General features: G+C 44.8%; 3 protein-coding genes across 3 annotated transcripts; 1 reads left to right on the top strand and 2 right to left on the bottom strand.

Annotated features, from left to right (window-relative positions):
- Nucleotides 1-3,651: 3,651 nt before the first annotated feature.
- On the bottom strand, nucleotides 3,652-12,173 carry LOC121836582. Its single transcript, XM_042291516.1, has 3 exons — nucleotides 10,957-12,173; nucleotides 4,709-5,199; nucleotides 3,652-3,686 (listed from the first exon to the last, which is right to left on the bottom strand). The coding sequence occupies exons 1-3, from the start codon at nucleotides 12,171-12,173 to the stop codon at nucleotides 3,652-3,654; spliced, it is 1,743 nt and encodes a 580-aa protein (XP_042147450.1).
- An 8,034-nt stretch (nucleotides 12,174-20,207) lies between these two features.
- LOC115321909 (zinc finger protein 2 homolog) lies at nucleotides 20,208-34,736 on the bottom strand. Its single transcript, XM_029982197.3, has 3 exons — nucleotides 34,518-34,736; nucleotides 34,344-34,457; nucleotides 20,208-25,772 (listed from the first exon to the last, which is right to left on the bottom strand). Exons 1-3 carry the CDS (start codon nucleotides 34,717-34,719, stop codon nucleotides 24,304-24,306), a joined length of 1,785 nt encoding a protein of 594 aa, XP_029838057.2. The 5' UTR covers nucleotides 34,720-34,736; the 3' UTR covers nucleotides 20,208-24,303.
- A 118-nt stretch (nucleotides 34,737-34,854) lies between these two features.
- Nucleotides 34,855-49,549, top strand: LOC120847875. Its single transcript, XM_040219792.2, has 3 exons — nucleotides 34,855-35,198; nucleotides 43,246-43,410; nucleotides 49,244-49,549. The coding sequence occupies exons 1-3, from the start codon at nucleotides 34,956-34,958 to the stop codon at nucleotides 49,496-49,498; spliced, it is 663 nt and encodes a 220-aa protein (XP_040075726.1). The 5' UTR covers nucleotides 34,855-34,955; the 3' UTR covers nucleotides 49,499-49,549.
- The last annotated feature ends 11,399 nt before the right edge of the window (nucleotides 49,550-60,948 follow it).

Here is a 60,948-nt window from a genome sequence, read left to right as displayed (position 1 = left end):
TTAAAGAGCCTGATGACGCATCAGAGGATGAGGGGAGAACTGATTCTCAAGTGATGAACACTCGGTTGAAAATTGAAAAAATAAAGCTCGAACAAATACGGGCACAAATTGAGCTCCAAAAATTGCAGAAGGAAAATGGTGGTGGTGCAGATGGGGGGCTGGGATTACAACCAGAATCTGGGGTAGCCCACTATGCTGCACTCTTGACTAATGTGCTCAGCCGGATGTCCGGGGACAAAACCTTGGTGCCTGGCTGGTTTGAGGCGGTAGAAGTCATATTTCGATCCTTTCAGGTCCCTGACGAAATAAAAACTGTTCTGATAATGCCGTATATAGCTGACAGGGTCAGGTCAGCGATCATGTGCAGTGGCATGAAGGAACTGCCATCTTACGCTCAGCTAAAAGAACGAATTTTACGTGAGCTAAGATTATCTCCAAACGAATACAAACGACTATTCACAACGGCAGGCAAATTGCGGGAAGAGTCCTGGAGCCAGTTCGCCGGCCGACTTAATAGCTACTTCAGTTATTATGTGAACAGTAGAAAAGTGGATACTTACGATGACCTGTTGCAACTAGTTGTCGCGGATAGGTTGAAGGAGTCCCTCCCTAATGAAATAAAAGCATATGTTGCCTTGAACGAAACGGGGGAGTGGCTGCGTCCCGAGGCGATAGCTAAGCTCGCTGAATGCCATCAGGAGAGTAATGCACAGAGGGTCCCAAAACCCTATCACAAGACAGACACTACTGGTGACTCTAGTCAGAGCGAGTCTATGACGCCTCCGAAAGAGAGAGGTCATACTGAGTATGTCGGCGACACTCGACGCTGTTTCGCTTGTGGGAAACAGGGTCATCTGGCAAGAAATTGCCCTGAGACCAATCCTAAGCTAACGGCACGAGTAAAAAGACCTTTAGACTGCGAACACGCCGAGCAGTCAATCGAGGTACATGATGAACTAGTATCACTGACTGAACAACACGAAGTGCTTGACGAAGAACGATTTGTGCAACTCCGCTCAGGAGACAAGCGCTTGAATGCTAGGGTCGATTCGGGGGCAGACATTACAGTGGTTCGAAGGTCGATGGCCACCATTTTGGACGAGAATCAAAAAGGGAAGGTTCGGTTGAAGGGCGCTTTCGGCCACGAGGTGGAGGCCGATCTCATGTATGTCCCGTTTCGACTTGGTAGCAGGGCGTTTGATACTGGAGTGGATACTTTACTGCTCTGTGCTGTAACCGAGCAGCTTGCCGGAGAAGTTGACGCGCTACTCACACCTGAGGATTTAGTAGCTTTAAGAGAAGTAGAACAGAAAGTGCCCTTAGTAGATCAGGTGGATCTTCCCTGTGACGCTGCAGTATTGAAGGAAGGGCTGGTGATAGAGGCATGCGTGGCGAGCACCCAGTCGGAGGGTGAAAACGGGATTGTAGAGTCTGTGGACGAGCGAAGTGACGTAAACGAAATAGAATCTGAAGGTTGCCTTCAGTTTCGAACAGAGCAAAAGAACGACGAGTCGCTGAAGCCCTTGTGGCTACAGGCAAAAAAAGGGACTCATGGAATGCAAGTGGTTGATGGAATGCTGTTCCATAAAGAAAAAATAAATGGCAGAATTGTCAAGCAGCTAGTTTTACCGGAAAGCAGGCGGAAGACAGTGTTAGAAGTAGCCCACGACAAACCAGTTGGCGGGCATTTCGCTGGAAAGAAAACGCAACAGCGAATTAAGAATTCATTTTACTGGCCGAACATGCAGGAGCAGATTAGTAAATACTGCAAAGATTGCCATTACTGCCAGTTGAACGCGAGACCTAGAACCAGAGACCGTGTGCCTATTACCCCGCTAGTAAGACCAGATGTTCCATTCCAGACAGTTGTAATGGATTGTATTGGACCGTTAGACCCGGCGTCGTCGAGGAGCACAAATATGCCTTGTGTCTGGTTGATGTGTGCACGAGATGGCCAGAAGTGGTTTGTATCAGATCGCTAACGGCGAAGGCAGTGTGTGACGCGCTGGTTGAAATATTCGCGCGAATGGGAGTGCCAGAAACAGTCTCGTCCGATCAGGGCACAAACTTCACGGCCGAGCTCACACAGGAGTTGCTGCATAGGTTGGGGTCGTCACCCAGGTTCTCTACACCAGAACACCCAGAGAGCAATGGGCTAGTTGAGCGATGGAATGGTACGCTGAAGCGGATGTTGAGGCAAGTGATAGCGGAACATGGGCGGGGCTGGGATCGCCTAGTTCCTTGTCTACTTTGGGCCTACCGCGAAGTCCCGAATGAAACTACAGGGATGTCGCCATTTGAACTCATGTATGGACGTGCGCCGAATGGTCCACTGTCCATCCTAAAAAAATCGTGGACTGGTGATTGGACACCCCCGTCCACGCTCGTTGAGTCGGCGGACAAATATCTGGTTAGATTAAGAAAACAAATGGCCGACATGACGCGAGTAGTAAAGGAACAGGCAGAGCACAAACAGAGGTCGTACGCCACGCGTTACAATCTCCGTGCGAAAGAGAAGGCCTTTTGTAGGGGCGATCTAGTGCTACTAAGGGACACGAGTGGTAAAAAGATGAACTTTCCTTGGTTGGGACCAGCGAAAATACTAGAGGTTAGGAGAAAGAACAGCTACGTAGTTGAGATGCCTGACGGTGGCCGTAAGTGGATCCACGCCAACAAACTTAGGCCATATGTGGCACGCGTTGACGCTGTTGGTGTTATCTTTGATGATCCGGACTTCGGTTCGGTGGAGGAACTCCCCACAGACGGGAGGGGAGCAGGTGAACCTGAATCACAGAAAACCGCGGAGGAAAAAGAGATGTACAGCATGGTACAGCAGTTCGTACATGTCTTTTCTAAGCGCCCAGGAAAGTGTGCAAAAGGACTGCACAAGATAAGACTTGTTGAAGGCTCGCAACAAAAGAAGAGATATGCTTATAGGGTGCCGATAAAACTGAGAGCTGAGGTTGAAAGGCAGATAGAACAGCTTCTAGAATGGGGTATGATCTATCCAGTTGAATCAGAGTTTGCTCATCCGGTAGTGTGTGTAGCGAAGAAGGATGGGAGTGTGAGATTGTGCATCGATTATAGGCAATTAAACGCGATCACTGAAGTCGATGCCTTTCCAATGAATAATGCTACCGAAATGATCTGGATGGTCGCGAAGGCGTCGTACATAACAGTACTAGACCTAACCCGTGGGTATTGGCAAATACCAGTCGAAGAACGGTCTCAGAAGTTTACGGCATTCGTAACCAATCGTGGGCAATACGCATGGAAAGTTATGCCCTATGGGTTGAAAAATTCAGCGGCAACTTTTCAGCGCGTGATGAATGAAGTGTTGCGACCCCACAGAGAATATGCAGGCGCATATATCGATGACATTGCAATATATTCTTCTAAGTGGGAAGACCACCTTTTGCATGTAAAAAGCGTTCTCGAAACCTTAAGTCGCGTGGGGCTTACGGTGAAGCTGTCCAAATGTAGGTTTGCCCAGGGAATGGTCATGTACCTCGGCCACCAGATTGGCTGTGGGAGGCATGCTCCTGATCCCGTTCGTATCAAGGCGATTCAGATCATGGAGAGGCCAAAGACTAAGAAAGAACTGAAGAGCTTTTTAGGGCTAATGAACTACTATAGAGACTACATTGCGAACTATGCTGAAGTGGTGTTGCCGTTGACCGCGCGAACTGGAGACAGGACTCCGAACGTGTTACCGTGGGGTGACGAGGAGGAACAAGCGTTTCAAAAGGCAGTGTCTGCTGATGGAAGTCCCAGTCATGAAAGCGCCAGATGCCAGCCAGCCTTTTGTTCTGTCCACCGACGCATCGGATAGAGCTATTGGGGCATGTCTTGCCCAAAGGGCAGGTGATGGGAAAGAGTACCCGGTGGCGTTTCTCAGTAAAAAAACTAACTGATCCCCAAACCCGGTGGGCTGTAATCGAACGCGAAGCTTACGCGATTGTGTGGGCCTTGGGTCAGTTGGAAACGTGGCTATTTGGGGCGGAGGTCGAAATTCACACCGACCATAACCCTTTGCAGTATTTGGCGTCAGCAGCACCAAATAGTGCGAGGATGACTCGTTGGGTGCTAGCGTTGCAAAAATTTAACCTGAATGTCCGGTACGTAAAAGGCACGAGAAATGTCGCTGCTGATGCGTTGTCAAGGCTGTAGCCGGGTGGAGTTTTGTTTGTGGTTAAGGTACTTTAGATGTTCTCAAGAAGTTTGTCAGTCTTTCTAGTGATCATTCACGCCGAATGGATGGGAATGTGCGCGCAGTTCGTTTTCTTTTGTTCTAAATGTTACGATTGTAAAGGAATACACAAATTGTAATTTTTTCTTTTCCAATAAAAAAATTACAATTTGTGTATTCCTTTACAATCGTAACATTTAGAACAAAAGAAAACGAACTGCGCGCACATTCCCATCCATTCGGCGTGAATGATCACTAGAAAGACTGACAAACTTCTTGAGAACATCTAAAGTACCTTAACCACAAACAAAACTCCACCCGGCTACAGCCTTGACAACGCATCAGCAGGGACATTTCTCGTCCCTTTTACGTACTGGACATTCAGGTTAAATTTTTGCAACGCTAGCACCCAACGAGTCAGCCTCGCACTATTTGGTGCTGCTGACGCCAAATACTGCAAAGGGTTATGGTCGGTGCGAATTTCGACCTCCGCCCCAAATAGCCACGTTTCCAACTGACCCAAGGCCCACACAATCGCGTAAGCTTCGCGTTCGATTACAGCCCACCGGGTTTGGGGATCAGTTAGTTTTTTACTGAGAAACGCCACCGGGTACTCTTTCCCATCACCTGCCCTTTGGGCAAGACATGCCCCTATAGCTCTATCCGATGCGTCGGTAGACAGAACAAAAGGCTGGCTGGCATCTGGCGCTCTCATGACTGGGACTTCCATCAGGAGACACTTTGCCTTTTGAAACGCTTGTTCCTCCTCGTCACCCCACGGTAACACGTTCGGTGTCCTGTCTCCAGTTCGAGCGGTCAACGGCAACACCACTTCAGCATAGTTCGCAATGTAGTCTCTATAGTAGTTCATTAGCCCTAAAAAGCTCTTCAGTTCTTTCTTCGTCTTTGGCCTCTCCATGATCTGAATCGCCTTGATACGAACGGGGTCAGGAGCATGCCTCCCAGAGCCGATCTGGTGGCCGAGGTACATCACCATTCCCTGGGCAAACCTGCATTTGGACAGCTTCACCGTAAGCCCCACGCGACTTAAGGTTTCGAGAACGCCTTTTACATGCAAAAGGTGGTCTTCCCACTTAGAAGAATATATTGCAATGTCATCGATATATGCGCCTGCATATTCTCTGTGTGGTCGCAACACTTCATTCATCACACGCTGAAAAGTTGCCGCTGAATTTTTCAACCCATAGGGCATAACTTTCCATGCGTACTGCCCACGATTGGTTACGAACGCTGTGAACTTCTGAGACCGTTCTTCGACTGGTATTTGCCAATACCCACGGGTTAGGTCCAGTACTGTTATGTACGACGCCTTCGCGACCATCCAGATCATTTCGGTAGCATTATTCATTGGAAAGGCATCGACTTCAGTGATCGCGTTTAATTGCCTATAATCGATGCACAATCTCACACTCCCATCCTTCTTCGCTACACACACTACCGGATGAGCAAACTCTGATTCAACTGGATAGATCATACCCCATTCTAGAAGCTGTTCTATCTGCCTTTCAACCTCAGCTCTCAGTTTTATCGGCACCCTATAAGCATATCTCTTCTTTTGTTGCGAGCCTTCAACAAGTCTTATCTTGTGCAGTCCTTTTGCACACTTTCCTGGGCGCTTAGAAAAGACATGTACGAACTGCTGTACCATGCTGTACATCTCTTTTTCCTCCGCGGTTTTCTGTGATTCAGGTTCACCTGCTCCCCTCCCGTCTGTGGGGAGTTCCTCCACCGAACCGAAGTCCGGATCATCAAAGATAACACCAACAGCGTCAACGCGTGCCACATATGGCCTAAGTTTGTTGGCGTGGATCCACTTACGGCCACCGTCAGGCATCTCAACTACGTAGCTGTTCTTTCTCCTAACCTCTAGTATTTTCGCTGGTCCCAACCAAGGAAAGTTCATCTTTTTACCACTCGTGTCCCTTAGTAGCACTAGATCGCCCCTACAAAAGGCCTTCTCTTTCGCACGGAGATTGTAACGCGTGGCGTACGACCTCTGTTTGTGCTCTGCCTGTTCCTTTACTACTCGCGTCATGTCGGCCATTTGTTTTCTTAATCTAACCAGATATTTGTCCGCCGACTCAACGAGCGTGGACGGGGGCGTCCAATCACCAGTCCACGATTTTTTTAGGATGGACAGTGGACCATTCGGCGCACGTCCATACATGAGTTCAAATGGCGACATCCCCGTAGTTTCATTCGGGACTTCGCGGTAGGCCCAAAGTAGACAAGGAACTAGGCGATCCCAGCCCCGCCCATGTTCCGCTATCACTAGAATCGATTCGCCCAACCAGGGGGCGCTTCGAAATTGCGACGGTAGCGCCACCGCAGTACAACACATGGTCGTGTCGCGCCGGTCGTGCTTGTAGCGTTGCTTTGGCGTCGCAGGTATTTCGAGCGTACGGTGAAGATTTCGAGAAGGATAGAAAACGTGCGAGAAATATTTCTCATGGTGAGTCAAGAAACGATAGAAAAGCTTCAATAACACGCATCTTCCACCGAGAAAGCGGTTGATTTCCCCGCCAACGAGTCGGGTCCGCATCGCAAGTACGGCCGTGCCGGCCGTGCGGCGTCTACGAGATAACTTTACAGGTGAGCGGCACTTGTTTAAATTTTGCGCTGTAATAACATTGTGCCTTAAAGATTACTGATCACAATGAACCACTGTTCTCGTGAGTCCTGTTAGACGACGTCGGGATACTATTTTTCGGTCGCTGAACCACCGGCAGACTACGTTCTCGCACTAGAGGCTACGAGTGGGATAGCTTTTCGGGCTCGCCCACGTCGAAGAAATATTAACGTGTCGGGGATCGTGCGGGCATAGGGTGATAATTCCGGGAAGAGATAAGTCCCCCGCGTACAGTTGAGACTGCAGGTCCTCGCTGGGCTGGAGTCGCGGACCGGTGCGAGCATTGTGCCGACGCTCGTAATTTTATTAGTATTGTTGAACACGCGTCCTCATCAGCCTGCCTCAGCAGTAGGGAACTAAAACGCCAGGGCACGACCTGAACAAAGGCCTCGTAGATTTATTACCAGGTTTTCTCGTCCCACTTCACTGAGGCAGTAGGTTGCAGTTACTGGGGACCTGCTCCTGCTGATTAATGATACTTTTTCTGCGAGTTTGAACAATAATGTGCCGCGAGATTCTGTTAGAAAGGGGGGCAAAACAGTTGAAAACGAAAAGAGGCTAGCCTAGACTAAATCTCCAGCATAAATGTCTGCTATGCATATGACTGCACATAATTTTAGACGAATTTTCATGACAATGTTCAGTTGGATGGATTTATAAAAAAAACTTAATTTCTCTTTCAGGTTCAAGTTGTCCAGTCCACATGCAAGAGTTTCAAATATTGGGTGGGGGTTTGATTCATACTTTACTGTGTGGGACATTTTAGGAGGAAAATGTTGTGTAGCAAAGAAAACACCAGTGACACATAATAGGTTGTCATTAGTAGAACAATTTTTATTTTCTGGAAAAATAATCCATGCCTGTCAGTGTTTCATTGCTGCTTCACTGAATAAAGTTTCTTTTGTGGCATGTTGGCATGTTTTCAAGCGTTTCCAGGAATGTACCGTATTTTCCGGGCTATGCTTTTAAAAATGAAAATTTTAGGCTGTGCGGACTATGCGGGATTTTTGTTTTTCAATATCGTTGATTATGACGAGACGGATTTTGTGAATGAAAGGGTATGTTAATGATAATTTATGTAAAATACCAGCTTCTTTTTGCGTTAAGAAAGCAGACATTTCTCAAGGTGTGCTGTCTATGAGAGGATATTCGTGACAACTAAGCACCAGGTGCAGACGATGCACTGTATGCGTACAATGTAAGCAAAATCTATTTTTTACCCCAAATTTGCCCCTGTGGACTATAGTCTGGAAAATATGGTACAGCAGCATAATGCATCACTTTCAGAAATGTTTTGTTGACAGTGAAAACGATTTTTATTGAGTTTTGTCACAACCACGAGTAGGTAAACACACAACCTTGTGACAATATAAAAATTCTTCTCGTGCTCTCAACACGGTGACATTGGCGCAGACTCGAAGTATGGCTGGCAGGACACTTGCAGATGATGTACACATCTCGAGAAGCAAGGACTGTCCAAGAAATTGTAGGGCCGAGAACCCCGACTATTTCAGAGATCTTGCACGGCAGATCAGCTGTTCAAGATATTCCAGATCTCACGAAAGATGTCTCCCAGTTCGTGAGAAAGCAGTAGTCACCTAAGCTTATCCATCTTTAGCCAAGCTATATTGAATCTTGGGGTACAGACTAAACCAAAACGTGCAACTCGAAGACGAAAGAGACTACAGAAGTTGCCAATGAACGAACAATACTTTTAACTGGCTAAGAACCGGGCACACATAGAGATTGCAACATAGATGAGGAAAGGTCACCTGCATCTTCGAGCGAGGGAGTGAAAATTAATTTAAATTAACTAAGAATCTTTCACGAGCAATTACAGGGTTGGTAGGTTTCCTGCAATTAGTCTTTATTAAACACCTCAGCTGGCATCTCGTCTAGTGACTTGTTGCAGGATGAGCCTCATCGTTGTCCTTGCAGGTGTTCACGAAGTGCACGCTGCAGATCCTCGCTGACGTTGGCGGAATCAAAACTGAACCGCCCCCACTGAAAAATAAGTCAATAATATAAGATCTCTGGTGTGATCAGCAGAAAATCGACACAAAATAATAAAAACTGTTATTGTAAATTATTATGATTACGATTATGTAAACATAATCAGGCTTTCTTTTTATTTTAAAAAGGAAAGGGGGGGGGGGGGGGCTGGCTGGTTGAGGCTGTTTGGAAGTGCATTCCTTGTGTGTGTTGTTTGGGAGGGGGGGGGGGAATGCATGTGTATATTATAGCGTCGTACATGATGGCCATAAACAGCTAAAAAAAACGGGAACAGCGATTAAGAAACACACGGCAGAAGAAAGCTGCAATCGCAACCCCCAAAAGCCCCTCCCCTAGCTAGAAGTGTTCTGACAAAGTCAGAACGGCAGGCAGGGCGTCTCTTGTGAACGGCCGATCTCCAGCACGTCTTCGTTGCCCTTCGTTGCGATGTGGCTGCACGTGAACGCGCGACGGTCGCGAGATAGAAACCCTGTCGACGGTTCGAAGCTAGTGCTGGAGGAACTGAAGCTTCTCCCTGCCGTTCTCACCCTGCCAGTGATTGTAGTTGAAATATTCGTGCCAAAGGGATCCAACATCGCGACCGAAGCCCCGTCAAACACCTCGAGGGAAGCGACAGACGCGCACAAAAATCAGATATTCCGTCACGCAGGCACTGCCAACTGACTTTCCCGCGTTCGGTAGTGATTCTGCTTCTATTCTGACACCAATTCTATTTAGTTTTTCCCGCGTATTTAGCAAAACTGATCTTCCAACGAACGAGAAACTTACTTTTGTCGGAGCACCGACGTGGTCCAGGCTTGGCGCCGTTCGAGTCTCGCACGGCTTTTCAGGGAAGCGGTAGAATTTTAAGGATCGACTACAACAACATCGGAGATGGTTGCTGCGATCAACGACGAAATATTCGTGCTAGCCGGGCTTTTATATCGTCTCTATCGCAATGAATGTTATATCCGACCGCCTACGACGGAGAAGCGAGGCGAAAAACAACGAGCCACTCGGACTCGGGCGTCCCGCCAGGGGCTGGAATGGCGCTGTAGTCGGCGGCGAAACTTGAGCGCTTCGGTCCTCTTGCCTCAACATCCGCTTCAGCGTACCATTCCTTCGCTCAACTAGCCCATTGCTCTCTGGGTGTTCTGGTGTAGAGAACCTGGGTGACGACCCCAACCTATGCAGCAACTCCTGTGTGAGCTCGGCCGTGAAGTTTGTGCCCTGATCGGACGAGACTGTTTCTGGCACTCCCATTCGCGCGAATATTTCAACCAGCGCGTCACACACTGCCTTCGCCGTTAGCGATCTGATACAAACCACTTCTGGCCATCTCGTGCACACATCAACCAGACACAAGGCATATTTGTGCCCCCTCGACGACGCCGGGTCTAACGGTCCAATACAATCCATTACAACTGTCTGGAATGGAACATCTGGTCTTACTAGCGGGGTAATAGGCACACGGTCTCTGGTTCTAGGTCTCGCGTTCAACTGGCAGTAATGGCAATCTTTGCAGTATTTACTAATCTGCTCCTGCATGTTCGGCCAGTAAAATGAATTCTTAATTCGCTGTTGCGTTTTCTTTCCAGCGAAATGCCCGCCAACTGGTTTGTCGTGGGCTACTTCTAACACTGTCTTCCGCCTGCTTTCCGGTAAAACTAGCTGTTTGACAATTCTGCCATTTATTTTTTCTTTATGGAACAGCATTCCATCAACCACTTGCATTCCATGAGTCCCTTTTTTTGCCTGTAGCCACAAGGGCTTCAGCGACTCGTCGTTCTTTTGCTCTGTTCGAAACTGAAGGCAACCTTCAGATTCTATTTCGTTTACGTCACTTCGCTCGTCCACAGACTCTACAATCCCGTTTTCACCCTCCGACTGGGTGCTCGCCACGCATGCCTCTATCACCAGCCCTTCCTTCAATACTGCAGCGTCACAGGGAAGATCCACCTGATCTACTAAGGGCACTTTCTGTTCTACTTCTCTTAAAGCTACTAAATCCTCAGGTGTGAGTAGCGCGTCAACTTCTCCGGCAAGCTGCTCGGTTACAGCACAGAGCAGTAAAGTATCCACTCCAGTATCAAACGCCCTGCTACCAAGTCGAAACGGGACATACATGAGATCGGCCTCCACCTCGTGGCCGAAAGCGCCCTTCAACCGAACCTTCCCTTTTTGATTCTCGTCCAAAATGGTGGCCATCGACCTTCGAACCACTGTAATGTCTGCCCCCGAATCGACCCTAGCATTCAAGCGCTTGTCTCCTGAGCGGAGTTGCACAAATCGTTCTTCGTCAAGCACTTCGTGTTGTTCAGTCAGTGATACTAGTTCATCATGTACCTCGATTGATTGCTCGGCGTGTTCGCAGTCTAAAGGTCTTTTTACTCGTGCCGTTAGCTTAGGATTGGTCTCAGGGCAATTTCTTGCCAGATGACCCTGTTTCCCACAAGCGAAACAGCGTCGAGTGTCGCCGACATACTCAGTATGACCTCTCTCTTTCGGAGGCGTCATAGACTCGCTCTGACTAGAGTCACCAGTAGTGTCTGTCTTGTGATAGGGTTTTGGGACCCTCTGTGCATTACTCTCCTGATGGCATTCAGCGAGCTTAGCTATCGCCTCAGGACGCAGCCACTCCCCCGTTTCGTTCAAGGCAACATATGCTTTTATTTCATTAGGGAGGGACTCCTTCAACCTATCCGCGACAACTAGTTGCAACAGGTCATCGTAAGTATCCACTTTTCTACTGTTCACATAATAACTGAAGTAGCTATTAAGTCGGCCGGCGAACTGGCTCCAGGACTCTTCCCGCAATTTGCCTGCCGTTGTGAATAGTCGTTTGTATTCGTTTGGAGATAATCTTAGCTCACGTAAAATTCGTTCTTTTAGCTGAGCGTAGGATGGCAGTTCCTTCATGCCACTGCACATGATCGCTGACCTGACCCTGTCAGCTATATACGGCATTATCAGAACAGTTTTTATTTCGTCAGGGACCTGAAAGGATCGAAATATGACTTCTACCGCCTCAAACCAGCCAGGCACCAAGGTTTTGTCCCCGGGCATCCGGCTGAGCACATTAGTCAAGAGTGCAGCATAGTGGGCTACCCCAGATTCTGGTTGTAATCCCAGCCCCCCATCTGCACCACCACCATTTTCCTTCTGCAATTTTTGGAGCTCAATTTGTGCCCGTATTTGTTCGAGCTTTATTTTTTCAATTTCCAACCGAGTGTTCATCACTTCAGAATCAGTTCTCCCCTCATCCTCTGATGCGTCATCAGGCTCCTTAAGTTTATCAGGCATTTTACCCTCCCCTTTGCCCGACTCATAGCTCTTCGCCATGGCTCGAGTGATCATTCAACCCAAATAGACAAGCATATGCGCTCACCAATTCAGGTTGATCAGCTCTTCGTCGTCGATGGGCAGTCAGAAGCACTGGCAGCGGAAGTGCCTCACTGGAATGTCTCAGGGTCCGTGCATCACTGAAATCCGGATTCTACCGCTTGCAGGCTGTAGTTCCTGTCCCTCTCGAAGACTGGAAGTCTTGTTTTCCGCCGTTGGTTCTTGCGCTGAGGCTGCGTCATGCAGCGTCCGTCCCACTGGTCACGCCAAGCGCTCGCCTGGCGTCCGGTTGCATGGCCGCCGAAAAGCCGAGTTTGCTTGCTGTCAGCACCGTTCGTGCTGTGCTCCGGACTCGCCGCTCCGTCGCATATGGTAGACGAAAAGCCTGGCTTGCTTGAACTGGCAACGTCCGTGTAGTATGCCGGACCCACCGCTCCGTCGGTTGTGGCAGGCAAAAATCCGGGCTTACTTGAACTCGGCGACGTCTGTGCGGTGTTGGAGCTGGCCGCTCATCCCAAGGTTCCGTAGCTGAACTCCCGCTGTCGGCTGCGCCAGTCACGGCTTGTGGTTTGGGCGCCGTGGGACCCGGGAAGGCAGGGAGCCAGCCTTTTGGGGGGAAAGCGTTTTATTCCGGTTCGAAGTCGTGCTTGCACCAGCTCCAGCGCACCGCGTTCCTTTTCTCTCCTCGTGCACCGCCTCCAGCCTCGGTCCTTTCGTTGTCACTTCGTCTTTTTCTCGTCGCACCAATCAGCGCACACCACGGGTAACAAAAATATAACAATCACAAAGCACGATAACCCGTCGGCGACGGCGCGCGCTGAATCCGCTGCCTCGTGCATGCCACATGCATGACAATAAGCCAATTTATTACGAGTTTAAGAGTAATTATGTTTGCCTTATTGTGCTGCCATGCCCCGGCACTGTTCTTCGCATCCTTGTAGAATGTGTTCGCATGGTAAAGTTGTTATTACTGGCCGGAGACGTGGAAACTAACCCCGGCCCTGATAAAGCTAGTAAAGCTGATACACAGGATCCCATTCAGCAGATTTTAAAAAGCCAGAAGCACATTGCCAAGGACATCAAAGAAATGCGAAAGGAACAACAAAGCGTTAAGGAAATGTTTGTAGGTGTGAATAAGCGACTATGTGCTATTGAGGCCACCATTGATGAGGTCAATAACACGGCAAAGTCCTTCCAGGCTTACGAGGCTAGTGTTGCTGAGCTAAATCACACTATTTCTGACTTAAAGGGCAACTCCGCCCCATACTTTCGATATTGAGATTGGGACTGTTTTTAGCGCAGTCAGCGTCCCTGGATTGCAAGGTGTAATTTTTTTCTCGTTGTGCGTAGTTTTAAAGATATCGACGCCTCAAAGTTTTGTTTGGGTTGCGGAGAACAAAAGCGAAACTAGTCGCTCGAGGCCCCGGCAACACTGGAAATCAGCCGCTATGTGGATCGTGACGTCAGGATCGTTCTCGTTCAACGGGTACGCAGGCCGAGCGGCACCTACCTCTGTTGCGCTAGTCGTCTAAAGATAGAAGGTAAGCTGATTTTGTTTTAATTCTGTGTACGTGGTTGTTATCCAGCATATGTAGCAAACGTTAGTGCGTCTACCCAAAAGCTAGCGACTGGAAAACCCGTGAACTCGTTCGGTGCCGTACTCGGCGGCCGCCGCCGTGCGTGTGCTATGCCGTACTCGTCGCTTGTGTACCCAAAAGCTAGCGACTGAAAAACGAGTGAACTCGTTCGGTGCCGTACTCGGCGGCTGTCGCCGTGCGTGCGGCCTTCCGTACTTGTCGCTAGGCCTAAATTGTCATCGGGCTCCGTGGATGGAGCGGCGTTGCTCTACGCCGCGCTGCCAGTGACGTACAGTACTGGGCGGACGGGGGGCAAAGAGCGACGGCACGGCATCCTTTTTAATCCTCGAGCCCTTCGCTGACAAGCCACAGGCAACCAACACCCGTAGGTTTCGTTCGTAACTCTCCGGCGAAAAATGATCAGAGCAGAGCTTTGATCTGGGCGTCAGCGTCCAAGGCTTTCCAAAGTCCACTTGTCGAACAGCGTTCACCCAATCTTTCTCCAATTTTCGGTCCGTTGGAAACTTGTGAAAAAGCACCTCCGGGTTGTGCAGCGGGTTGTTCGAGCAGCCCACAGCGCTACAAGTTGTACTCGGCATGTTTCGAGGAACAGCTGGGCAGTCTTGAGTGCACTGAGTTGCTCGCTAAAACGAGTCTTGGAGTCCTCACAAACAAATAAACAAAAGGCTACACCGAAGCTACAAAAGCAACGGCTAAACACGCCGATCACAAGCCGAAGTAGCGGTGGTAGCAGCTCGAAGAAGCGCACTCCGCGCAACGCCCGGACCGGAGGGGAAAAAAAAAAAGAGAACGATACACTCTAAAAACTATCACGCTGAACCTCACGCCAACCGCGAGTTTCAAGCGTGGAACCGCCGTCAATGCGACAGGAATGACGTTTTAAGCGCCACGTAATCAAGAATAAGCACTTGTTTTTTGTTTTTTTTTGTCCAAGCGTTAGAGCAGTTTGAGGAATCCCGCTCGGCCTTTTTTTTTTCGGACAAGACAAACAAGGTTGGTCCCGTCCGTCCATCGTCACGCTAATATAGACGCTTTACACACGCGCCAAATTACAGCCGCCATTGCTGACCTTCTCTTCTTACCGAGATGCGGAGCAACTGAAACGGTAGTTAACGATCCTCTACAAAGGCCAATGCTTTAGAAAAGGACACAGTTGAATCTAATGTGGCAATAACCTGGCCTGCTATGGTAAAGATGAAGTGAAATAAACGAAATAAGAGGAAACAAAAACTGAAGGTCAGTTATGGCGGCGTCCATGCACAGCTGCTGCAGAGCGTCTATATATCCGAATGGATTGACCCTCCCGAAGATGCACCTGCGCGTGCTTTTTTGTTGATTACATGTTGATGTAAGCTTTGTTTCTGGATGCACAGAGGGCGCATGCGTCCTCTTTTTGGTAGAGTAACTGTATATGCTCCGCTTGCGGAGCTCTACAAGCAGAGCCTATACAGTTACTCTACTTTTTGGTAGGGAGCCTACATACTCGCCGACTTGGCTCCCTACCTTTTGGCGGTAAAAGCGAGAAAGCCGTTGCGCTGTTTCTGTGGCTCGCGGCTCGCTCAGTCAGTTCCCGACACGCTTTGTTCGTGGCTGGACCAGCTTGACTTTGATTGCGACTGGCGAGACTTGGCGGGAGACGGCGTGTGATTTCGGGCACAGTGTGCCATGCTTACAGCACTAGACGTGCATGGAGTGCCGCGGGGTCGCTGCAAACACGAGTGCAAGTGCCAGTGCAACACAAAGAGCCCAGGAAAGTGCTTCCCATTTGGTTGGTGTCTTTACTGCGCCCATTCGCCAGCTATCCATGGACGACTAGTAGGGTAAGAACCCTGGTTTATTTTGGTTTATTTGTACAAACAGAAATAGTTTTTTTTTAAATAAAGAGTTTAGCCCCCAAGCTGAAATGTTTCCTTTTTTCGACTTAGTTCCTTTTGGACTGTTCCTTTTGGTAACTGAAGCCGACCGAGATCTCTCTCTTTGGGATTTTAGACACCAAGGATAAATTTCCTCAAATCTTCAAGCAAATTCCACAGTTATGAACAGTGCGCAGCTAATTGGCGCAGTGTACTAGGCGCAACCTGCATTATCTACTCAACGCATCGGGCAATTTCTTTCGATTCACAACTGCGATTCATATATGCGTAATTATACATGAAGCAGCACGTTGGGTTTCCTTGCACTACTCAATTCGCCTGGTGAATTTATTCGATCGATTTTTAGCTCCGATAACGATATCAGATAACGATGTGATGCATGGGCACCCTTGTGTTTGTATACGCTTATTACAGCGTGCGTTTTCTCCACGCTTTGACGATGACGCAGGCGTGTGATATGCTGCGTCATGTATAATATAAGTGTCGAAGGAAACTGGTGCTTGTTCAAAGGTAAATAACATCACCGAATGGAAAATACATTCCCACCCGTATAATAAAATCAAACTTAAAATCACCCTGGTTTACTACTGCTTTGAAAAGACTGCTAAATAAGAAAAAAACAGTTATTTAGAGGAGCCAAATTTTCAACTTCCCCCGACCATTGGGTAGCATACCGGAGAGCACCAGAAATGAATAATATGGCCCTGACAGAGGCTAAAGACACCTTTTTCATACCAACCTACCTTCCATGCTAATTAACAACCGGAGGCAGTTCTGGAAAATTATAAATCCACATGATAAACACACAATACTACTCAAAAATGATGGTGGGGTGGTTTACGAAGACTGTGTGGCTATCTTAAATGAATATTTTGTCAGCGCTTTTAGTGATCTTACATGCGTCAACTACCCCCTAGTTCTAACAATTTCCCACCATTGTTCCCCATTATTTTTTACCCATCCAATATTTCACTTAATTTCATTCATTATGAAAATTATTGAGGGACTCAAGTGTCGTTACCATCGGGCACTAACAACATAAGTGCAAAATTTCTTAAAAACACCAAAAATGTACTCGTCAATCTTGTCGCCACTGCTTCAGCTATCTTTAAATCGGGGTGTCCTTCCAAAGGACTGGAAGGTGGGAAAGGTTGTTCCAATTCACAAAGCCATTGACCGTTTCAGCCTCCTACCAACGTAACCTGCAAACTCATGGAGCATGTTATTCCTTCACAGCTATCGCATTTCTTGGCGTCCAACTCTTTTTTTTTTTCAGCGCTCATCAACATAGACTTCTAAAATCATTTTCACGCCACACCCAAATTTTAGTCTTCACCCATAACATCAACTCAACACTAGATCACAGGCGTCGAACTGATTGCATATTCCTTGACTTCTCAAAAGTATTCGATAAAGTATCCCGTTAACTGTTACTGTACAAACTTAGCCTGTTCAGTATTGACTCAAATATTTTATCTTGGTTAGTGTTTGACTAACAGACTGCAATTTGTAACCGTAAATGATCGACAGTAACTCAACTCTGTTGCCGTTAACTCTGGTGTGCCGTAAGGATATGCACTTGGTCCTCTTGTTATTTCTAATCTTAAGACCCACCAACCAACCCACCAACCATGACTTACCAACTCATGTCTCCTCTTCCAAAAGCCTTTTTACCGATGATTGTGTTCGTTATTGTAAAATTAACAACAATTCTGATGTTGAGATTATGCTGTCTGACATTAATGCCGTTTCCTCTTGGTGTGATATCGCAGATGAAACTAAATATTAACAAGTGTAAGGCGATGAAAATATCACATAACGTTGAAGCGTGCCCTACTTACCACCTACTAAATAACCCCCTTGAAAACGTTGTTCCTTACAAATATTTGGGTGTCTACGTATCTTCGGAGGTCATAAGTGAACCAGTCTAGGTCCCCTCTCACCTCGACCACATCTACAAAAATGACGATAGTCCCTGGAGAAGAGGAACAAAGGGGACAAAGGACAAACACAAATCTCTAAACACAGCTAGGTGACTGGTGTGCGACTGAAAAAATCCGCCTGGTCCTGGTATCGAACCAGAGACCTCTCCATTTCCAGTGGACCACCCTACCAACTAAGCTAACCAGGAGTTGCATGTCGGTAGAGCAAACTGGTTTTATCAGCTGCCACCAGTCTAACACCAACAAGGGTGAATGGCCTGCATTTTAAGGTTATGATGATAATGCAATTAATGCAAAGGTGCAAGCGAGCTGGACAAGAATAATGATTATAATTCATATAAAAGGGGATTCATTCATTTTACGTCAGAACAAGATGGCAAACCAGAAAAAAATTGCAGCATAGTTTAAGTTTTATTGAAACTAACCTCGAAGGTTAGTTTCTATACAACAAACTAACCTGCAATGGTTTCACAGTTCTACAATTAAAAATTATTTTCAAACTTTCTGGGAAATTGTTTTGCTGCTCTAGCTGTTTCTTGCACTCTTTCAGAAAAAATGTTTTGTCGAAAACGTTCAAAGTGACGCCGGAGCTCCCCTTTGAAGAGCCGGATTGGGGATCTGTCGCAGTCCCGAAGGCCGGAAAATAAGATACACAATATGAATGAGAAAATAGTAAATAAATAAAGCTTAACAAGTATATACCGTAAATACAAAAACAAACAAGAGCAAGAACATAAACAAGAAAAAATTAGGGAGGATGAATACATGTACAATATTTTTACAATAGGCTGCTCTAATTATGACGTTACAAAATAATTGTGACCCAGAAAACTCATCAGGCAAAAATCAAAAAGCACAGCGACTATTACATTAGCACACAGGGCAGAAGGCTAATGAGAATGACAGATCTGATGACAATATGCAGTAGTTATGATATGGGACACATAGCACACCGCACACAAACTGAGGGAGCGGAAGAACAGCATTTATGCTTTTGTATTCACAACTCATAAGAAGTGTTTAGGTACATCTTGAGCCTTTTATTTTACTATTTACGGTATCTTTGTTTGAAACTTTGATGTGTTTCAAAGCGCTGCTTCTTTTTGCGTTGGAAACAGCGGGCCGGGCACTATGGAAAAGACTGCGGCCATCCGCGGTCCGAACGAAATGCCTTCGCGGGTTGGAGTTTATAGCCACTGGGCCAGAGTATTGATATAAACAAAGGGGCTTGGGCACTCTTTATGCTTGTAAGGTTCATTTGCCTGTGTGCATTTCGATGTAGTCAGTCAGTTCTCTTTCCAATAATAGCAATGGCAGAAACTCTTAAGATTTTTTCTTTGTGTATGTGTGAGCGTAGAAAAATGTTTGAACAGCAGTAGATGCTTTATTACATGACGTTTCGGGAAGAGACTTCCCTTCTTCAAGTGTGCAGAAAATACAGTTGCAAAGCATTTTTAGAGAGACCAGAGGAGAGAAGGAACATTGGAGAAAGTGAAAGAAAAATATATATATAATATTAAAAGTAAAAGCACTTAAGCATAAAAAACTACATTCCAACAAAACACACATACAAAGGAAAAAAAAGTAGTAGTACTAAGGGGGACATCGTCGCGGCACTTGTTAGCAAAACCAAGAAAATATATCACAGGCAACGGCCTCTGTCACGTTGGAGCTAGAGCTCCAGATCGAGAAAAATAAAATAAAATATCAACATACAGGGGTCAAGTCGAGTGAGCCCAAGCCAGTATAACGCCGAAGGAAACGAAGGTCATAAATAAGCCCGAAGTGTGTGTAAACGGATACCAGAAATGTCACACATGGGTGGCACTGCTCAACAGAACAGATCAGACCGGTGTGGGAGACCAGATTGCCATTCTGGCAAAGGTTGTGCTGCATTCCTTGCGCCTACAAGGTTTTCGACTGCGCATCCAGATGTAGCCAAGGTCGCAAGCAGTCTGAATCTGTGCACAGCTTACACATGTAACATTTTTTAACAATATGCATCCGGTTGCAGATGATCAGACTACTATTCAATTTTCAGGGTTCTGGACATTGCTCTCTGGTCATGTGCAAACACAAGATTTTGAGATCGAAGTGAATAGTGGTTTTGGCTGAATATTTTCTAATAGAATATTGTCTGAGAAACTATTCTAATAGAATAGTTTCTCCATCCCTTTCACTACTGTTTCATCATACTTAAACGAAAACCCAGCTGAACTAGTAAAGGTTGTTCCCAAGCTTCCAGTTGCCCACTCCCAAGCAAAGTGGGATGCCTACACTGTGATGGTAAGAAAACAATGAATTCGTCATAAAATTGAACGTACTGATACGACCAGCTGTACCTAACCAAGGGGATTTATAAGTCTTGCTATATGCAAATATCTTTCCTTCAATCAAGAATTCAAAAAATGAAAAGAATCCCAAATGATAAGTGCAGGTTGGCATCTGTGTCTAAATACTATTGTATAATAACCACAGTTTAATCTTGAAAAGTTTATTGGTATAACATTCACATTCAAGCAGGTATCAACATTCACATTCATGCAGATAGCGACATTCTCAAATTTTCCATTTATTTTTAGATACACCAGGCATGCACCATCCCACTTTGAAAGTGTGCTTTTATCCTACGCAGGCAACTGCGATATTTGAGTTCTTTTTTTTTTTTCCTAAAAGAGCCATATTTATGTGAAGTGAAACTGAGATAAACAGGATTGTGCGCTTATCACAATAGCTTCGAACGCTGTACCACAGCCACCTTTACGTTTGTTATTCTCGCATCATATGACTGATTTCAGATTAGTACTTTTTCGAAATGATGAACACCCAGATATACTCTGAATTTCAGCCAAAATTGGCTTAGTAATTCCGACTTCTGGATTTGGCTTGCTTAACCCTACAATGCATATGGTGTATCACATGATACAAACCAAAAATATGTACACGTCGCCAGATCTGTTGTTGGACATGACACGAATGCGGATCAGATCTGATACAGACTGCGGGCCATCTAGTGCAGTAAGGCGCTCCTAAGTGCCGCCACTGGTCTGTTGTTCTGCCGATACTCCAGTTCAGCGTTCGCGCCAATTTGCGTGGGAAGTCGTCAACAACGAGAGCGTCTCGGCGCTGCATTCGGTAAGCTGGGCACTTCAAAAAAATATATTTGAGAAGCTTCACTTTTACTTTTCACCGGACAGATGTTCATCTCCGGTTTTGCCGTCAGCAGTGTCTGGTACGCGAAACTAGCTTTGTGCCAGATATGATACGTTACGCATTTAGGGAAAGTGTTTTGTACTTTTGCTTTGCCGCCTGGCATGGTCCGTTTTATTTTATAACGATGATGTACACAGCAGTAGCTTGTGCAGCGCTTTGTTTTCGACAGGGAAGACACTCTGGAATGTGGGAATATTTTGCGAGGCAATGAAAATACCCATTTTTGCCTATATCATCGTGGGCACATTAAAGGAGCCGCACGTGTCGCTTTCTCAACAGATTGCACTGTGATGTGTCACAGATGTGTAGTTAGACGATGCATCTACCTGCACCGTTCTGGTAAATTACAGCATGACATATTCAGAAAATAACTGGTGCGGTCCCTTCAAAGGGCCCCCGCGCTATCGCGGTTGTTTGTTTGTTTTCTTTTCCAAACACGCGCTGTAACTGTTGTTTTTGCTGCGCAGTGCAAACATGACGAATGGCCTCTCGGATGAAGAAATCCAAGATATTCTTTTTTTGAAGCAAGCGCTGATTCAGATTTCGAGCTTGAAGAGGACGAAGATTCCGCCAGTAGCGACGAAGAAGTCCCAGGTGTTTCTCATGTCACTGAAAGCTCTAGTGCCGGAAGTGGAGAAACATTTCAGTGGAAGAAAAAAGCGCCCTCTGTACCCACAACGTGCACAATTTTCAGAGGAAACTAAGCTTCGCCCCTGGAGATATTGAAGCTGGAAACACCGTACCAGTTTTTTCAATATTTTTTTATGGACCAGCTGATAGCATTCACCTCCGAACAGTCTTCACTCTACAGTGTGCAAGTCGACGCTGGAAAGCCAACTGAGGTGACACCAAGCGATGTCAGAAAGTTCCTGGGAATCTGCATCTACATGTCCCTGGTGCACCTGCTGAGTGTTCGAGATTACTCGGAAACAAGACAATATCTTCTATAATGTCAGTGAACATCTTTGAAAAAATAAGGCGGTTCTTACACTTCTGCAACAACGAAGAAATGGACCCGAGTAAAGAAGCACGAGACAGGCTTTTCAAAATCAGGCCAGTTTTTGGAGCCTTGAAAAGAAGATTTCTTTCTGTTCCCATGGAAGAATGTCTCTCACTCGATGAACAAATGTGCAGCACTAAAGCCCGACATTTCTTGAAGCAGTACATGCCCAACAAACCCCATAAGTGGGGCTACAAGCTGTTTGTGCTCAGTGGCGTGTCCGGATACGCTTGTGACGTGGAAATCTACACCGGTCACGAAAACTGTCCGTCAAAAAGAAGACCAGCGGAGCCAGACCTTGGTGCTACTGGAAACGTTGTCGTGAGGCTCAGCAGGCAGATCCCAAGGAACGCTAACCACAAGCTTTATTTTGACAATTATTACACCTCACCAAAGGTTATGGTCTACCTTGCAAAACAGGGTATCCTTTTTTTTGGGCACCGTAAAGAGTAACCGCATCCCAAACTGCAAGCTCCCTACTGAAAAAGAACTGAAAGGAAATGACAGGGGGACAACAGTGGAGAATGTTGTCTGCGTTGATGGAGTTGATGTGACCATGGTAGTCTGGAAAGACAACAAGAGTGTCATGCTCCTTTCTACGTTCGTGGGAGCGGTGCCCAAGGGACAAGTAGACCGATATGATCGAAAGACAAAAAGTAAGGTCCAAGTTGAATGCCCCAACCAGTCTTGGGTAGTAACGCGTTACTGTAATTTCGTTCCTTTTATGGTAACTTGTAACTGCAACGAGTTACCTTTTTAAAATGCAACTTATAACTGCAGTTCTATTACTTTTTTCTGAGGTAACAATGAAAGTAACGACGTTACTTTTGTCGTTACTTTCCAGTGTTTTATGAATAATATATCACTGAACGAGTACAATTTAAATTTTCCTTGCACTTTTCAAATCGTCTATTCCAACATTTCGAGTGTCAAGTTGGCCTTGCACGAACTTGTGAATATGTTCTTTCTCACGAGTCACGACCCGAATATAGCCAGGTGTAGATTTCATGAAAAAAAAATCTAGTTATCTTTACGCACGCACTTGCATTTGGTGACTGAACTTACATCTTAGTGTCTTGAAGCACTATTTATGTTGTGGTTTTTCTTTTTTCTGCGCAAACGCTTTTTAATCAGGTTAATCAACCGTGAAAGAACAATACACACGGAGGGCACTGCGCATGTTTCGTATTTTGATTAGCGCGAGTAGTCCGCACTGCGCATGTTTCGTATTTTGATTAGCGCCACTACTCTGGCGTGGAAATTTTCGAACACTAATTTCGAGAAGCAATTTCTGCTAAGTTACAATATGAAGTAAAAAGCATACTTTTAATTTTATGCAATAAGACCTGGTGGGGGGAGTTTTCTAGTTTTTTCTAATTTTTTTGTGTTATAGAAAAGTAACGTCGTTACTTTTTAAAAGTAACTGTAACGAGTTACTCTTTTGTTGCGGTAACTGTAACGGTAACTTCGCTACTTTTTCCTGAAAGTAACTGCAACGAATTACTTTTCAAAAGTAACTTACCCAAGACTGGCCCCAACATAATCGTCGAGTATAACCTCCACATGGGTGGGGTGGACCTCCTTGATGGACTCATGGGTCGGTATAAGATTGCCATGCGATCGAGGAAGTGGTACTTCAAGCTCTTCTATCACCTCATTGACCTCACCATGGTGAACTTCTGGATACTCCACAAAAGAAGTAAAGGCGACTCTGCTGCAACACCTCTTGCAACGTTTCGAAAGGAGGTTGCCCAATGCCTCGCAAAAAAGGAGAAATGGTAGCCAAATGAGGCAGACCATCAGCAGAGCTACAACGCGAACTTGAAGCAAAAAAGAAGAAAGGGCCTGCCACGCACGTTCCTCCACAAGACATCCGGCTTGACCAGCTCAGTCACTGGCCTCAGTGGATGGACACGAGACAGCGCTGCAAACTTCCACAGTGCCCGGCGCTCACGTTTGTGAAATGCGACAAGTGTGGCGTCGCTCTTTGCATCAACCAAAAAAAGAATTGCTTTTATGCTTTTCATAACCGATAGTACCCCAAATGCATGGTGTATCATATATGATACACACATTTTTTATTGATTTCAAAAGCTAAAAATAAAGCCAGAATTTTTTTATTAATTTTTTGTAGTTTCTTTTGGTGCAATAGACCAAGAAAATATTTTTTTGAGGAATATATAAAAAGTCATGCATTGTAGGGTTAACAAAAAAAAAGTCCTCATTTCTACTTTTTGAAATTTTGATTGCAGTGGGTTAGCCCTGTTGAGCGCACTTACCGATCACCTGAGCACTGCAGAGAAACAACACCTGCAAAGTCCGCTTCCGCGGGTGATGCTTCTCCGCAGTGCACCCATGTTCGGAAAAGAGCGAGCTCAACGGGGCTACCCAACCGTGATCAACACTTCGAAAAATACAAATATCCCAGTTTATATCGAAGCGAATATTGAATAGCATTTTATTTGAAACTACTATTGGAATATTCACACGACACTATTGCCTTCACTTGTGTTTTTTGCCGGCGTGCATTCGATTGTGGTGTTTGAAGGATGACTGCCATGTGAAGGCTTTGGGACACAGCTTACATTTGTAAGGTCTTTCACCTGTGTGCGTTCGACTGTGGAGGGTCAAAGTGCCATTCTGAGAAAAGGCTTTAGGGCATTGCTCACACTTGTAAGGTTTTTCACCTGTGTGTGTTCGATAGTGAGCAGTCAGGTGGTGACCCTGAGTAAAGGCCTTAGGGCATTGCTTGCACTTATAAGGCTTGATGCCCGTGTGTGTTCGAATGTGGTCGGTCAGGGTTGATGGCCGACTGAAGGCACTCGGGCACAGCATACACTTGTATGGTTTTTCACCTGTGTGTACTCTGTGGTGAATGGCCAGAGCACCCCTATGACAGAAAGTTTTAGGACATTGCTTGCATTTATAAGGCTTTTCACCCATATGCACTCCATCGTGGATGGTCAGACTGGTATTCTCAGCAAAGGCTTTGGAGCACGGCTTGTACTGGTTGCGTATGTGCATTTGAATGTGGCTGGTCAGGATTGATTCCCAAGCGAAGGCTTTGGGGCACAGTTTACACTTGTAAGGCCTTTCACCTGTGTGCGTTCGATTGTGGAGGATCAGACAGATATTCTGAGCATAGGCTTTGGGGCATTGCTTACATTTGTAAGGCTTTTCCTTCGTGTGTATTCGAGTGTGCACAGTCAGACTGTGTCTCTGAGCAAAGGCTTTAGGGCATTGCTTGCATTTGTAAGGTTTTTCACCTGTGTGAGTTCGAATGTGCTCGGTCAGGCCTGATTGTCGAGTGAAGGCTTTGGAGCACAGTTCACATTTGTAAGGTCTTTCACCCGTGTGGATTCTATTGTGTTCAATCAAGCTGTTGTGATGACCGAAGGCTTTTGGACATTGCATGCATTGATAAGGCTTTTCGCCCGTGTGCATTCGATTGTGGATGGTTAGAAAGCAATTCCGAGTGAAAACCTTGGGGCAATGCTTACACTTGTAAGTTTTTTCACCTGTGTGTATTCGACTGTGGTAGGCCAAACTGCTACTATGTGCAAAGGCTTTGGGACATTGTTTGCACTTGAAAGATTTTTCTGCCAAGTGTGTTTGATAGTGCCTGGTCAGACCACCACGCTCCTTAAAGGCTAAATGACAGAACTGGCACTTGTAGGTATGCGTGCGAGCTAAACAGACCTGCTCGCTGAGGGACGATTTCGGAGAACTGGGACGTTTGAATGGCATATCACTTCTATGCATTTGAGAGTGACACTGCAATTCTAACATGGAGTCAAATAACACTGAACAATGTTGGCACTTGAATTGTTGAATACCGTGGGAGACCAGGTGGTTAATAATTCCATGCTGATCAGTGGTGACATAGGCACAGAAACAGCATTTAAACCTGATGTCCTCAGTGGCTCTAAGCTGGCAGCTGGTCTCCTCCCCCGCAAGGGCAGCTCCTTCACCTATAAAAAAAAGGTGTCACATGTACTAGGGCAGACACGAAAAGCCCAAAGAACTGGCATCATAGAACATGCATATCCTTGCAAAATTTATAGGGAAAATTTGTCAAGTGATGTCAGGTCACACAGCATCATGCCATGATGTCAAGTGAATTTTCCAGATAAAATTAGCAGGGATATTGATGACACATGACCTAAAGTCATGGTGTGGCGGAGGTGTATCATGTGATACCATGGCATCTAGTGACGACAGGTTCTATAAAATAAATTTTTAAGCTATATTAATGGGGGAATTTTTAAACAGTATGTTTTTATTGTTTAGTGTTTTGTAAACTTTGTACGATTGCTCCTGAAATATTTCATTGCAAGCATTGTTGGACCTCAGGGAGAAAAGTAGCTGGCGATTTTTAGATAAAAGATGTGCTAGCATCCTCCCTTGTTTTTCATGTTTATTGTTACCTCACATTACTTGCATCATACGCAAGTCAATAACATTGGGGAGATTGTTTATCTTGAAACAATTTAATTTTCTTGACATAATGCAGGGGTGGGAGAAAGCAAACTGATTTTGGAGCAATTTTTGGAGCAGAAAAATGTGCATTTTAGAGCAGCTTAGGAGCAGAAAATTCAGCATTTTGCAGCAACTTAAGAGCACACAAACCTGCATTTTGAGGCACAAGGCAGTGGAATAGCCAAGGTAGAAGCTTGTGGGGCTTCAGTGCCCCCCCCCCCCCCCCCCCTTTCCCCCAAGACCTAGCCGACCCTATAATATACACGTGTTCTGACACCTCCCCCCAACCCTTTGTTGGTATCCCAAACTCCCAGACACCTCAACCCCTCTTCCCTCTCCCCCTCCCTCCCTCCCCAAAAAAAAAACAAACAAAAAAACAAACATCTTAACTATAATACTAACACGAAAAAAAAAAAAAAAATTGTTTTGGAACCTTATAGCAGTAACCGCTCATTCACACTGGAAGCGGATCTGCATTCGCAAAGCGGTTGCCAACGCGGTTGTATAAAGATTCAGTGCAATTGCACGCGAACTCGATGACATCAGGTGCGCGTGCAATTGTACTGGATCTTTATACAACCGCGTTCGCAACCGCTTTGCGAACGCGGATCCGCTTCCAGTGTGAATGAGCGGTAACTGTGACATAATTTAAAGAATCTTAAAGGGACACTGACACCCCCCCAAAAAATTTTTTTATTTTTTGCCAGGCGCTTCATTATGGTGTCGGAGGACTACCCAATTAATATTTTGCAACAGAGTGGCGTATTTTTTTAATAAAGCCAAAAGACGCAACTCCTCGAAACCGAAACCGAAACCCGACGGAGGTCGGAGAAGTGGAGAGAAGAGAGTGAGTGGCGGAAGTCACGTGGCTACACCCTACCGTGCGTTTGTCTTTTTTTTTGTTTTGTTTTGTTTTTTCTCTTCTCCGGTAGCAGACGACAGGACATGCGGCGTGCGATGGGGCGTGCGGGAACTGCTCGCCGTGCGATTTTTTTGTAGTTATGTTTGTTCCGCTCGTTGTTCTGTACTCCAAGATAAGTTGTTTTGTACATTGAGGAGTTGGAGATGAGTAGTGAGTGCCCGTGGTGAATTTCCATGATCGGCTCCGAAAAGAATACACCCAAGATACTGCGTGAAGAGCTGGCTCACATGTCCTGCATCCGAAAAAAAGTGGCATTGTGCGACAGAGTTTCCGAAAGATCAACGGGATCGGGACCAACGGCTGGCTGCAATTCCTGTAGAACATATACGGGCACCTCGGAAAGCGGACGTTACCTGATTTATATGCTCCTTGCATTTTGTGGAAAGTGATTACATTGAGCTCGCAGGTGTCAAAACGGAAATCCCATACCATTTAAATCAGCGAAGTATCGTCCACAACATTAGTTTGTTATTTTTTTGTTTGTTTCTTCAGTGATGATTGTAAAAAAATATATATATATGTAAACATCGGAAAATGTTTGAAGAAAAAAAAATAAAGTTTCACGGGGATCGAACCCGGTCCAACCGCGTGTGAACCGGACGTCTTTCCCACTGAGCTACTGGGGCGTCGCTTTTCTGGTGGATCTCTTTCCTTAGTAATAATTCAGCCGGTAAACTGTAAGTTGGAAAGTTTGCTGTCGATTTTTCTCTAGCAAAAGCACTCCTGGGTCGAAGTCGGGAAGCACCACGCTTTGGGGACATTCGCACCTAGTAAAGAAATCGTACGCGTGCGTATTGAACTCGAAGTAGACACGTCGTGCTTGACGTTTGCGCGAGCGATGTCTTCAGCCACGAGAAGGGAGCGACGGCTCGGCGACGTCTTCGTGCAAATCGGCTTGGTGGCCGGGCGTGTCGTACGGGATGAATACCAATTCTTTTGATCAGTCCCAAATTTCTCTTTTAACGGTAGACAGAATTCGCCGGTACCGCAAACGACAGTTCTGAAATAGAGGTCCCACGCCCGTCGTCCGCTGCCATCGCCGTCCCCGCGAGTCCCACGATACGCGAAACGACGAACGCACAGAATGCTTCCGGTTGTCTGTGGAACTTTTTTTTTCAATCAACGTATTTACAGCTTTTTAGAAGCCACAAAAAATGGGTTTAATATTTTTTTCTATTTTTAATAATGAGTGAGGGCCTTCAGTGACCCACCACTTTGATTAAATTTGGTGGTCGCATCGATACCTTAGAAAACGGCCCGTGACCGCGAAAAAGAGAGTGAGCGAGACTCGAACCGGCCAGTTCTTGATCGGCGGTTTTCGGGCGGAAAGAAACCGAATTTCGAGCCGCAAATTCTGTTCTGGGTAGTTGAGCTCTCATATGTCACGTACAACTAAAAACCTCAGCGAGCATAAATACCCTGTCAGTGTCCCTTTAACCAGTTGTACAATGAGTTACAATTGAAGCAAACTAGGTTTGTTCTATAAGCGTTGGAAAGTATAGAATATAACTTTACAGTGAAATACCTGAAGTCGCAAAGGGATATTTTTATTTTAAAAACAAATTTTGATTAGGTAAATATAAAGGGGCACAACTCTGGAACATTAATGTTAAATGCTCTGTTGCATCATACATCGTAGCAGGCACGATGTATGGTGCAATGGTACGATGGTTAAGATGTGTGGATGTGTACATTAAAATCATTGGATGAATGCATAAACTAAAAAATTTGGCTAACCCAAGGAATCGGCAGCACCTTAAGCATTTGGATGGATGGATGGATGGTAATAGGTATCCCTTTGTAACGGGCGGCAGCTTGCGCCACCTAGCCTAACATTTCATCATCCTTCTTTTTTAATTTGTATAATTTTTTTTAACACAGCTCTATTTTCTTTCTTTTTAAAGTGTTTCCATTGCTTATTTTTATCTGTATTTTTACCCCTCCCTAGATCTTTTCCCCCAGTCTTCCAATCTCCTTTGCACCTCATCGATCCGCCAGACTCCAAATCTTTCCGTTTCGCCAGGTTCAGTCTGGCAGCTGTCAAACTGGATAAACCTACCGGCTGAGAGAAACTTCTATAAGCAACCACCAACCCGGCTGTTTCCAAAAGCCCTTCCACATGCTCTTTCTTTTTTTTTGTTTATGATGCTATAAAACAAATTACATAATGCCAACCCTTTGCGAGGCGAGCTAGAGGAGTTTCCATAAGGATAGATCGATCAATACTAATGCCCATACCTTTTATAACATGCAGTAGCTTGTGCCACCAAGCCAAGAAGTTAAGAACTAAAAGTATGATTTCTTTTCTTTGTTAATTTGCTTACCCTCTGCAATTTCATAACTATTACTAGGCAGTCTGGGATATCACCGGGATCAGCGGCGCAGACTTCCCATTTTCCCGGAGGGGGGAGGGGGGGGGGGGCTAAGAAGTTCTTTGGGGGGGAGGGTGCTTTTCCGTGCAATTTTTTTTACACCGGCAATTATCAGTAGTTTATTTTAGGGGGTACATTTTATAGCGTATGTATATCGCCATCAATGTCTATCACCGTGCAAGCGTAGCCGAGTGTTCCTCGCCGGTACCACGGCGCATGCGCCGGCGAGCACAAAACTGAAAACAAAATGCTTGTGCCAGCTGCGAAGTTGTGGGGGTAGAACCCAGGCCCCTGTGCTTCTGAAGCACTAATCCACGTAAACAGCGTCTCGGTAAAAATCATGGTTGGGGGGGGGGGGGGGGAATCTGCTTCCCCTGGATTTCAGCGGAGGGGGGGCACGAGCCTCAATGCCCCCCCGTAGTATACGCCTATGACCGGGATGACCTTTGGAGGATTGGGCAAAAAAACTAAAAACATCATGCCCCCACATCATGCCCCCACTCTTGATAGAGTCGCAAATTTTCCCTTGGTCAAACCTAGTCGGCGCTACCCCGGCACTGGGAGACAGGGTGGAGACCTTGGGCCGGAGCCATGCAATAAGGAGTCCCACTTTTCCTCGGTCCAGCCTCCCCCAACCGAGTCAGTTTGTTGTACGTCATTCAATTTAATTCTGCCTAGATAAATCCACCAGCTCCAATCACCTCCTTGTTAATAAAATGCACTTACCATCCATTCTTCCATTGTCGTCTGCAAACCCCAGCGCTCAGGCTAAATCCATCGCCCACATGTTCTATTGTCTCGTCTTCCCCTTGGCATTTGGCGCACTGCATATCCATTTCCTCATACATTGTCCAAAACGTCAGAGTCCTCAATACTCCCGTTCTAGCATCGATTAACAACAAGCTCCCCCGTGAATTATCATACCAATGTTCCTTCCTTATTTCCTGCTTTCCTCTCCTATACATAGTTAAAGTTGATCTTCCTTGCATTCTTTCCTCTTACTCCTTTGTCTCGACTTCTTTTACTTCCTTTTTCGCAGAGGTATTCTGCTCTGCCCCAGCACTTGACTGTTGGTATATGAATTTAAATTTTCTGGATCGGTTTGCCCATTTAGTGTTCATACTTTTCATGTATAGATGCTTATATACCTTTCTCGCCCATCGTGCATCCTCAATTCTGTCTAGCCTTTGTATGAATTTCAACTTACTGATTGCCTTTCTAGCCTCGAAAAGATGCCCAGCCTATGTCTCCCTGCACTCCTTCATTTGGTGTATTCCCACGTGCCCCCAGTGCCAGTCTACCCACGCTCCTCTGCCGGGTGTCTGTGCTCGACTGGACCTCAGATTTCATGCATAATACCTCATTGCCAAAAGACGACCCCGGTACCATGACTCCTTTCCATATTCCCCACACAACTTCATATCTATGGTAATTCCATAGTGCCCTATGCTTGATAATTGCTGCATACCCTTTTTTCATCTTTAGTGTATTTTTTTTCTGTTCTTTTAAGTATTCTTTTCCCTCATTCAGCCATACTCCTAGGTATATATACTTCTTTACGTGTTCTATTAACGTCTTGAATTTTCAGCAGGTCGCCCTTCTCATAGTTACAAACCATTATTCCCGACTTTTTGTTACTGAATTTCAGGCCCAGAGAGTCGCCTTCCTCTCCACAAATTTTAATTGTCTCCTGTAACATATCCCGGCTATCTGCTAACAGTGCAATGTCGTCTGCGTAGAGCATTCCTGGTATAACTTGGTTTGCTTTTCCCCTCTCTCTCCATATATACCAAATCAAAATGTAAACTGCACTATTCTAATTTCTTTTCCATTCTACTCAGGTATATCATAAAAAAGTAGAGGTGATAGGGAACAACTCTGCCTGAGTCTCCTTTACTTCTGCCAGTTCTGTTACTTCTGCTTTCCATGTGATAAAAACCTTATTATTTGTGTACACCTGTTGTAAACGCTCAATCAAATGTGTACCTAAATCACTCCCTCAGCTGTACCCAGAGTTTTTCCTGACTCACATTGTCATACGCCACTTTAATGTGTAGAAATGCTATCCATAATAGTTTTTTACTCATCCGTGCCACCTCTATACATTAAGTGATGATGAATAAGTTATTATCTAATCTTCTATTCCTTCAAAACCCGTTCTGCAGCTCACCTAAAATGTTTTCGGCCCATTCTTCCATTCTTCTTTTTACTACCTACATCGCTAGTCTGGACAGGACCGAAGTTTCTGTTATTAGGTGGTATGATGTTAAGCTCTCCTTATTTCCCTTGCCTTTATATAGTAATCTCTTTCAGCTTAGTTTCTAATCATTGAGTACCTCTCACCTTGTTATTATTTGATCAGTTGCCTGTCTTAACTCTAATGTCATTTTTCTTCCTAGTGACTTGACTAGTCTTATTCCTATACCATCTGGAATTGTCGCCGCTCCATCAGGTACTTTACTTTCTGCTCTCTCCGATTGCCCCGTGGTCATCGCTGTTGTCTCGTTAGTGTTCTCATCTTGTGCCGCGTTGCTGTTTGTGTTCTGTTCAATCTTGTTCGGTTCAAGTTCTGCAAATGTTGCCTCGACTGTTTGTCTAATAAACTCCCTTGCCTCCTCGCCCTCTACACTTATCCCCTCTTGTGTGGTCAATGAAAAATAGAACCCTTCTGTTCTTCTTCCCTGAGCATTAATGCACTCCCAGAGCCTTTTTGCTGCATTCCTATCATGTTGATTTACTTGCCTGGATTAGAGCAGATGCCTCTCTTTTTCTTTCCAGAAATGTATTCCATTTCAATACTACCTCAGTGACTGTGTCCCCCATTTTCGTTGCCCATCTGTGTCCCTCCGAGGCCTTCTGTCGCCCTGTTACGGCTGCCTTAACTTCACTGTCCCACCAGCAATTTGGTATCTGTTTCCTTCTCCTTTCTCTTTGTTTAATTTTGAACTTCTCGCTCTTTTAAAAGTGTTTACTAAATCCTTATATTTCAATTCTCTCTACAATTGTCTGGATACTACAGCCTCAATTCGTTCTGATACTTCACGTAGTTGGGTATCGTTTAAGGTCAATATACTTTCTCGTTCAAGAATGTGTTTCTCTGGTTCTGCTGTACCAAACTTTATTTTGAGTAGCTTATGAACACTTCCTAAGCTTTTCGTGCCTTCCTCATCTATTTCCATCTGTCATAATCCGTTATACAATTTGCTAGACATTAATTAGACAGTAATCAATTGTTGAGCATAAATTGTTTCCTCTCACATTATTTTTCCATCACATTTAACTTGGGCATTAACAAGCACTAGATCAAGAGCATTGCAGAATTCTTGTAGTATCCTCCCTGTAGAATCTGTGTATCCCTCGAAGTATTCTAAGCGCGCATTCATGTCTCCTAAGATAACTATTTTACGATTAGTGCCTATTTCTCCAATATCTTCGGAAATACTTGTCCAGTGCTGTGAAGTTTCCTCTCTTGAATCAGCTCCTGTTTTCAGATATACAAATCCTATGAGCATGTTTAAACCTCTAATATTACCTTTTAACCACATGTGCTCTCTGCAGCTTTCCCTCACCCTTTCCCAGCCCTGGCCTTTCACTAGAGCCTCCCAACCCGCCTCTTTTCCGTTCCCCTTCACATCGACACATCGACAACATTCCACCAAAAATAACCTGCCAAGTACATTAGTTCCTCCCTATCTCTAAGATGCATCTCTGCCAATCCATACACTACAAAATCTTCATAATTGAATTGTTCCATAATTTCTTCCCACTTCATTTTATTTCTGCCCCCTGCATGTATGTAGATCCTATATTGAGCTGCTTTTTTTCCCTTCTTCTGCAAGGCTTCCTCCCAACCTTCTTATTTGCTTTTGAACCAGCTACCGGAGGGCTCTGCCAGCTCCTAAAAAAGCCTTTGCTATACAGCCCATTGTTCGCCCCACCCGCATCCCCATCAGTTCCCCATGGTGGATGCTGTCTCGTGTGAACAGGGGGACCGGACTCTCCTGACTTTGCACCCATTCTTAGAGCTGTCTCCTGATGGTCCTGTTAGCCTCCTGGACTGCCCTGTCTGAACTTACTCCTCGGCCCCTGACCTCCGGGACGATGCACATTACAATGTGCACCATCCCGAAAATTATGACCCTCATGTACTTCACACCCTCCCCGATGTGTGTGGCCAGGTCCCTTCCCCTTCTATCTAGAACATCATTTGATTCTGCATATTCCACCATAAGGTTTTCCTCACCCTTGTTCATAGCCAAACATTTCTACTGCCGTGTCCATCACCTCCTTCAAACCCCCGGCCTAATAGGGTTGCAACCCTTACTCTCCCATCTCCCTCGGCCTTGCTGGCGATCCCCACTGTGCACCTAGACACATTAGAGCTCCCTACCAATAACACTCTCTGCCCCCTTTTCTTTTGTTTTTCCCGCTTCGCAAGTTTAGTGGCTGTCGGAGTAGGGGACTGCAGTCGCATTACCGTATTTTACAACGGCTCCGCTGCCTTTGCCACCCCACTGGTGTCCACGTCCTCTGCCCTCTAACTGAGCTAATCAAACAACGTTGCCAGCGGATTTTTTCTTGAATTTTTTTTTTGTAGTTTTATTTGATTCTGAAGCATGCTCTTAGCTACGCGCCCGGAGCGCTACCGTGTCACACACCAAGGCGAAACTCGCACGAAGCAGTGCGTGTAACAGCGCGTGCAGCCAGTCTTCTGTGTGATCTACTAGAAGCACCCGAAAGTGGGGTGGCAAGAGAAATCCAGCGTTTACCTTTCTGCCTCTCCACACAGAAGTTATACGGCTGCAGTGCGGTACCGCCAGGTCTTGTGCGGTTGAACACGGTGGGAACGAAGTCAGGGCGGTCCTTGAAGTTCGATGGCCGCCCTATATTAAAGAGTCACATTATAATCGAGCAAAGCTCGCCAGAATCTTACGGAGCGGTACCTGTGACAAAGTGCGCGCTGCAGATGTGACAGTCCCCGATCGGCTCCCATAGCGAGCCGTCCGGCAGCTCACTCCTCACAGCAGCTACCCAAGCTGCTCTCTTTTCGGGATGCAGTAGCGGCGATGGAAATCTAAAAAGCCGTGCGGTGTCTTTGTTGTCACAATAATTGGTCGCACTACATACTACACAAGAAGCTGACATTTTGTCGAACGGCTCATGGATGAGCGAGCGCCTATCCAGAGATCTGCCCGTGCCTAGATCTGGGGACAACGCCAGCGTAGGGAAAACCGCTCGTAGGGAATCCGTTGATACGTTGGTTGCCAACATCACAGCCGTGTTGGCCGTGTCGCCGTGTCCGGTGTGTCGGTTGGCGCATTTGAACTGTTTGAACCTGTGGTTTGAACCACGGGTTTGAAGTTTGGACTGATTCGGGGGTCATGGCTGCTCTCCGGGGTGTGGTAATTGGCGACAGCCAGATAAAGTTTTTGGAGCGCGACAGACTTCGCCTCGTCCCGAGCGTGCAGGTGTGCACGTTCAGCTTTCCTGGTGCGTCCACACGGACGCTGCCCGGGGAAGTTGGACGTTTACACCTGCACGCAACGGACTTCGTCGCCGTGTATGTGGGCGGCAACGACCTATATGGCGGGGATTCCGCGGAAGCTATTTCTTCACGGATCGAGGTGCGTTTCACTTTGTGTCATCTCTTCCTGTACCCCATGTCCCGCTGCGGTGGCCTGCTGCTATTGTAATTGTAATAATCGAGCGGCTATGTCAGGGTGGTTTCTCTCTGTCTTTGACTTGCTGTGGGTGGACCTTGCAGGTCAAATTCTTGATGTAAGTACTTGCTATGTGTTGCACTTGACGTCATTCAAAGAGCGCTCCGATGACCACCAGAGAAAAGGGGAAGAGGGAGCTCCCCTCTTATCAGGATCCTCTTTTGTGCCTCCCGGATAAGCACAGACGTCGCTGTTCTCTTCCCAGATTATAGAAGATTAACCTGTCACTCAAAATTCTTACAAAAGCAGCTTCCCTCTCCTCCTGCTACATGGTGGTCAAAAGTATGCGATGTGACGGCAGTGCAGCCCATGAATACATACTCGGTGTATTACCATTCAAATATCTTTTGCAGGAAAACGTAATTTCAGTGCACCTTTCAATGATGGCAGGTTTTGTTTGTAATAGAAATAGATAAGAAGTTGTAAATTTTAGTCTTTACAATTTGCACAAAAGCACAACTCAAAAATGGCTCTTCAAAATTTTTTAATTTGCGTGTTCAACAATTTTTGGATATACCAATCATACATACTCGAAACCATATGAACAAATGCTGATCTTAAATAGCTGCAAGAGTTTTGTGCTATTGACAATAGCACAAAACTCTTGAAGCGGATTTTTTTTTGCTACAGTTTTTTAATTAGTGAATTAAGCTGCTTGACATTCTAATGGCACCGCTAGCATACGCGTGCTGGATAGCACAGCGGTGATCTTGAGCTCACTTTCATAACAATACATAAGAAAAAGGTACAAACACATGCTTTAAAGCTCATACTTGTTTTTGTTGCTTCAGAATTCACCTTTTGTTTCGGCCCCTCACATCACGAAGCTTGTAGAGCAATGCCTAAGATTCAATCACTAGAGAAATTTAAGTAAACTAGATTTCGGATACTTATATGGCAGTAGGTATGGCGACTTTCAGGCATATACGGTATGTGCAGTGCAGAGTACTGAATGTACTCTGCAGGGTGCTGAGTACAACAATTGACACCGTAAGTGTGACGTCATGGGTCCAAACAAACCGTTGATAGGGTCGTCGTTATGGACAAATACATGTGGCTAAGTTTTGCTACGAAAACCCGACCGTTCAAATATCAGGAGTAGGATTTAAACTTTTAAAAATCACAGATATAGAAAGCTTGAATGTCATATATGTTTCGACAGAAGTGTGTCGATAATCGCTTATTTCTGAAATATTTATGACGGTAATTTCCGTTCCTCAAGATGCCTGCAGCAGACGACGAATGCGAGTAGTATGCCGTCTGCCACATGCCCGCCGGCCAAGCCGGCATCTGAATAAAGACTATATTCTGATATTGCATTTGTTTGAAATATGATTAGTTTCAGACACTTATAAGAATTCATAGTGAGGTGCGATGCAAAATATGGTTTATCGAAAGTCCGGGCGTCGATCAAGTTCATCATCTGCTAAAAGAGTGCATTGCACCCCTGAGAAAAGCACTTCATGCGATTGGTTGAGATCCCTAATTTTGTTTGTGGACCCGCGCTATGGGAGGTTGCTTCGTACCTGGTGGTAACCATCGCATGGAGAAAGATTCTTGCAGTTTCTTCATATTTCAAGACCCCAAAACGCAAAAGAACTGGATAAAGAACATAAGGTGAGTTTATTACAGTTGCACTCGCATCGCGTGTTCGATGGAGGTTTCACCAAAAGAGCACATCCACTAAATTTGATGTATACCAAGGAAGAAAAAAAGCAAAATACTACGAAATCGCGATAGACATGCAATTCTTACATAAACCTGTGACCACACTCGGGCGTTTTCTACCTCGGCCAAAAAGTCATCCACCCAAGGAAAGGGCCCAAGGTGTAATTTACCAAATATCCTGCACCCAGTGCCCCGCCTCCTACATTGGAGAAACTAAAAACTTCCAAGAACGGCTCCGTCAACACAAAAATGACGTACGCAACTTCGACCGCGAACGCAGTGCTCTGGCGGAGCACTGTGAAGTTAATGACCACCGTATCGGATTTGAAGATGCAAGCATTCTGGGTACTGAGACGAACCTACGCAGAAGACAGCTGATAGAATCCTGGCATATTCAAAACACCGCAAATAACATCAATAGGTCTCTAGGCACCTTACCCAGTTTATATGTTCATGGGTTACGAGATACAATCAAGACGGCACAGGCGAAACGAAGACAACCAGCAATCGACAATGAAGAAGAAGAGATAGCCAGTTCAAAGAAAGACAAAGAAGCTATTATCCCGTTTAGTCGCCCCTGAGGAAGAAACAAACTATTTCGAAACGTTGGGACAATTTTTCGACTTTTTGGTTCGCGTATTTCTTTATTCTTTACATTTAAATTCACCCAACCAGGCAGATATCTGCCGAACATGTTTACCTTCAATTCTTTAATAACCTGACAACCTCAATAATAATGATAACCAACGACTTACCTCGACGGCATACCATTTGTTTCTCATGCTGGCCTGCACTATGCTGGTAATGCACTTCAGGTCATCGCTGTAACTGATCTGCGTAACGTGGTTTGATTTTACGGCATTTTCACCCCTCTGAACTAAGCTGGGTTCGAACAAAAAGCACATTGCGGAGGCCTCTACAGCCATGGTGATGCACTTGTTTTTGTCGCTCGTTTACCCACGCAATTTAGTGAAGACGCCCGCCGCAACAGAGGCCAGCAAATCTATCGTGCCGCCTGCTACCAAAGCAAAGCGGAGTGTAATACATGAGAAATGGCTTTCATCAATGCAATACGACACTGAGATGACAAGAACATTTTTATAACTAGATATCAAGAAGTTACGTTGCTTACAAAAAATTATTTACTTACTTGTAAAAAATGTAGCCTCATGTGGTGTCTCCATGCATTAGCCCATAGCAACGCCTCTAGCAACGGTTTGTTTGGACCCAGACGCCATGTTGTGACGTAATCACTTGCAAGGTCAATTGTTTACATGGCATTTTTCTTCAATGTAGTCATATTTGATAGACAAGTTAGAAGGTGTACAAAGCAAACCTACCTGTTTCATTTTTACATAACTATGCTCGTGCAAGAATTTCAACACTAAAATTGGGTTAGCCTTCCCCACACCGCTGTAATATGTGTAGACTGTCCACTCTTTATATAGGGTGACCCAAGTCACCAGGCTCAATCTAAAATGGACCTGTAAAAATTGACGCCTGCACGTAGCAATCTAAACTTTTCATCAAGTGTACTTCACAGGTCGTTTTTTTTCTAGTAAAATTACAATGCGTAGCTCTTTTTCTGTAAAAAAATAGGGCTAAGAAACTTGCCAGGGTCTACAGCAGGTGGTGACGCAGACAACCAAGTTGAGTAGCGGGGTGTGCTTGGCATTCATATCGATAAATGGCGTCAGAAGCAGCATCCGAAGGCGTGGCCGTCTAGTGAAAGAAAGCAGACGACATGCTGACGTAATCCGTTGGCAGCAAAAGCCCCGTCGCTATGCAGACACCTTTTTTTTAACTTTATGTTTTGCTTTTATTGTCCACATATATTTTTTAACCAAAGATTTACATTTCAAAAAGATTTTCATAAACCACAGTGGTCGCAAGCCATCGTGATAAGGAGGTGGCGCCATCTATAATATGAACGCCAAACCCACCCCGCTACTCGTCTTGGTCATCTGCGATGCCGTTTGCCGTAGACCCTGGCAAGTTCCTTGGCCCTATTTTTTTTACAGAAAGAGAGCCACGCTTTGTAATTTTACAAGAAAAAACCGACCTGTGAAATACATCTTTCATGAAAAGTTTAGATTGCTATATGCAGGCGTCAATTTTTATGGCCCATTTTAGATTGAGCCTGGTGACTTGGGTCACCGTATATATGGGTGCTTCTTATATTTCGTCAAGCAGAGACAATTTGCGCAAGCTCTTCCCTACCACTTCCAGAACTAACATCTCTAAATTATCTCCTCTACATTTATTAGTGTTCAAAGGGATTTCCTTCCCTGACATTATTTTTATAACTATGAGGAGAAGGTGCACGCACTTCTGAACACCAAAGCGTACATGATGCTACCGAAAGACCCGACACCAAAAATTCAAGGAACCTTAAACAAAGCGCTTTACGCCGTCTTCAACAAATATCCGGAGTTTCGGGCTCTCTACCTTAGTCTTATCTGCCGAAACGGATCGACTCCTGCGTTCTACGGCTTACCAAAAATACACAAGTGTGGCATTCCGCTTCGTCCCATAGTTGACTTTACAACGTTGCCATTACGAGCACTGCCAAACTATCTCCATTGTCTGTTTCTTCCACTCATGGGGAAGACCAACACACATGTCGAGAACACTGTCCACTTCATCGAACTCGCTTCGGACCTGCAATTGAACGACGACGAGTGCCTTGTTTCATTTGATGTGGTATCTCTCTTCACGAGTATTCCCATTCGACTCGCGGTGTCTGTTGTCAGAACGGCACTCAAGGCCGACACGACTCTACCTGAAAGAACACGCCTCTCGGTGAATGAGATATGTCGGCTACTAGAGCTGTGCCTGACAAATACCTACTTTTCTTTCGCTGGTCGCTACTACAAGCAAAGTAGTGGCACAGCCATGGGTGCCGCGGTGTCCGTCACTGTAGCCAACCTCACAATGGAAGCCATCGAGCAAAAAGCCTTAAGCACATTTTCTCCCACACCGACTCTGTTTCTACGTTACGTGGATGATTGCTTCTGTGTTGCCAAGTCCAGCGAAGTCGATCGCCTTCACAAACATTTCAATTCCATCTATCCAGACATTCAATTCACAGTTGAACATGAGTCTAACGCGTGCCTTCCATTTCTGGATGTGGCAGTGGAAAAAACAGGGAACCATTTATCCTTCCAAGTACACAGGAAAGCAACGCACACCGGTCGCTACCTAAACTTCTCGTCAGACCACCCTACAACTCATAAATCCTCTGTAGTGTCGGCGCTCTTTCGGCGCGCCCTCACGGTCTGCTCAACAAAGAAGTCACTTAAGATGGAAGTCGATATTATAAAGCGAGACCTTCGGAAAAACAACTACCCCACGAGATTTGTCAACAAAATATACAAACAACTTCGTCACCCTCCTACATGCAAGAACAAAAACACCTCCAGTCGCATGTGCGTCCCGTACCTCCATGGCACGAGCGAGGTCCTAGCCCACGTTTTGAGACCGTACGGCATTGCAGTTACGCATAAACCTGTCTCAACTCTGGGCCATTTCCTTCCTCTTCCAACGGATCGTCCACCAAAAGAAAAAGCTCAAGGCCTGATTTACCAAATTGCTTGTGCCGAATGCGACGCCTCTTATGTGGGGGAAACGAAGAACTTTCCCGAACGTCTGCGTAGACATAAGTATGACGTAAAGAAGAATGACATCCAAGGCAGCACGCCGGCGGAACATGCTCAAAAGACCGGGCACGCCATTGGCTTTGACAGCAGCTCCATCCTCGACACAGAAAGAAACTGGAGAAAGCGGCTCTTAATAGAATCTTGGCACATACACAATACAAGCAACAACCTGAACCGATCCACCGGAACGCTTCCTAGCAGCTATATACACGGACTAAAATGCGCCACGCACAGAAACAGAAGAAGAAAACAAAGCTAAGAGAGAAGAGAAGAAACCGAGGACAGGTTGCTACCTTTGGGCCCATATACAGTTACCCGTGAATAAGGAGCCGAGCTGGCTTCGAAACGTCGGGCACATTGAAGGAATTGGTTAGAGTCTACGTTGTACTTTTTCTTATTACTTACCTAACCAGGCGGAGTTCCGCCGAAATGTTTACATTTATAACCAAAGACTGATATAAATTTTGAACCACACTTGCAGCTTTCCTTGATATGTAAAACCTCACTAGCAGCATAGATACCCTATGGATGTCCAAAGGTCACTCATCAGATGTTATGACATCCTGAGGATATCGGGAGGACCATGTGTGCTCTTAGGGCTGATGCTTATTTTTACTGTGTGCGCTTCTAACATTATTTTGTTTGCATTTTTTATTGTCCTTTATATATAAATGAAATAAAGGTCTTTTCACAGGACTAGGGCACTCCTATACTTGATTTTGTGTTGCTGCATTGGTTTCAGGAGTGCAAAAGCATATCATGCACAGTCTTTGGTATGTTTTTAGCAAAGCAACATCAGGACAGTTCCAATCCAATCGTCAAAAATTTTCAGGGCAGTGTGGAAGTCACGTTGAAAAGAGTGTATTAGTAGTATTTTGGAGCTGTGTTTTTGCTAGTGATGCAAACTATCGATAAATTGACTATCGATACTATCAATAGTTTTTCCAAAACTATTGATAGTGTCGCAGAACTATCAATAGTTTTTTGATAGTTGACTATCGATAGCTTTTTTACTATCGATAGTCAGGTTTCTGGCGACTATCGATATTATCGATAGTTTTGCACCACTAGCAGTGGGTCCCTCTTCGCCTGCTTGTCCTCGAGGCTCAGCCAGATTCAGCGGGCTACCGGATAGTTTAGGTTTGCAACAGTGGGGGACTTTTGTTTTTCTTTTTCTGTTTGTTCTGCAGTAGAAAGGGCGACGACTCTTGCAGAAGGTGCCAGCTCATGCTGCCAACGCTGGCGCCGTTTCCTCCGCAGTCTGTGTGCGCGACGCAAAGTTTCTCTCGCGTTTGTAGTAATCGTGTGCGGAGCGAACACAGTTGCCGCACCGCCGCTTGCCTCCCTTCCTCCTCTCTTCGCCCAAACTCCTGTCTTCGTCATCACTGAAGGCTGAACCAAAGTTGGGATGGTAAGTGCTTGGGCTAGTTGGTGCCCCCTTTAAAAAATTAAGTGAGAAAAAGAGAAGAGGTAGCGACGTAAACTACTAGTGTCACAAAACTATCAATAGTAAGCTGTTCACTGTACTATTGATAGGTTTACGATAGTCAACTATCAATAGTTTTCTGATAGTCGATTAACAATAATTTTCCGATAGAGTATCGATAGTACTATCCATAGCTTTTTAATAGTCGACTATCAATAGTTTTTCGATATTCAACTATCGATATTGCTGTTGGCAGATTTTTTTTACTATTGATAGTCAGATTTCTGGCAACTAGTTTCGCACCACTAGTTCTTGATCCACAATATACCGTAAAATCCCAAGAGGTGCCCCACCCCGAAAGATAGCCCACCCCTATTTTTGGCTTGGTTTGCTATATCTTTTTAAACACTGAAAGATAGCCCATTCCTATTAATCGTAGTGCTGGGATCAGTGATGGCCTCGGCGTAAATGCAGTAGTTAGCTATGGTAGGATATACATAAACATTGCTGACTGGGAAGTACAGATACCTTTGCTTCATTGCCGGAAGGGACACGACCCTACAATAGCAATTTGTTTTAAAACTTTTTTTGATTGTACATTGGAAGTTGGCCCACCCCATATTTTCACCCGATTTGCTCTTGATGTTAGATGGGCTATCTCTCAGGATTTTACGGTAGGCTTATCCTAAATTTGGGGCATCAGAAGAACATTCTAACCAATAAAAGAAAGGTTTTCTATTTAACAGTTATGTGCTAATGCTCAAAGTAAGTTGGTAGGCTCTTTGTATTTGATGAGAGTTTATGATTACAGATGAGTGGCCTTATCATTTGCCTGGAGTGGCCTTGTTATCCTCCCATATTCGGGAAAAGTGCCACTCAAAAGTGATCGAGTACCGCCTTGCAACCTTTCTCCCTTCCTCACGCCCAACTTGAAACAAACATAGTTAATAATGGGCAGTATCTTGTCTCATTGTATTCGAGCTTGGCTTTACCGGCTCCTTGCTTTGAGGGTGGTCATTTCTGTGCTAGTTTTGCGCATGTACCCTTTTTTTATTCAGGACCTCTGTGAGGCCGGTCCACATGCTTCAAATTTTGTCATAGCTAAGTGCACCATTTTGTGTACTGCAATTAACTTGATAAGCAATAGCATAGTTTTGCTTTGTCCTATGCATAAGTCAATGTCCTTTCCACTTTCCAGGAGCTTGTGACCACCTTGAAAGGCCTGACGAGCCATGTGCTCGTTTTCAAGTTGGTGCCTCGGGGTGGGCCTTTAGGGCATGCCAGGGAGAGCGAGAGGCTGTCTCTGAACAGCCTCTTAGTACGGAAGTTGGTGGTCCTCGGTGTTACCATCGTGAATGTCGACGTAAGTACATGGAACTTGCACCCCTGGTGCACTGTCCTTTTGAGTTACATGTGACATGCCCCTTGTGACGAGATGTCATCTTCTATGTTATTGGTAGCCAGGTATTCATGATACCTCTGGAATGCTGTTTATTGAGTGAAGGGTTGGCCAGATATAACCTAAAAAGCATTTGAAATGACAAATACGAGAATACACAGCAGTGACGGCTAAAGGAGTGATACTAAAATACAAAATACATGAAATACACTTATAAAAGGAGCATTGCAAAACACCTCAAATACGTATGACTAAGAAATAGGTGACAAAGTATCTTGAAATATGTTTTACTTGAAGAAGAAATCCTGATACCGAAATATCGGGGGCAGTCAGTTCATCGAACGACGTTTCATTGACAGTTTGTTTCATCGACAGTTTGTTACATCGACAGTTCAGATAAGCTTTTTTTTTTTCTGTAATGCCTCCTCGCAGAATGTTGCCGCGAAACAGCTTGAGTGGGTGGGCCAGGTGTGTTAATATTTGTGTAGCGAGCCGCCACTGACTGCTGCTGCGAAACGATGTGGACGGGTGGGCCGGGTAAGTTAACGCGTGCCCCAGTGACACTCACAACGAAATGTCACTACACCGTACAGTTAGCGTAACGATTGTCGATGGCATGTCAGTGTCAATGAAATGTGTATCAATAACATGTCGTTTGATTAAAAGTTGTCGATGACATGTTTGTCAATGAAACAAAACAGATCTCGAAATGTATGTTGCCACAGTAGCGGGGGTTTGCTGTAAAACAAAGCAAAAAGTTATAGTCTGGGCGTCGCAAGATCCATATTTTGTCACAGGTGTATTGCAGTGTTCGATGTTACCGTGTGAAAGTTAAAGGCACAGATTTGTTTTTGCGAAAAATCGGAAAAATGTATGCAAGATTTTCAGTTATGGGGGCTGATGTTGAGGGCCGAGGGTTGTGTTTGGTTCTCATGTTGAGAGGTGGCACAGCACGTCACGGAAAGTAGACCGCACTGTGGAGCAACAGATCTACGGCAGGGTGTCTCGACTCCAATTGCGTTTTTTTGTTGTGGCTTTTATGTTTGCGTGCATTGCTATAATTGTCACGAATGACAAATGATGAGGCGGTGAATAACTGAAGAAAGTAAACGTCTAATGGGGTGAACTTATGCCCAAAACAAAATAGAGAAACGCTAGCGTCGCACGGGTTGGTGTCGGCGAAACAGCAGGATCAAGCGCTGGGAAGAGACTGACTCTGCTTGCCATGCGGAGTCCCTTTTGCAGCTGCGTAAATCTCTGGAACATTCTATTTACAAATTTCGGCGCGTACAACATTCGTAACTTCATCAGACAAGAAAGTTCTCGAATTTGCGAGAACGCCAAGTAGAAAGAGTAAATAAAAGAACATTTTGCTACTTGGAATCACACCCAAATCGTCTGCACGACAATCAAGCACGGTAACTATTCGACCACGTACGCGCCCACTCAGCGATGTGCGTGGCAATATTAGAAGAAAGCTGTGTTACAGCAAGATTATCTTCACCCTCATCGGACTCGCCATCACGGGTTTTTTTTCTAATTGCAGCACGTTGCTCCATCTCCCAACGGAAGCATCAAACATTGCTTTTGGCAATCTGCATCCTGATGCAGGTTGCTAATGCTTTGCAAAAACAAAGCTGCACCTTTCAATTCTGCAAGGTAACACCCATCACTAATGTAGCTTGACAGAACCTTTAAGCTTGCTTTGTGCAGGTGCCACTCTTTCCAGAGAATCCTACAGCTAGCTCTGCAATTGATATCACGTTATACATACTTTGAGGTATTCTAAATGTCATCTTCTGTGTTATTGACAACCAGGTATTCATGATACCAAGAAAGATCACTCCAGCCATGTATATTACTTTTTACGTACAGTGTGCAAGCAATACAAACCAAAATAACAATTGCTATGCTCACGTACATTTCTGGATAAGCTTTTCACATGGTGTCCAATCAGTTAGCACCTGTCAATTTGGGCAGAGCATTATGTCAGCGACTGAAAATACACTCTCGATGGGTGTCGATAAAAATGGTGCTTTGTGGTTTGTTTGTCTTTTAATGTATGTCCAGGCTTTATGCATTGTTTGTTTTACTATGGTTAACTAGCTTAAATAATTGTCAACGCCAACCTCATCTCCAGATCAGTTTTTGGTCCTCCTAAATTATCTTGAGGTGTCTCCATGCTCTGCTTTGGTTAGGTTGCCTTTTCAGCATTTCATTGTATTTGAAAGCATAAACTCTGCTCCCCTCTACCAATATGGCATGAAGGTGCAGAGCACACCTGTAGAGCTTGTGCTTGCAGTGCCTTAGATGTTCAGAATCTAGGTGGAGTCTCAAGGAAAACATTTGTTAATCTTATAAAACAGAAAATAGCATGACCTGTTGATTAACCTTAAAATGCTTTACATTTTTGAAGCAGACCTTATACGAAACAGTTTCTTTTATTTATTCTATCATAAAGAGAATTGACGCTGTTGTCTTATTCACTGACCTTGTTGCAAACCATGCAAAAGGCACAAAGCAGTATGTGATGAGGTACACTCATCATGAACCACAAAATGGCGGATAACTCATGACAAGCTGAACTTATTATAAGCCGTTAAGAGGTTACGTAAACAATTAATTATACCCTAAGGGTCCTCATGGACAGAGACAAAATGTTCTGATCAGATCCTGGCCCGCAAGCTAACAAAGCCTCAGTGGCCCCTTCGCAACAGTCTCCACTCATTTAAAGCAAAAAGAAATAGCTTTATATTTTTTTGGCAGTTCATTGATTCATTGAAAACATTAAGGAGCTACATTGGGTTTTGGTTGTATTTTTATACCACGAACACACCCAAAATGAATTTTACTGAATAAATATAAATAGCCTATAACTAGGCCATATATCCTCCGGTGTTTCTTTATGAGAAAAATGGGCGGATGTTTTTCACAGTTTATTTATTTTTCAAACATTGGTGTCTTTCGACCGGGATTGGGCCCAAACACTCAATGTACTTGGAAATACAAATGCTGCGATACATAAAAATAGCTGAAATAGTGATAGATAAATATATCTGTAAAAATGTATTGTGATATGCATCGGAAATACATTTTAACGAGGAGCAAAATGTATTGGGAGATACAAATGCAGGAATACCTCTTAGGGACTTAGGGATGGCAGAAATACAAATACTGAAATACTGACACTGAAATATAATTTTACAATATGCAATTTTAAAATACAAAGGTGCAAGCGAGCTGGACAAGAATGACGAAAATAATCCCTGGAGAAGGAAAATAAACCCTTCTCCAGGGATTATTTTCGTCATTCTTGTCAAACTCGCTTGCACCCTTGCATTTTATTGTGTTATAATCTTAACCTTAAATTGCAAGCTTCACCCTTGTTGATGTTAGACTGGCGGCAGCTTATAAAACCCATTTGCTCTAATGACGTATAACCCTTAATTACCTCAGTTGGTAGGTAGAGCGCTCCACCTGTAATGGAAAGGCCCCAGGTTTGATACCTGGACCAGGCGGATTTTTTCGGTTGCGCACCAGTCACCTAGCTGTGTTTGGAGATTTCTGTTTGTCTTTTGTCCCTCTTGTTCCCCTTCTCCAGGGATTATTTTCATCATTGCTTTCACAGCTGGGAATCACATTTCTTCATTAAGAAATGTGCGACTCACAGCACATTCCTTATCTTCACAGAATAGAGAAGAGGTCGCATAGACAAACAGTTCTGGGAATTGGATTGTACCTTTGTCAGCATAGTAACAATGCCCCAACGTCACCTTTGTGGGGGGAGGGGAGAGGGGGGGTGTGGAGGGTATAAGAGAAGCATGGTGTAAAACATTCTTCAGTTTTGCAGAATAAAGAAGGGGGTTACTAAGATCCGAGACAAATTGCTCCAGACAAACCTACCGTAAAATACCGGGCAAGCGCCCACTGAAACTTGTGAGATAATCGCAAAAAAATGGGGGATGGGCGCTTGTCCGGTCATGAATTTTACATATAAATGTGCCGTATGTATTTTTTCAGATCTCACAGATTCGGTAATGGTCGCTTAATGTGGAATGGGCGGATGCGCGGTATTCTACGGTAGGTTCGCGTGATAGCAAAGGCACAGCATTCTTTTCATAACGCCTTCTGGCCTCCCTCTGGCCTTCTCTTGCAAAGCAAAAAAGTTGCCGTCTTTTTTATCCAGGGGGGGGGGTAGTTATTTGTCAAGAAATGTAACGAAATACATCCTGTCTTGATTGTAGTGCAGTACCAAGAAATATCCCAAATGCATTTGGATACAGAAATACAGATACTGGTGAAAAAAAATGTGTTGCGATACAGAAATGCAGACACAAAATGTATTTCTGAAATACTATTGCGATACATTTGTATTGCGATACTGCACAACCCTGCTTTCGACTTGTTGGCTCATGTGGACACTAAAAACAGCGATGATTGGTGAAAAAAAATTGTTATGGGACAAGTTGCTTCCTTATCTGCCGTCCTCCGACATGAATCGACAAGGGCATTGTGTCTGTTGGTAGTAACCGTCTGACTCACCTCTCAGGCCCCTGTCCTCCAAGGTCAGCGATTCCACTGGTTGGAGACCCCAGTTTGCTTAATTCTTGGTAGCAAAACAGGCTCAGCAAATGCCTAGATTTGGGGGTTTCAACCAAAATAGTAATCGCCTAGCACCAAATTGTCCCCAAAACCGGTGTTTTTTTTGGTTTTAACCGATTTAGCATTTTTGCCATCGGTGGATGTTTTCTCAGTATTTTTAAGTTAAAACTGGAAAGTACACAGCCTACCTATAACTAGGGTTCTGTGTTTTCTGAGTATTTTTTTTTCCTCGAATTTGGGGGTATTTCTGGGGGGGTTTATTTTTCCTGCAGATTCGGTGTTTGTTGTGTAAACTGGTTATGACTTCAACCAGTTTACACAAAAAACAGTGAATCTGTGGGAAAAATTAGACACCGAAAAAAAATACCCCCAAATTCAAGAAAAAAAAATTAAGAAAACGCTGAACCCTACCTATAACTAAAGATCAGCCCTTCTTTTTTTTTTTTTTTTTTTTTTCGAATTTGGCATACATTTATTGGTTTTTATTTCTAAATTCAATATTTGGTCTTTCTAAGCTAATATATCATACACCAGAAATATTTTTTTTCTTTTTCGGTGAGATGTATTGCATTACACCTCTTCTTTTGTAAGCACTCAGCGATGGATATAGTTGTAGACAGGTCAAAAAAGCATGTGTTCAGATCAGTAAGTTCCTAAAAGTTTGAAACTCCCCAAAATAGGTAATTATGTCAGGAATATAACAAGATAGACTAAAAAAAAGGGTACACCATTTGTGAAAGAAACATGTACAGAAGGCACTTTTAAACTCTGACAGAGTTTGAAACTGCCTCTATGCATTGGGAAGTTCTAAACATTCTCGATAAGAAACAATCCAAATCACTTCTTAAAATCGCAGTGAACTCGGCACACGAGAACCGATCCCCAAGGAGAACAGAGATTTAACCCAAAAGCGAGCTCAAACACTGTACCTTGATGTTTACAGTTAGATGCTCCCCTGAGTAAACAAGGGGGGACCCCGATAATAAGCAACCAGCCCCATAAAAAATTTGCCATGAGTTAACAATCTCCACTCCCCACACGGACGCACATACTCTAACATACTGACCCCTACCTAACCCTATAATGTTCATTGACTGCTTCCAAGTTAGACATGTGTGTCCTGTGTGGTTCCAAGGAGTGGTCACAACCCAGCTTTGTTTTATGCTTTTAATTAATTCATTCGCTGATGTTTCAGCACCTGTTCCTCAGCCGAGGCAACGTGGTGAACCTTGAGAAGCTGGCCGTCGACCGATACCATGTGTGCCGCGTCCGTGGTATTCAGTGTATAGCATTTGCACTCAGCAAGGCGCTCGCAAAACTTTTTGGACGTTCAATCCTTGGTGGGTGCCGTGCCGCATTCCGACGCTTCCGGGTTCACAGGTGTGGGAGATGTGGAGCCTGCGGCCACTGGAGTGGTGCATGTCTCCACTTTGCCGCACTCCAGCACTAGCTAAGTTATCTCCGAATTCACAGACCTCATTCCAATTTAGGCACCCCTCCATGTCCTCAAGGAAGGCGCAAGGGTCGGTGCTGGCCAGTCGCGACGACGGATAGGCGGCCTTGGCTGCTTAGCCGTCCTTGCAATTGGCCAGCGCCGTCCCTCGCGCCTTCCTTGAGGAAGTGGAGGGGTGCCTAAATTGGAATGAGGTTTGTGAATTCGGCGGTTAGTGTCCCTTTTGTCCCCTATGTGCAGTCCCAGCCAATATGAGCTAGGATGAAGAAGTTTTCTATAAGAACCTTTCTAATCCATTATTTCAAAGTTTGCTTATTTCTCAAGAGCATCTCAGTGGCCACATTTTGATGTGTCATAATGCACTACTGTAAAATCCCGAGAGATGCCCTACCCCCAAAAGGTAGCCCACCCCTGTTTTTGGCTTGATTTTGTTTTTTTAAACACCGAAAGATAACCCATTTTTAGTAATAGTAGTGTTGGGATCAGTGATAGCCTCGGCACAAATGCGGCTAGTTAGCTATGGCGGGATATAAGTGAATGTTGCTGACTGGGAAGTACATACATAAACCTCGGGATTTTATGGTATATTTCAAATAGCTTTAAAAATAAAGGAATTGCAGAGATGCTTCAAAAATCATCACTTTTCTCGTGGTAAGGAATGAATTCAGGGCCATAGAAGGGCTGCAACAAAGTGTGTAGTAGGGCTAGTTGGTTGGTCCATTTGAAATGGTATCTATCTGCTTTTTATGTTTACTTACTGTACCATGCACAAGTAAAATTTTCAGTTGCAAATCAGCGCTGTGTCTGTGTTCTCCTTCAACTGGACCTTCGTCTTTTTTGCACTGTCTTAATACCATTTCGGCCATAGGGGGGCTCGCACACCATTGGTTGGGTAGCTTGCGAACCATGTCGCTGATTGTCATTGTTGATGTGCACTTTTTCTCATAAGAAGAAACAAAGTCAATGAAAGCATCAAGCAAAAAGTTCAGTGCCTAATTATGAATGCTACAAAAGAAATATTTGGAAGCCTTTTTCAGCTTAGGCTATTCTAGATGGTTCAGTTTTATTTTCTTAAAAATTGCTTTGAGAAGCTGTTTACAGACGGCTGCACATTATACACCCGGGGTTCCCAAACCGGGTTCCGTAGGCTGGTCTTCTGGATTCCGCAAGCACCCAAATATATATTTCATTTTTTTATGGGAAAATGAAGAAGTGTATGTTTGTACTGAAATGCTATATATACCGTGAAATAAGCGCCCACCCCTGACTGTTGTAACATCTAAAACAAATGTGGGCAGTAGAAATATAGATAACTGATAGCATATCAATTGCCTATCTCCCATATTTTTGCAATGATCTCCAGATTTGTAGAGGGTGCTTGAGCTGTACTTTACGACATATTTTAGGGTTGTACAAATATTCTAAAATTCAGAATATTGAAGCGATTGATGCCATATTCTACTCGCAGTTTGAATTGGTGAGGAGTATTCGGCAACTTTGAATATTTTCAAAGTATTTCTTCACCGCTATACTCCGCCGCAACGCACCGGTGTATAGCGGTGAAGCGTGTGTACCGAAGCAAAGCACTGAGACGTTTGTGACCACGATGATGCGAAGCATTGAAGCATGACACGCCTGGTGCAGCGTGAACGCTGCGGTATCAAGGATTGTGGAAGGGGTGCAAGGGAAAGGTGGGTTGTTAGGGTTCCTTGTCACCAGAAAGTTTGAGAACACTTCTCTGTAAAGGTTGTGTCGAGGTACCAGATAATGCATTAAAATCAATTGGAACAATTGGCGTCTGCATGTAACAGGCCAGCATTTCACCATGTCCCTTTTGTCGCCCCAGGGGCATTGCCAGATTAACCATATTCAAACTGCTTAAAATGAATAGGGCCCTCTGTGAGGGGATCCCCCCTGATAGGGGGCGTGTTCGAACCCTTACTCGACTGGATCCCAGCTACTCCTGCGCGGTCTTATCACGTGACGATTCAAGCTGAGCAATGCTGGACGCAGAAAGGTTTTCGAACACAAAGGTATGAAACTGTTGCTCTGGAGTGAGATTGGGTACATTTTGGAACACGGCCAGGTCTATGACAACCGCTGGCCATTGCTGAATCAAAAGCAGCTGGCGTTGGCACGAGAGCGCTCGACACAGAACACGCAGAGCGGTCTGTGTTAACCGTTGCGTACATCGTATATAAATTTTTTTTCTGTGTCTACTCTTCGCCGGGATATTCTGCAGGCTTGATTTGAAACAGAATGATACGGTATTCATGCCCATGTGACTCCAAGACAAGTGGTGGTCAGCTCGAGCGGATGCTATGAAGCTCTGTTCGTTTAGGAAATTAGGGTCGCCCTGAGGGTCTGAAGGTTAGGAAGAACTAGCAAAGACATGGGTTATGGTTGAAGACTATGGGTATGACTGCAACAGTCGTAGCTTAGTTCATGGACAGAGTGTTGCGATGCTTCAATGCCATCAGAAGAACGCTACATAATCAGTCGCTCACATTGAATGAAGCTGCAAACCTGATGAAATCATTGAGCGATTTTGTATCTGGTGTAAGAGAAAGATTCAAAGAAATGAAACAGGCAGCGAAGGAAACATCGGGAACAACGTACAAAGCAACAATCAAAAGAAAGCAACCGATCAGCACAAATGGCAACCTTCAGCCTCAAGATGCCTCATTGAACTTCTACTGTGATACCAATCTTGGCATGATTGACAACCTCCTGCATTCACTTAAAACTCGTTTCAGTGCTTACAGCAAAGTCTGCTCACAGTTCACTGTTATTGCCGACCGGGGCACACTTTTGCAGAAAGTGGTGATTCCAGGCAATAAATAAATCTGGTCTGTCGGACAATTTCCCCAATGAACTAGAATAGTTCCTTTTATTTGCCAAAAACGAAGGCTTCCATAAGAAACATTCCAAAACTCCAGTCTGAGAAAAGCTTCAAGGCTCATTTCTACGTGTTCATGTACCCATTCTAGATTTTTATTTTTTTATGGTTACAAACTGTAGGGGTGAACAATCTCTCAGTAGGCCCAAATTGACATAACAAAGACTTCAATCAATGATGGCCAATGACCGCCTCAGTGAATTGTCCTTGCGGAGTGTGCAGACGGATAGTCTGCACACTCCGCAAGGACATATATTTATAACTTATTGAAGCGAATAATGCCATATTCGATTCATACTTCGAATCGAATAGGATTATTCGGTAATTCTGAATATTTTCGAAGTTTGCAAATAGGTCTGCGAAATCGAGAAAATTAAGATGCTTTGCCATAGTGCTGTCATGTAAAGTTTGAAGCTTCATGCAAGCATGTTGGGCGAAGCTTTGTGGGAGCGTGCCAGTGCAAAGCGAAGCTTGGCGTTCTTGACCGAGCTCGAGCTCTACACCGTCGAGGCATACTTGGTTGATATGATCATCTTATGTTATATTGCCTAAAGGAAACTGACTTTGCAGTATCGCAGAAGCCGCCATCCTGCCATTTTACGAAGTATCTCCTCAAGACCTTTTAGGTTGTTATTCTCAACTGGTGTCAGCTGCTTGTACAAGCTGATAAAGCATTTGGAGAAGATAACTATTCTGGTAGTTGGGACGATGACATGGCATGCCCAGTTGAAAGTGTAACGGGATACATTCTTCCTTTGAATGTATTGTGAGATCAGGGATATATTTTTATGTTTATTTCGATGCTGAAATACAAGTACTGACCCAAAATCTGGTGTCCTCTATATTGTTACAAAGGGAATGAAAGACATATATCATAGGTAATCTGGGCTGGTGTTGCTGTACTGGTTCCTTGACCACCGCTATGGTTCTCTCCAAGAGTAGCCTGAGGCAGTTGTGTTCAGTCCCCAGATGTCAAGTAGAGTCACTTCCCGCACTTTGATGGTCTCACACAGTCCATTCATGAGCGTGCATTGTTGTTACCATATGTGACAACACCGTCAATTTTCTGGCGATGATATTAACTCGCTAGCATTCATCTTGCCATTGCAGTTTCTGCAAGTGTAACTAGCCCCCCATATTGAGCTGAAGTAGGATGGTAGATTGGGCTAATTGGTAAGAGCGAAACTAATAATGATGGAAAACACCCTCTGTTACAAAACAAAGCGAAAAAAAAAAAATTTCTTTATTCATACATTGGAGTTTAGTACTGCCACATTGTAAGGCTCTATCCCTGTGATTGCCAGCTGCCTGGTTGGCATGCGTGTTTGTGTTTATGTAAGAAGATTAAAATGCTTCCTTTTCATAAGATAAACTACACTTGCATGTCATCTGTTGTGTTGTGTTTGTGCCTTTACTTCATTCTTGTGTCTGAGGCTGCTTTCCATTATGTTTATTCCATAATAATCATTTTCAACTGACCCGTGTGCTTTCCTGGCCACAGACAAGCCACCCCCACAACCAGTACCTTAACAGTGCATATGTACTGCAATTTCGCAAGGGGCGTTGAGACAGGACATTTTTACCTGTGCAAATGCCAGCAAGCACCTTTCCCTGCAAGACAGCGGTGTTTTTCGGTGAAGCAAACCTATGCTGTTCTGCGAGAGTATGAGCAGTATAAGAGAGTGCTTCATTGCGAGGTCATTAAGCTCTCAATTTAACTTAAAGAAAAATGTGAATATATACATTCAAGTGATAAAACTATTTACGCGGTGAAAATGATTTTAAATGTGCCAAACACATTTTTGTTTTGAAGCGGGGAACCAGCGCACGGTAACGAGAGTATGTTTACAAACTACCCGGCGCCATGTTGTAACGGTTCTGCGTAGATTTTATTCTTGCGTTCTACTTCTAAGTTTTGATGATACCTTTCCCCGTCGTGATCTTCGTCGTCGCACCTGCAACACTGAGAGATGGGTAAGAAGACCGGTGTCCCGCGAATGCGGTAAGCATGTGACATATACATCTGTGTAGGCGTTATAAACTAAAATCCACACCGTGGTATGGAAGGGCATTCCACGCGCACAGGCTTCGGAGCTCGATATAGCTTCTGCATCGTGTGCGAGGAACATTGTTATTCGAAACGTTAAATTGAAACTGAAGATAGCGAAGATCTCTTACCTCGATACGGCTACGTGAAAGTGCGGCCATTGGTGAGTGTTCGGATATCGCTTATCGCTACTAGTCTGAGGCGTTATTAGTCTGGCGCCTAATAGGACGCGGACGAATTGAATATGATCACAGTAGAGTGGAAAGTTGGGCTAGTTGGTAGTTATTCATCTTGGTTTTAAAAGCGCACAAAAGACGAGGACAGAGTAAAAAACAAACGACGGACGAGCGCTCACTCAGAACTGATAGGTTTTATTGGAACCTCAGAAAACACAAAAAGCATCCCGCCAACCCCCCCAGGTCGCTCATGCCCACCGCAGCTCCTTGTTGTCAAACTACACATCTTAAAAACTGTAAAATCACGATGTTTACGTGTTGACACGTGTCGTTGTCTTTAGAAACGCCAACTCGGCCTCAGTCAATGCAAGGGAGGGTTGGCTTATGCATCCCTCTCCCCGAGAAGCTATCTGAAAGGCCTCCAAGATCTCTCTCGCCCTCTGTTCTTTATACGTGCCGAAAATATTTGTGTCACCGAACGCTGGAGAGCAGCCGCACCTGTCACAGTGGACAGCCAGGTGGCCCGACGGAGTCGCTTGAAGAGAGGCACGGTGCTCCCTAAGCCTTTCATTAACACAGCGACCAGTTTGGCCCACATACACTTAGCCACAGGATAGAGGAATGCAATACACCACACAAACCCGACATCGAACAAAACAGTTCACATGTTTTTTTCCACAGGAAAATTCACCTCTCTTCTTCCCCTCCCCCGACTCTCGGACCCTCTTACAGAATGAATTTGTTAGGAACCTTAAACACCACCTGTACGTCATACCGCCACGCTACGTCATACCGCCTCGTCATACCGCGTGCTTTAAGTCGGTGTAAACGACCATTCCTTTTTCGTTTGAAAGGCCTCCAGCGTCTGGCTGGAAACTGGCCGAAGTGAATTATTTATTACTTGTTGTACAAGGTGTACAAACTGAATTTTTTAATTGTATTTACGGTAAACATACCCAAACCGAGTGAGAATAAAGATGTGGTTTTTCTACTGGTCAAAACGTGACTTATTAATTATTAAGATTGCTGATATGCGTCTGCACTGAACAATTTTATGAACCTTTTACAAATATATTGAGGAATCTTTCTCCATTTTAACATCTCTTTGCCCTCTCTCAATATCAGAAAGGCTTCTAAACCCTACAGTGTTCAAAGAAAGAATATAATCGTTAAAAAATAGGGGATGGCCGCATGCGAGGTCATCAAATTTACATATATGTGTGTGTATATATATATATATGTGCTGTGCATATTTTTAAATATGTTTCAAAGTTTGAGGATGGGTGCTTAGTGCAGAATGGGTGGACGCACGGTATTCTACGGTATATTCTTTTTTTATTGAAACTGTGGCTGTGTTTAGCAGTGTAGACAGCAGCTTTTCCACTGGTATGCCCCCCAACTATACAGCCCACAAAGAAAAGGTTAGAGCACACGTCGTAAGATGCAGTTTCACTGGAAAACAAAATTAGAGCGATACTTAACAGCGAGTGCCTAGTTTTGTTTGTATCTATGCTCTCTGGAAAAGGAAAACACAACTTCGCACCGAGTGGCAAGTGGCGTCGCATGCTTTTGGGAGCTTCTCATTTGCTTGACCGGTGATTAATGCCTTAGATGGGAGATAGAGTGCTTTTAAGTAAAGGAAAGTGACTAGTCTGTGAACTAGAGCGGTGCAATGCTTTGTCGTATGGCACAGACTGGCGCAAGAGAGAAAAGTGCAAAGGAGCGCCAATAGAAATTGTCGCACATACTAGATATTTTGTGATATTAAATTTCTGGTATAGACCCACACCTTTGCCCGCACTCAACAAGGGAACACAAGCTTTAAAATGAATACCAGAAATATTAAATTTCTGGTATAGACCCACACCTTTGCCCACACTCAACAAGGGAACACAAGCTTTAAAATGAGTTTTGATAATAACATTCATAATGTGCGCAGTGTAGTAGTATTAATTTAAAAAAACAGCCTGCAAAAAAAAAAAAAAAAAATCTTTAGTTTCGTATTTCTAGAACGCACCAAAATATTTTTAAACCTGGGCTCAAGTTACGTGGAATACCCCGTATAGGATTGTGTGAATATTGAAAACATTAGGATATCCAAGTGAATAATGCCATATTCGAAGCATACCTTGAATAGAATAGCACTATTGAGCAACTTCAAATGTTTTTAAGTTCAAAGTATTTCGCAGCTTGAAAATAGATATGAAAATTTCTGGGCTACCTGAGAAAATAAAGATGTTCCACAGCAATGCTCCAGTGTAAAGCGGTAGAGCTGGACACAAACGTAAAGGCATAGCCTCCTTTATACTGACAAAGCCTGGCAGATCGCCACGAGACGCGGCCGCCGAAAGTGAAAAGGTAGAGCGGCAAACGACGGACGAGAGAAAAGTCAAGTAATGGGCGCCCCGCTGCGGGGAGATAGCGAAACACACCTCCTGAGCAATGGAATTACTAGTTCTGAGGAATGGTACTTACCTGAAGTTCGAGCGGGAATTATACGCAGCCTATGGAAGCGCTTACTATGAAGTTTACAAGGAATGTCCGCTCGTGCTCTTTGCATTCCTTGTGCTACCGCTTTTTTTCTTGTCAGGTTTGAAAACCATGTTTTGGGTCCTCGCCGCTGCAGAACCTGTGTGCTGAATACCATATTCCGCGACAAATGTTCTCTGCTACCAGATCCTCGCGCTCCAAATTTGTGACCATACACACTATGGCTCTGTTGTCGAACTGCCAGGCTTTGCGAGTATAGAGGAGGGTATGATAGTGGGCAAACCAGTGAAGCTGCTCTTAAGTGTACCAATGCAAAGCGGTGAAGCTTGATGCGTCCAGCGATGCGCGAACACTACAGCATGAAGGCACATGTGGTAGGTGTGATAATTGTATGTCATGCTGTCATATGGGGAGTGACTCTGTATATCACGGAAGCCACCATCCTGCCATTTTACAAAGTATCCCCCACAACCTTTTAGCTCATTCTCAACTGGTGTCAGCTATTTGTGCAAGCTGATGAAGCATTTGAAGATAACTATTCTGGTAGTTTGCCTACCCGCACTACCCTGCTCTGAAAGAGGGCAAAGCACAATTCACAGGCATGCGTGTCCCCTGAGTGCTCGGTGAGAAGTACACTCCACTAAGCTAACTAGCCCCTGAGAAATATATCAAACAATTGAAAATATTGCAAAACTTCGAAGCAGTGCCAGTGTTTGATACGAATGTCAAAGTGAGTAATAAAACTTTGGTTCGATTAAAAGGTTAAAAGGCGCGAACAAACAGGACGAAAAAAGAGACACGTACGACACGGACAGGCGCCAACTTCCAACTGATTTATTGAAACACAAATCATCGTCAAACTCGATCCCAATTGCCTAAACACATGCATTACACACTTCCTTCAAGAAACACAATTTCTTTGGTAAACAGATAGAGATTGCATGCTTACGCATCTGTCAGCTGCTTTGTATATACAGAAAGCTTCAATGCTTTCCTAACTTCGCAGAAGTCTACAAGGATGATCCGGCACTGTAGCAGGGCAGAACCTTTGGGAAAGGCAAATCGACTTTTGGCACAGCATTGGCAGAAATTCCTGATTTCGTTGAAATGTAGCAGAGCGAGGCCTTTGCTTGGGTGTGGTGCTAACAGTGCAGCATTCACTTTGCTGCCAATATACTCGTAAGTATCAGCAATATATCAAATCGACTAGAGGGGATTCCCATTTAAGAGGAACGCAAATACATACAGAGCAATGTGGACAAAGCGAGGAAAACACAACAATTGTTCCACACATTCACGATAAGAGGTTTTTAGAGTTGCGTCTGGTTAATATGGACACCCCACAATATGGAAGAAATTTTCGGGGACTATTCTGTCTCATTAACATAGAAACCCGCAGTCTGGACTATGGACAGCTGCTTTGGAGACAAACTGGAAAAATACATGTCTTTGTCTTGTAATTTTCGATACATTCTCAAAAATAGGTCCCATAATGCAAGAAAGAGTATAACTGAACCCAAGACGTCGCAGTCCAAGCCTGGCTGTTGGTTGCCAGTCCCGAGATAAGACCTGTGCCCTTAAAGGTGGTGGGGTTATTGCAGACTTTATGCCAAATAGGTGTTTGCACCTTTGTGTCCATACCTGCCAACCTGTGGACTTTTAAATTCGTAAAACTCCCGGGAAGGGAAGGGGTGGAGGGGGGGAGGGAGGAAGAGGAGGAGAGAGGGAGGGGGGTAATAAGAGGCAGGCACTTTTCGGGATGAAGGACGATTTATTTTGTCAGCGATTTTTTTGTTGATTTCGCCAGTTGGCTTATTTTTTCTGCGCTTTTGTTGCTGATTTCGCCTTTAGAAAGTTCTCCGAGTACACTTGTTCGAAGCACGCCCCATTTTGATGCCCCCTTACCATGAGCAGGTTTCCGAGGGTCCTGTCAGCAACTGAGGAGCAGAAAACTGTCCGGGTGTTGTTTCAGTGCTGAACAGTCTTTCACATTCAGCATTGCTATGGGGAATTGTCAAGATCCTCACATGAACACTGCAATCCCATGGAATTTGAACGTTCCGTTGACACTTCAAATGTCCCCTACCTGTGCCCACTGTATGTTACTCCTTGATTCGTTTAATATAGCCAACGAAACATTATATGCTTGCAGGTTGGCGAACTAAACTTGGAGCACAACCATTGCCTCATCCTTTGATCCATCACTCTGCTGAGGCAGCAGTGCAGGGAATGCCGTAATAAAATGGCATGTGCTGCTGAACGATGAGGTGTCCAACGACTGCAGTTGGGCAACTTCAGCCGCCCTGAGGTCGACGTTTTCCAAGGGAAACTTGTTCCGGATGTAATCGCATGCCATTGCAAAGTACAAACGTACAGCAGAAAAGAACTCTCTCTCATTTGGCCTGAGCCTTTCAACAACAGAATATGTCATGCTACCAATGACAAGGTTCTTATTGTGTCTTTGGTTCTCCACAGCTCCATAAGCCAATGTCCATAAGCCATTAGCTCGGTTCTCGTGGACAGGTCGGGGCCAACTTGTTTAGAGCAGTCTCTATGGCAGTTTCCCAACTGAGTGGTTTAGTAACGTTGCAAGAAACCAACGTGCGCAGTCAAACACATGAAGAAAGGCTTTGGGCTTTGGATTGGTTTTGGATCCATGGCCACCAGCCAGATAAACGGATAGTAAAATCCACGACACTGCCGTGGACGATACCTGTCGCCCTCTTGTGGCACCAACAGCAACTTTACAAAAAAAAAATTATATTTTTTGTTTTTCGTAAAATTTGAAGCAAGATTTGTAAAATCGGAAACTTAGTCCCAATTCATACATTTTACAAAAGATTCAGAAGAGTTGGCAGGTATGTGTGTTGCCTTAGGTCATGAAGTACATGCATGAGGAATCGCATTTACCTATCCTTTGTACCCTGACTGCAGAAAAGGCAAGGCCAGATGGTTCCCTGGTCGGTTACAACACAAACAAGACAACGTCGGGCGAGAGGCTGAAGCAGTCGGGGACCCTGGCAATTGTAAAAAGTAAACAAAACGTTTCGTGCTACTAAAATAAAAAAAAAGTTTACAATTTTTTGTAATGCTGAATTAGAGTGCAGCTCTCGTGGAGGAGGAGAGGGTATGCTCCTCCCCTAAATGTTTGCTATATTTTTCGCTAAATTAAGCGAAAATTTCCCCACTAAATTTAGCGGGAAAATTTTACCCCCGTGACGTTATGAAGGAAAACGTCCCATAACGCAACATGGTTACGGCGACCAACCCGGAAACTGGCTCCTGAAACCTGCCTTCTAAAAAAAGAAAAAAAAATTTTGGTGGTGTAGCTCAGCTATGCGAGAATATACCGTACGTAGCGTGAGCTTATGCGCACACAATGAGAGGCGCTATCAAGCGGCTCCGGTGCAGCGTCAGACTTGGCTACTGCACAATGGAGGCGCACAGCTGGGCATGTGGCGGCGCCAGTGCGTCTGCCACGGCTATGACGTCACTCCTCTGGAATGCGCAAACCAGCGAGGCGGGCCACGCCCGCCTCTCCGGCTCTCATAATGAGCCGTGCTCATTATGCGGAGCGCGCAGCGCCAGGCTCATTATGCAGAGCTCCGTTGCCACGCGCTCCACATAATGAGCACGGCTCATTACGAGGGCCACGCGAAACTGCTCAACCTTGGCCAGTGTAGCTAACGCTACAAAACTTTCCGCCTTTCTATTCTGGTGAAGAAAGAAGAACAGTGAAGCTGTGCTATGGTGGTAATGAAGTAATGGCCGGCCGCAAATCGGTAAGGTGGAAAGGTTGCGTCATCTATGAGCGATGGTGGCAACCAGACAATTG

Source organism: Ixodes scapularis, unplaced genomic scaffold (assembly GCF_016920785.2).
Source record: "Ixodes scapularis isolate PalLabHiFi unplaced genomic scaffold, ASM1692078v2 PGA_scaffold2__306_contigs__length_199485367, whole genome shotgun sequence".
Lineage (NCBI taxonomy): Eukaryota > Metazoa > Arthropoda > Arachnida > Ixodida > Ixodidae > Ixodes > Ixodes scapularis.
Note: the sequence above shows the minus strand (reverse complement) of the source record. Positions and strands in the feature narration are given on the sequence as shown.

Bases quoted from the DNA above. Each gene is read 5' to 3' on its own strand.
- LOC121836582 (XM_042291516.1), bottom strand. From the start codon at position 12,173: ATGGCGAAGAGCTATGAGTCGGGCAAAGGGGAGGGTAAAATGCCTGAT. The intron at 5,200-10,956 runs GTATGTCCCGTT...GTCCAAATGCAG, and splicing joins GAGGTGGAGGCCGATCTCAT to GTTTGCCCAGGGAATGGTGA. The intron at 3,687-4,708 runs GTCAGTTGGAAA...TCCTGTCTCCAG, and splicing joins CGCGATTGTGTGGGCCTTGG to TTCGCGCGGTCAACGGCAAC.
- LOC115321909 (XM_029982197.3), bottom strand. From the start codon at position 34,719: ATGTCAGCTTCTTGTGTAGTATGTAGTGCGACCAATTATTGTGACAAC. The intron at 34,458-34,517 runs GTACCGCTCCGT...TCTTTAATATAG, and splicing joins CAGCGCGCACTTTGTCACAG to GGCGGCCATCGAACTTCAAG. The intron at 25,773-34,343 runs GTAAACGCTGGA...TTTTTTTTATAG, and splicing joins CTGTGTGGAGAGGCAGAAAG to GTGAAGGAGCTGCCCTTGCG.
- LOC120847875 (XM_040219792.2), top strand. From the start codon at position 34,956: ATGGCTGCTCTCCGGGGTGTGGTAATTGGCGACAGCCAGATAAAGTTT. The intron at 35,199-43,245 runs GTGCGTTTCACT...TCCACTTTCCAG, and splicing joins CTATTTCTTCACGGATCGAG to GAGCTTGTGACCACCTTGAA. The intron at 43,411-49,243 runs GTAAGTACATGG...CTGATGTTTCAG, and splicing joins TTACCATCGTGAATGTCGAC to CACCTGTTCCTCAGCCGAGG.